This window comes from Neovison vison, chromosome 7, assembly GCF_020171115.1.
Source record: "Neovison vison isolate M4711 chromosome 7, ASM_NN_V1, whole genome shotgun sequence".
Taxonomy (NCBI): domain Eukaryota; kingdom Metazoa; phylum Chordata; class Mammalia; order Carnivora; family Mustelidae; genus Neogale; species Neogale vison.
Genome location: NC_058097.1, coordinates 58,905,383 through 58,966,330, shown reverse-complemented (window position 1 = coordinate 58,966,330; position 60,948 = coordinate 58,905,383). Strand labels below are relative to the sequence as shown.

Sequence of the window (60,948 nt, the reverse complement as noted above, 5' to 3'; positions counted from 1 at the left end):
GAAGGCATCAGAGTTTTGGACTTCAAGATCTATTACAAAGCTGTAATAATCTAGACTCACAAAACAGACATATACATTGATGAAACAGAAAAGAGAATCCAGAAACGGATCCTCAACTCTATGGTCAACTAATTCTCAACAAAGCAGGAAAGAAAATTCAGTGGAAAAAAGACAATCTTTTCAACAAATGGGTGCTGGGAAAATTGGACAGCCACATGCAGAAGAATGAAACTGGACCATTCTCTTATCCCACATACAAAGATAAACTCACAATGGATGGAAGACCTCAGTGTGAGACAGGAATCCATCAAAATCCTAGAGGAGAACACAGGCAGTAACCTTTTCTACCTCAGACATGGCAACTCTTTGCAAGACATGTCTCCAAAGGCAAGGGAAACAAAAGGGAAAAAAGAACTTTCGGGACTTCATCAAGATCAAAAGCTTCTGCTCAGCAAAGGAAAGAGTCAACAAAACAAAGAGGAAACCCACGGAATGGGAGGAGATATTCACAAATGACATACAGATAAGGGCCTAATATCCAAGATCTATAAAGAACTCCTCAAACTCAACACCCAAAAACCAAATAATCAAATCAAATGGCATGGAGCACTGGGTGTTACACACAAACAACGATCTTGGGACACTACATCAAACATTAATGACCTACTGAATGGTGACTAACATAACAAAATTTTTAAAAATTTAAAAAAAATTTTAAGAATTTAAAAATGTTTAAAAATTTTGGGGCACCTGGGTGGCTCAGTGGGTTAAAGCCTCTGCCTTCGGCTCAGGTCATGATCCCAGGGTCCTGGGATCGAGCCCCACATGGGGCTCTCTGCTCTGCGGAAAGCCTGCTTCCTCCTTTCTCTCTCTGCCTGCCTCTCTGCCTAATTGTGAACTCTCTCTGTCAAAATAAATAAAAATCTTTAAAAAAATGTTTAAAAATTTTAAAAAATAAAAATTTTTGAAAGTGTCTTCCAAAGAAGACATACAAATGGATAACAGACACATGAAAAAATGTTCATCATCATTAACCATCAGGGAGATTCAAATAAAAACCACACTGAGATACCACCTTACACCAGTTAGAATGGCCAAAATTAACAAGACAGGAAGCAACATGTGTTGGAGAGGATGTGGAGAAAGGGGAACCCTCTTACACTGTTGGTGGGAATGCAAGTTGGTGCAGCCTCTTTGGAGAACAGTGTGGAGATTCCTCAAGAAATTAAAAATAGAGCTTCCCTATGACCCTGCAATTGCACTTCTGGGTATTTACCCCAAATATACAGACGTAGTGAAAAGAAGGGCCATCTGTACCCCCATGTTCATAGCAGCAATGGCCACAGTCGCCAAACTGTGGAAAGAGCTGAGATGCCCTTCAACGGACGAATGGATAATGTTTTTATCTGTGTATAGTTGACGCAAAGTGTTCCATTAGTGGCAGGTGCACAGAATAGGGAGTCAACTTCTCCACAGTCATGATCTGTCACCACACAGCACTCGCACCATATCAGTGACTTTAGTTTCTGCGATGGGCCCTTTCATTCCCATGACTGACTTACTCCATCCCAGGCAGCCTGCCCCTCCCGCTCTCCTTCGCCCGTCTTGCCCATCCTCACCCCTGCCCCTCTGGCAACTACCCGTTTGTTCTCTGATACTTATGGGTCTGCTTTTGGTTCGCTTATTCATTTGTTTTGTTTTTATATTCCACATGTCAGCACAATCATACGGTAACTGTCCTTCTTACATAGCAGTCATAGTTTGAGATGGAGATAACTGCATCTTTTTTTTTTTTTTTTAAAAAGGCTATTGACTGCCAGACAGGCTAAGTCACTTGTCCACCTCGAGTAGATAAGAGTCAGATAGGAAACTCCTTAGGGCGGGGCATGTCCCCAGTGTGCCTAGCCCAGTGCACACTGCATTGCCAATGTTTGGTACATGTTTTTGGGATGAAACACAAATCCTAAATAGTCACTTTGCACTCTGATTCTGGGCTGAAGAATTCCAAAGTGACCTTTGAAATTTAATCAACTTGTTCTTATGTATAATAAGCAAAAAAAACCAAAAACAACAACAACAACAACAACAACAAAAAAAACAAACCAAACCAAACCTCTTGGCATCTAAGGTGCCAGCTGTGACGTCTGACCCATGGGACACTTCACAGCCCGGGCAAGTCTGGCTCAGGGACAAAGGGAGGGACTGTAAACAAAGCAGGAGTGCAGAGTAGGGGCATCACACAGAGGAAACCCGGATGGGGGTGGACTGGAGGAGAAGAGGGCAGTCGGGGGGCTCTTGCTTCACACCAGCCAGAGCTCTGCTGTCCCCTTGGCTGGATGGGCTTGGCTGGAGACTCTCACTCAGGACCCCAGGGAGCTTCCTGGGTGCGGGGACACTGTGGGCGGACGTGGGGTGCCTGTGTCAGGACTGGGCACAGCTCCAGCCACTGTTAGAGCCAAGTGCACAGCCTTCACGTGAGCAGTGAGTGTGTTCACCTCGTTGCTGCTCCCAACCCTCTCTGAGGTTAGAAGTGCGATCAGGGGGACTCGGGACCCCACGTGGTGAAGGGACTGGGCGACGATTGCTCCAGAACGCAGATCTTCATCTGAGCCCAGCTGAACTGGGGGCCACCTCCGCAACTGACTGACGTAAGTTCAGCACTGCCTTATACTTTCTACACCTCTGATTCCTCATCAGTAAAATGGGGCTAGAAAAGCTTCCTCTGCAGGTGAGTGCCACGGTGACACAGGACCCTGCCTATAGTCTTAGTCTGGGAACCCAAGACCGTCCAGCCGCAGCCACTTGACATCTGGTATTATGGGAAACTCAAATTTGTTTTTTTAAAGATTTTTATCTCTGTATTTGACGGGGAGGGGAGCAGCAGAGGGAGAGGGAGAAGCAGGCTCTCCACAGGGCAGGGAGCCCCATGAGGGGCTCGATCCCAGGACCCCGGGATCATGACCCGAGCAGAAGGCAGACGCTTAACTGGCTGAGCCTCCCTCAAATCCATTCTAACCAGGCGATCACATTGACTGCAGTCCTTCACTGGGGTAGGTAATCAGTTCCCCCCCCTAAAAAAATGAGGCCGTCAAACTGAGAACCTTCAAATGGTCCTTCCAGTCCTAACTTTCCCTTTCTAGAGTAGAAGAATAATCTCCTTTTCCTCTCTGCCAACGTGTTTCCAGACAAGTAAAATGAAAATGTCACCCCAAATCCCAGGAAAGGGAGAATACAACATGACTCGCTGCGTCAGCCTACCTGGGAAGCTGAGTCTGTATTCCACGACTTCCTGCTGGGAGGCCTTGGGAAACAAACGGACTCTTTGATCTTTAGTTTTCACATCTGAAAGATGGGATCATTGGTGATTACTTCTCAGCGTGTGGAGATCCCTGTAAAAGGCAGAAGCCAGAGTGGGATTGGCCTAAAGGTCATCTGTGCTGTGAATTTGGGATGGTGCCAGGGAAGGTTCTGGGACAGAACGGGACTCATGGAACTCTCAAACAGACCAGGGACATGTTTCCTAAATAGGGCAGCCTCAGACGGGGCACCAGTAGGTAGTAAAATCAGGCAGAACTGGTTTGGAAAAAAAAAAATCCCAGTGTCCTCACTTTGTGCTCGTAGCCCCAGAGAACCTCAGCGATCTTCTTCAGAAAAGAAGGCACCACGCATTAACATTCTGGACTAGACGGTGACATTCCACTGTTTTGGAACAAAGACCATTTCCTGCTGTGAACCAGGAGGAAAATCTTCCTTTTGTTGTGATAGGTAACGCAGACACCAGCAATACAAAGACAAAAATAGTAAGATGAAAAAAGAAATGGCTGTCTTCCTCTGGTTTATTTGAGGGCGGGATCTTAAAAGGTCTCCCTGCCCAGTCCATTCCCCTGTGGCTTGTGTTTCTTCCAAGGCCTCCCTGGACTCATCGACCCTGGGGCTGGTGATCTGGTCAACGTCTGGTTCCTGGCTCCTGCTGAGGAGCGTGACGCCTGAAAGTCCCCTCCAGTGCTCCAGGTTTTGAATGAGCATGTGGAGAGCCCGTGACAAACCTGGCAGTGTATTGCTTTGCTAGGGTCTGCGGTTAGAGCTCTGAATGACATAGACCCCACCTCTTTCCTCAAGGGGCTTACAGTCCAGTTGGAGAGACATTGCACAACTGAACAAGCATGCAAGTAATTTCATTCATTCACTCATTCAAATCCCAGTATCATCAACACCCAGTGTTAGATTTGTCTCAGGCATACAATATAGCGATTCAACACTTCTCTACATTACTCAGTGCTCATCACAAGTGCACTCCCGAATTCCCTCCATCTATTTCTCCTGTCCCTCCACCCGCCTCTGACAACCTCCAGCTTGTGCAAATAATTTAAAATAAATGAAATGAACAAGAATCACTCTGGAAGGAAGTAAGGGGTTGCAGGGGTAAGGAATAATGACATCAGGTCTAATAGGAGATTTTCTAAGGATAAGACATTGAAAAACTCATGCCAAGGATGTCAAGGATTCCCCAAAATGGGAAAAACAAGAATGGAGAGAAGGCTGTTTCAGAAAGAAGGGACTTTGTGTGGGAATTATTTCAGGCTGGAAGGATGTTGGAGTATTTGAGGAAGTAAAAGGGCACCTATGGGGCTCCAGTGTGTCAGGAGCCACGCTGGCAGAACAAGAACAAGATGGCGCATGTGCTTTTGAGGAACTAGATGTGATTGGCTGACAGCTTATGTAAGAGGTGCATGAACACTGCGTGACCCTTAGGTGGTGGAAGGGAATGATCACACGCGCGCCGCATGTAAGGGCTGCTCATTGGCTGTTGCAAACTGTATATATATGTGTGAACTTCCGTGTAGGAGAGGAGGCTATGAAGAGAGCGCAATAAAGAAGCTTGCCACCCTGTGTGCCCCCGGGTCGTTCTTGATGGCGAGAGCAACAAGTGGTGCCGAAACCTGGGAGCGCTTACGTGGTGGGAGGACACACGGGAGCTAGGCAACGATAAGGTAAGAGTGCACCCATTTCTGTCTTGTGACAGGGAAGTTCCTTAGGGACGAGAAAAGTAAAGGTTTCCGGAATGGGAAACGAGATGGCTAGGTATAGAATGGAGGGGCCGTTAAGGGACCTTCTTAAGGCAAATGGCACATCCTTGAAAGCGAAAACGGCCCGCTCATTTTTAAGAGAGGTGGGGGAGGTCGCTCCCTGGTTCCTAGAGGAGGGGCTGCTGAATATTCCGCAATGGGAGCATTTAGGGGAAGATCTCAGGCGCAGTCCAAATATCGCACGTGGAACTCTTGCCGTGTGGTCTTTGGTGAGGGTCTGCTTACAATCTACACGAGAGCCCTTAAAGCAAGCAGTGCAACAGGGAGAGGAAGTTTTTGAGCAAGTGAAGGAGGAGTCCCATAAAGGGTCCTCACGAGACTCCGATTCTGAAAGTGAAAGCTCAGAAGGGCTCTCGGACAGTGAGCTAAATGACATAGAAGAAAAGGAGAAAAATAGAAGGGAGGAATCACAAGGTCTACAGGCCTTAGAGGAGGTTAAAAAACAGCTTGAGAAAAAAGAGGAAGCACTAAGAAAGGCCATGGCGGAGTTAAAATTGTGAGAGGAAGCTGTGGCGCAGTTAAAATTAAAAGCGGAAGAAGACGCTGTGGCGCAGTTAAAATTAAAAGCGGAAGCTACAGCGATGGTGGACCCTACTCTTCCGCATCCCGGCCCAACCGCTCCACCTTATGAGTGGCCTCCACCTTATAAATCTAGCTGTTCCAGAACTTGCCATTGTCCAACTTGCACTGCTCAAAACTGGAGGGAGGTTCTTGGTCCGGAAAGGGGGTTTTTCCCCGTTATGGAGGATCAGAATCAACAGAGATATCACCAGCCTCTGGACTTTAAACTAGTAAAGCAATTAAAGGAGGCAGTCATGTCTTATGGGCCCCAGGCTGTCTTTACTGTGTCCCTGGTAGAAACTATAGGGAGCCTTTTCCTCACTCCTGAGGACTGGGGCAACCTAGCTAAAGCAGTTTTGACCGGAGGTCAATATTTGGAGTGGAAGATCCCAAATCAGGATAACTGTCAGGACACAGCGCAGAGAAATGCAGCCGCAGGTAATCCTCAATGGAACATAGACATGTTAACAGGCATAGGACAATACCTCGGATCCCATGCACAGAGCAATTATCCACCTGGAGTGTAACAGCAGATAGCAACTGCAGCCTTAAGGGCTTGGAAGACTCTGCGGAGGGCAGGAGACTTACAGGGGCAACTGTCCAAGGTGATACAAGGACCAAATGAAACTTGTGCAGACTTTGTGGACAGATTAATGCAAATAGCAGGCAGAATGTTCGGGGACGCGGACACAGCTATGCCATTGGTCAAGCAGCTAGCCTTTGAGAATGCTAATAAATGGTGCAGAGAAGCCATTAGTCCTTGGAAGGCGAAGGATTTTTCAGCATATATTAAAGTTTGCAGAGACATCTCGGGACCAATGGTCCAAGGTCAAGTTATGGCCGCTGCCTTTGCACAGGCCTTACAAGGCGCTGGGGGGACTCGTCCCAAAGGGTGCTTCCTGTGTGGCCAGGAAGGCCATCTGAAAAGGGATTGCCCAAAACGAGGGACCCAAGTGGGGGGACAGAAACAGCCGCAGCCAGTTAAGTTTGTAAGGCCAGAAGGAGCACCCTTGGCTAAACTGCAGGGAGGCCCTAAACCGCAACTTTGCCCGAGGTGCAGAAAAGGAAATCACTGGGCTAGCGAATGTCGCTCTGTGGCTGATATTGAAGGAAACGTCCTTCCCACAAATAATTGGGGAAATTCAAAAAACGGGAAGCAGGGCCCATCCCCCCGGGGCCCGAATCAAATGTACGGGGCGGTTATGACGCTGCCACAAGTGCAGAGACAATCGTGCCCACCGACAGGCCCAGAAGAGCCACCTCAGGCTCAGCAGGACTTGACATCTGTGCCGCCACCAGATTGGTCTTAACCCCAGAAATGGGAGTGCAGGCACTGCCCTCCGACTTTCACGGGGGCCCACCAGAGGGCACAGTAGGACTACTTCTAGGCAGAAGCTCTTCCACCCTGCGAGGCCTTATTGTCCACCCTGGGGTGATCGATCCAGATTTTACAGGGGAGGTAAAAATCCTAGTGTCATCCCCAAAGGGCATCTCAGTTATCAATCCAGGGGATAGAATTGCTCAACTTTTGATACTGCCTAGTAAACATGACAATTATGAATCTACAGGCAGGCAAAGGAGTGGAGGGTTCGGATCAACAGGGGCTTCTCTAGCCTGTTTAACAATGGACATGAAAGATAGGCCTATGACAATTCTAAAAATAAGAGGAAAACAATTCTGGGGACTATTGGATACAGGAGCAGATAAGAGTATAATAAATCTAGCAGATTGGCCAAAACAATGGGCACTCGTTAAGGCCAACCAAACTCTGAGAGGGTTAGGAGTAGCTACCAGCCCAGATATCAGTGCCTCATCACTAGATTGGGAGGATGAGGAAGGCCATAAGGGAGTTTTTCAGCCCTATGTATGTTCTCTCCCAATAACCCTCTGGGGACGAGATGTACTTGGACAAATGGATGTTGTATTAACCACAGAAAGAATTTATAGTGACAACGCTAGAAATATGATGAAAGCCATGGGCTATAAACCTGGTCACGGCCTGGGCCCAAAAGGGCAGGGGACTCCTGAACCAACACCCATGGGAGGCCAGGGTTTTTCCCAGTGGCCACTGAGGCAATAAAGATTGAATGGAAGGATGACACACCGCGATGGGTGCCTCAGTGGCCATTGACAAAAGAAAAATTAACAGCTGCAAAACATTTGGTTGAGGAACAGCTTAAAGCTGGGCACTTACGTGAATCAGTATCTCCCTGGAATACCCCCATATTTGTTATAAAGAAAAAATCAGGGAAATGGAGATTATTACATGATTTAAGACAAATAAATAGCCAGATGCAAATAATGGGACCCATCCAACTGGGTCTCCCAGTTGTCACTGCCTTGCCTAAAGATTGGCCTTCTATAGTAATTGATATCAAGGATTGTTTCTTTTCCATACCCCTACATCAAGATGACACAAAAAGATCTTTTTTACCTTGCCGGCCATCAATCATACTGAGCCTGATCACAGATATGAGTGGACAGTGCTCCCTCAAGGTATGGCCAATAGTCCGACCATGTGTCAGATATATGTCAGCAGGGCTCTAAAGCCATTCCGAAATGCGTTCCCAAATGTTTACTGTTATCACTATATGGATGATATTCTAATTTGTGGTAATGATGCGCAGACTCTCCCAGCTGCGCTGACCTATTTACAGCAACAATATTTAAACTTAAGTGTTGACACCTGCTCTGGAATAATCAGTGCAACCCCCCTAAGGGGTGAAAATGCAAAGAATGTGATGACCCATTGCTTGCACAGCTTTGCATGCTGGGGAGTACCTAAAAATCTAAAAACAGATAACGCACCTGCTTACACCTCCAAAGCTCTTAAGAGTTTTTTTTAGCATGCTACAATATTCAACATAGCACTGGAATACCATATAATCCACAAGGTCAAGGAGTGGTGGAGAGAGCCCACCTAACATTTAAAACAACCCTACAAAAAATTTAAAAAGGGGGAATAGGGGAGGACTACAACACACCTAAGGATCTCACTAACCTAGTAACCTTCATTTTAAATTTTCTAACCCTGGACAAAGATGGCCTTTCCACTGCAGAGCGACATTGGGGCCAGCAAAAAAAGATGCAAATGATGGTCAAATGGAAAGATATACTTACAGGCCTCTGGAGAGGCCCGGACCCGGTGCTCCGATGGCACCGAGGATCTCTCTGTGTTTTTCCTCAGGATGCGCCAACTCCAATCTGGGTGCCGGAGAGGCTCACGAGGATGGTGGTCATGGAGCCTGTGGACCCTGTGGATGATGATGATGATAAATCTACATCCCAACACCAAGACAATGGCAGAGCCAGTTCAGCTGTGGGCTCTCGTGAAAGTGTGGCCGTTCCCACTGCCCCTGACAAATGAATCAGATATTCTACAAGTGGACTCGAACAATTTGCCGGTGTTGCTTCGCCACAAACGAGACTTTGGGATCACCGCAGCCGTAATTGCAGCCATTGCAGCGTCTACGGCCGCCGCAGCCGCCGCAGCAATAGCGCTAACAACATCAGTACAAACTGCTGCAACTCTCAACGTCACAGGACTGGTGGCCGAGGCTTTCGCAACACAAGACCAAATCAATGGACATTTACATGCAGGGATTCTCATTGTAAATCAGAGAGTAGATCTAGTACAAGAACAGGTTGATATCCTGGGGTCATTATTGGCTGTTGGATGCATAAGCAACATGCCAGGACTCGGTGTTACCCCAGTAACTTATAGTAATTTAACTATTGCGGCAAATCTCTCCAAACAGCTGGGACATATGCTCAATGGTACCTGGAATCTCAAGTTCCAGAATTTAACCTGACAGTTAAGAGCCCAAATTGTCACCCTAAATGCCACTAAGGTGCCCATTGCCTCAGTCCAAGATTGGCTTAACATGCTGCAGCATCGTTCCTCAAACAATGGGCCGGCCTGGGAGCCTTGGCCATCCTGCTAGTGATAGCCAATGTATTTATGATACACTGGTTTTGTAGCCTCGGTCGTCCACAGCATTGACAGCAACAACTCATGGCCCAGGCCATGATGGCTCTCGAGGCTGGTAACTCCCTCCAAGTATGGCTAAGCATGCTAGACCGGTAGTCAAAGATGGGTAAGACTGATCCCACATCATAGCAACCTAAGACAGGGGCCCTCGACCAGGAGGAGTACCCAATGACGGGTAAGCATGGGTAGTGAGGATCGGCAACCTAAGACAGGCACGGTCTCAGCCATCACATATAAATAAAATAAAAAAGGGGGAGCTGTCGGGAGCCACGCTGGCAGAACAAGAACAAGATGGCGCATGTGCTTTTGAGGAACTAGATGTGATTGGCTGACAGCTTATGTAAGAGGTGCATGAACACTGCGTGACCCTTAGGTGGTGGAAGGGAATGATCACACGCGCGCTGCATGTAAGGGCTGCTCATTGGCTGTTGCAAACTGTATATATATGTGTGAACTTCCGTGTAGGAGAGGAGGCTATGAAGAGAGCGCAATAAAGAAGCTTGCCACCCTGTGTGCCCCCGGGTCGTTCTTGATGGCGAGAGCGACACCAGTGGGTATGAGAAAAGGAGCCATGGCATGAGTTAAAACTGAAGTAATTGGCAAGGAACAGAAAATTGGGGGCTTGAGAGCCATGGTAGGACATGTGATGTTTATTCTAAGGATAATGGGAATGTGTCAAGGGCTTTAAGCAGTGGAGTAACCCTTTATGATCGATGATTTTGAAAGACACCCCCCCAGCAGCTGTGCGGAGATGAAGCAAGAGTGGAGGGAGAGAAACAAGATATGAGTTTATTTCATTTACTTGGTGGTATAAAGGCTTGGATCTACAGGAAGGCAAGCTGTGAAGAGAAAGATGTGCAAAATATATCATAGATGTGTTTGTTCTCAGATGGAGAGGTCCCTGGAGACAGGCAACATGAACAGAGTCCGGGAGTTTGTCTTGCTGGGCTTGTCCACCAGGGTGGACATAAGGGATGTCCTGTTTGCCATCTTCCTGAACCGCTACGTGCTGACCCTCCTGGAGAACACGCTCGTCATCTACCTCGTGTGCAGTCACAGCGAGCTCCACAAGCCCACGTACTTCTTCCTGGGCAACCTCAGCTGCCTGGAGATGCGCTACGTGTCAGTGACCGTGCCCAGCCTGCTCGTGGGGCTGCGGACCGGTCCCTGCCATGTGCCCTTCACAGCCTGCATGACCCAGCTCTTCTTCTTCATTTCCCTCATCTGCACGGAGTGCACCCTCCTGGCGTCCATGGCCTATGACGGCTATGTGGCCATCTGCCACCCACTCCACTATCCCCTGCTTATGAGGCCCCAGGTCTGCCTGGGCTTGGCCCTGTCCTCATGGCTTGGGGGGGCTACTGGTCTCAGTGGCCAAGACGACATGCATCACTATCCTTTTCAACTGCGGTCCCAACGTCCTCAACCACTTCTTCTGTGACGTCTCCCCTCTGCTCAACCTGTCTTGCACTCATGTGGCCCTGACCGAGCTGGTGGACTTCATCTCTGCCATCATCATCTTCTGTGGGACACTGTTGGTAGCACTGGCCTCCTACTCTGCCATCGGGGTGGCCGTGCTCCGCATGCCGTCAGCCGCCGCCCGGCGCAAGGCCTTTTCCACCTGCGCCTCCCACCTGGTGGTGGTGGGCATCTTCTACTCAGCAGCCCTCTTCATCTACTGCCGTCCCAGCCGCATCAAATCCACGGACCTCAACAAGGTGCTGTCCGTCGTCTACACGGTGCTCACACCCATGTGCGACCCTGTCATCTACTGCCTGCAGAACAGGGAGGTGCATGCGGCGCTTCGGAAAACTCTCCACTGACCTTGATTCCGGTCTTGGGTCATGGAACCTCTCATCTCCGGACTGAAGATCGGCCATGGCCACGAAATTCCACACAGAATACTGGAAGGCGGAAGAAAAGCTGAAGGACTATGTTTCCCATCTAATAAACAAGGAGTTCACGTCAATGAAGAACAAAGTCTGAGTTACCCATGGGAAAAGTGAATAATGTCTATGAGAAAGCGGGTCATCACAGATGAATGACAAGTGACTGGTAAACTCAAACGACAAGATGGTCCACCTTATTAGTAAACCAAGAAGTGCAAATTTAACCCCATCATTTCATTCCTAGAATGAGAAATGCTTACGGATATTTCTATATGTCCCCACAAGTAGAGCTAGGTCACAGATACGGAGATATTTATAGCATCTTTGTAAAGAAAAGAGAATTAGAAACAGCCTAATATCCATCCACAATGAATGGAATAAATACATTACATACATTCAGAGATAAACACTGGGCCTGTAAATAAAAGGAAATAGATTTATATGTTTGACATGGTGATATGCTGATACATATATGTTAAATAAAAAATTAAGGCCAAGGCTTTTATGTCAATCCCTTTGGACTATTACCTATATATATTCTTTTTTTTAAAGATTTTTTCACTTATTTGACACACAGAGAGAGAGATCACAAGTAGGCAGAGGCAGGCAGAGAGAGAGGGGGAGGAAGCAGGCTCCCCACGGAGCAGAGAGCCCAATGCAAGGCTCGATCCCAGGACCCTGAGATCATGACGTGAGCGGAAGGCAGAGGCTCCAACCCACTGAGCCACCCAGGCACCCCTATCTATATTCTTTTTAAAAGGATATATTTATTTTTTCTTTATTTAAGAGAATGTGTGCAAGTGCAAGTGGAGGGGAGAGTTAGAGAGAGAGAACCAAGCCGACTCCACGCTGACCGTGGAGCCTGACCTCACCACCCTGAGATCATGACTTGAGCTCAAGTCGAGAGTTGGATGCTTAGCCAACGGAGCCATTCATGTGTCCAACCTATCTATATTCTTAGTAGTGCCTTTTTAAAAAAAGATTTTATTTTTTTTATTTGAGAGAGAGAGGAGATGAGCATGGAGGAGGGGTACAAGGAGAGGGAGAAGGAGACTCCCCACTGAGCAGGAAGCCTGAACTGGGGCCCCATCCTGGACACTGGGACCACAACCTGGGCTGAAGGCAGATGCTTAGCCAAGTGAGCCACCCAGGTGACCCAATAGTGCCTTTTTTTTTTTTTTAAAGATTTTATTTATTTGAGAGAGAGAGTGTTAGCATGAAAGGGGCAAGGAGCAGAGGGAGAATCTGGCTCTCTGATGAGCAGGGTGCCTGATGTGGAACTTGATCCTGGGACTCCAGGATCATGACCTGAGCCGAAGGCAGTTGCTTAACCAACTGAGCCACCCAGGTGCCCCCCAATAGTGCCTTTTAATAACAGAAGCTTTCAATTCTGGTGAAGTCTAAATGATGAATATTTAACTATACAGGTATTATTTTTATATCTTAACAAAATCTGCCTATTTTCTTGGTCACATTGTCCTAGATGGTTTATAGTTTCAGCTTTCTAACTTGTGTGTAGGATGCCACTCAAAAATGTGTGTGTGTGTGTGTGTGTGTGTGTGTGTGTTAGAAGTTGAGCTTTATTTTTTCCATACATAATCCATTTTTACCAAAATGATTGCTGGAAAGACCCTCTCATTGAGCTGTATTGGCATCCTTGTCAGACCTCAGACTGAGCATCACAGTGTGGCTCTACTTCTAGACTATTCTATTCTCTGTGAATCCACTGCTCTCTTGTTTTATCAATGTCACATTGTCTTGATTACCGGAGCCTTATTGCAAGAATTACAGTCAGGAATTTTAAGTCCTCCCACTTAGTTCTTTTTCAAGATAGTTTTGGCTCTTCTAGGTTCTTTACATTACGATACAAACTTTAGACTCAGCTATTTATTTCTATAAAGATGCCTCCTTAAATTATAAAGATGACTTCTTTGAGTCTAGAGATCCTTTTGAGGAGAATTGACATTTGTTGACAAAATCAAGTCTTACAGATCATAAATATAGCACAACTTTCCATTTATGTAGCACTTAAAGTTTTTGTTGGGTGTGGCTGACCCATGTTTCATTAGTTTCAGGAGTACAACAGGGTGACTCCACAAGTTCAAACACTATGCTATGCTCACCACAAGTGTAGCTGCCACCTGTCCCTGTACAACTGATTTCCATATCACTGACCATATTCCCCATGCTGTACCTTTCACCCCTGTTATGTATCCATTCCATCACCAGAAGCCTGTGCCTCCCGCTCCCCTTCACCCGGTTAGCTCATCCTCCACCCCTTCCCTCTGGAAACCATCAATTTGTTCTCTGGGTTTGCAGGTCTGATTCCGCTTTTTGATTGTTTATTTATCCTTTTTATTTCTTAGATGCCACACAGGGGTGAAGTCATATGGTATTTGTCTTTCTCTGTCTGACTTCTTTCACTTTGCCTAGTCCCCTCCAGGCCCATCTACATTGACATGATCTCATCTTTTCTAATGTCTCTGTAACATTCCATTGTGTATGTGTGCACATGTGTGTGTGTACACATAAACCCCACACATGTCCGTGTTCATTCATCTGTGGGGGACTCTGAGGTGACTCCCATATTTAGCACTTTGAACCTTTAGCTGTCCTGTCAGCAATGCTTCAGATTTCTTACTGTGGAGGTCACGTGTGTCTTTCTGTCAATTTATTTCCATGTATTTAATGTTTTCAATACTTTTGTATACTTAATCATTCTGTAAATTTTATTTTCCCATTGCCACATCTAGCATTTAGAAACAAAACTGGTGGGGCACCTGGGTGGCTCAGTGGGTTAAAGCCTCTGCCTTCAGCTCAGGTCATGATCCCAGTGTCCTGGGATCGAGCCCCACATCGGGCTCTCTGCTCGGCGGAGAGCCTGCTTCCTCCTCTCTTTCTGCCTGTCTCTCTGCCTACTTGTGATCTCTATCTGTCAAATAAATAAATAAAATTTAAAAAAAAGAAAAAAGAAAGAAACAAAACTGGTTTCTGTGCACTTGTCCTGATGCTACAATCTTCCTAATCTCAGATACTAGCTCTAATGTGTGCTCCGTAGATTCCCTAGGATTTTCTGTGCAAATAGTAATGCTTTTCCTTCTCTTTTCCAATTTCTATACCTGTTCCATCCCTCTTCTTGGACCATGTGTAGTTTACACACCGAGCCCTGGGAGCTGCAACCTCATGGGAACCCACTCAGCACTCGTGCGTCTGCAGCTCCTAGGGCTTGGTGTGTAAACTACACACGGTCCAAGAAGATAGACGGACACTCGTGCAGACCCACGAGGGCTGAGTGGGTTCCCATGGGGCTGCTTCTGGTCCTCTTGGAAACACCCAGGGTATAGCCTGGAGGTGCTGTGCTCTCTACTTACCCTGTGTGCAGCTCATTGGAGCCTGGAGCAGGGGCATGCTGGTTTATGTCTTGCCTGTGCCATGATTCTGTGCAGCTTGCCAAGGGGTGCCCTCCCTCCTGCAGCTGCCCAGGGACCCAGGGTCTTTCCTTATAGCACCCATTATCCTCTAGAGCCTTGGGACTCCCCACTGAAACTCTGATCTGTAGACAGGCAGGGAAAGAGAGAGGGAGAGGCAATGAGAAGGAGGCATCACCTGAGGTCTGCAGGACCAGGTCTGGCAGTTATAGGTGTCACTGCTGCCCACATGTCATTGGCCAGGAATGAGTCACATGGTCATACTGATGTGCAAGGGATGCTGGGAGATGTAGTTTAGCGGCATGGTCCTGATTCTGCCCCATCACTGCTAGACACACAAATGTGCACAGAAAGAATAGTGTCCTTTCTCATCCGTTCTGGAAAATGGAGACCATTTAAGAGAATGAGTGTGATTAAAAGGGTATAAAACGTGCATTGTCAGATGTCTTTGATGGGAGTGTAAATCCATGCAGTATTTTCAGATAGTAATTTTGTAACGTGGATAAAGATGTTGAATGTACATTGACCAGCAGTCCGACTTCCTAATTGTATATTACAGATCTATTTGTGTGTGTGGGCAGAATGAGCATGCCAGGATATCTATGGAAGCAAGGTTTGCACTAGCAGAAACTGGACAGCTCTACAAATATCCCCTAATACAGGATTGGAAAATACATTAGGGTCCATTACGGGCCATCCCCGTTCCAGACTTTCCTTCTTCCCTCCAGCATTCCCTCTGACCACACATCACTAATGTTCCATGGTCAAGTATTCCAAAGTTAAAGCAATTGCCTTTAAGAAAAACTTCATCAGGGCAGGGGCCAGATATTAGCCTCCCCCAAACCCCAAGTCAACAAACATCTCATTGCCAAGAATACAGAAATAAGAGTCTCTTCTCTGCATGAGATCACATTTTAGTGGTTCAAGAAAAAGCAAGGAAGGACTGATAATAAAGCCAATAAGAGGCATATTAGTGTCAGGGGCTAAGCAGGTTCTAGACTTAAGGGAAAGACTTAACATAAACTGACTGTGGTGTGTCCATTACTGGGCTGGATCTGTATACATCTGTATTAATGTAACTTTAGATCCTCTCTGAGAAGGGCATGTGATCTCCATCTGACAGGTATCAAGAACACAATCAATAACTATCACTTCCTGAGCTCCTAATACGTGCTAGGAACCATCATAGGTGCTCCATGGGCACTGACGAGCTTAATCTTCACGAGAACTCTTCCAGGGCACCATCATCCTCCCTGTCTCATAGATGGCGACGCGGAGACTCGAGGAGGTCCGAGTCACACAACCTCTGGATGATAGATCAGGAATTCAGATTCAGATTCTCGTGCTCCAAGTTCCAGGACATCTCCCCAACTGGAGATGGAGCCCAGGCATTCCATCCAATTCCTGGATACCTGCTGGGGATCAAGCCATGTTTACCTTAGCACACTTCTCCCTCAGAGGGGAGGAAAGGGTTAATTCCTGGTGTCTGGAACAGGAAAAGTGGGTGAGAGCTTCTCTAAGCAGGTGAACATGAGCTTGAGAGAGGAGTTGGATTTCATTCGAAGGGGAAAGAAAAGGCGTCTGGACAGAAGGACCGACATGGGCATAGACGTGTAAAATGCATCGTGTGGTGCTTGTGTGTCTAGGATAAAGCTCTGCAAGTACATGCACAAGTAGTTAAAGTATTTTAATCGTCATTCCCTTAAAGGATGGGAGGAGCAGAGGACATAGTGCAGAGAATGTGGTCACACATTAGCTCAGAAGTATTTTGTGGTGTTTGTTGACTGCAACATATGATAGACCAATGGTTTTATGGTTCCTGAAAGAACGCTGCGTTATAGCAATGGGCGCATTACTTTTAAATCTGTCTATGTCATCTGATCACACAAAAGGAGAAAAGAAAAGGTAAAATTGAATTTGAGAGTTCTCCCTCCAGTTTTGTGTTGGGCATTCCAGGAAGGGAGAGACCTGTTCAGTGGGCGTCCATAGCCTAGAGAGGAAAAGATATGTTTCAGGCATAGAATGCCTAAGAGTAAATGCTAACTCTGGCAGCTAAGATATCCAGCAGGTTGTGGGGAAAGGCTGTTTCGACTTTCTCTGTGAGCTGGAAGAATGTTCTGTCTCTCCGTTTCTTGTCCTGTTTCAAGCAAGGTGATATTGTAACACTTCTGAGAGACTGAGCTCAGACCTCCCTCCTGCACTGAGGTCCCAAATCTCCAGGTTCCCGACTCTGAACACCCAAGGGCTGCTCATCTCTCGCTGTGATATGCGTACTTGTCAGTTTCGGGGTCATTATCTCAGACTCCTGGGAACAGCTTGAGAGCAGGAATTACGTCTCTTTCAGCACTGCCGTGCCAGCACCCGCACAAATCCTCGTGTCTATTATGGTCTCCATCTGTGTGAGAACAGACTTGGAGCCAACCTCAGTGGCGAGCCGCCCTCCCAAGCTCCAGTACAATTCATGAATCTTGTCTCTAAATCCACAGAGATCAGGACAGCCCCCTAAGGGCCATCTGTTGAATTTAAACTGTTCCTTCTGCTTGCAGCTGGCTGGAAGGACAGAGTTCTCCTGGCTGCTCAGAGAACACATGGGTGCCGACATGGAGGGAGGCGGGTGAACCCATCACTCAGGACCAGAGACAGCTTCTCCCAAACCTTTCTGACATCCTGAATTGACAGATCAACTCTTCAAGTCACGGGTATCTTCACTCAAGTCCAGGGGTAGAAGCTGAGTATCTTTGCTCCCCAGAGTCTCCTTTAGAAAAGAAAAGCAGGACCTGCGTCATCCTAGCTGAGAGGTAAGAAAACACGATCACTTGATTTGGGAATGAACAAAAGAGAAGAGCAGAAAAGTTCTCCCTCCTGCTGGTCACCTGTGGGGTGTTCGGCACTGCTGGTCCCATGGAGACCCCCCCGAGATTCAGAGCCCAGGACAGTGTAGATGGTCCCGACTGCAGATAAAGACACGAGGGGCAGAGTCAGAGCCCTGGTCTAGGGCAGGGACCGAGCCCAGGCTGGAACCAATTTCTGTCTGATCCCCCCAGCCCTTCTCTTAACCTGAATGACAGATTATTTTGAACTGAGGCTTCTAAAGGAAATGCATCAGGTCAATACTGGCAGTAAAGACCACACGGCATGGCACACCTAGCTGTTGGTCCGTGGAGTGTGTGACTCCTCGTCTCGGGTGTGTGAGCTTGCGCCCTGTGTTCAGTGTAGAGATTACTTTGGAAAAATAAAATCTTAAAAAAAGTCCCATGGCACGGAACATGAGAGGAAATATCAAAGGGAATCACATAGGATAAAGGTAAGTGTTCTTTGTTAGATTTCTGTTTTACATGTGGGTGTGTGCATGTGTGTGTACACACTTCAGCGCAATGGGTAACAGTGTGAATGTGAGCGGCCGCACTCCATTTTCCTGCGTGTGGATCTTGTGCACACAGAGTGCAGGGAAATAATGAAAGCCGTGTTCACACAGTATCTTCATTCCCAATGGAAATATTGTTACCATCGTCAGTGTAGTTAACTCGGGCTGAGAGAGATTAAGTATCTAGCTCATGGTTACACAGCAAGCAAGCTGCTGGTCATATAGTTCTCTTCAGGGTGAGAACCGGGTCAGCCATAAGGACCTCTCAGACCCTTGGTGCAACCGAGGTGTGACAAATGTGTGTGCAATGTGCCGGCAATGTTTGAATCATCCCCAGGAGCCCAGCTCCTTCTCTGGTATACGTCCCTGTTCTTCAGAACATTAATCAAGGGTGTTCTAGAGCTCCTAATGTCATCAGAGAGGCAAGAGAGCCTCAAGCAGCCTTCAAGATGAAGTGAAGGTAAGATTGGAATAGCTGGAAGGGAGAGGCAGGCAAAAGCAGGACCAGGGTACTGCAGAGAGGACAGAGAAGAAGTCCAGTAGAGAAGAGGAGGCCATGGCCAAAGGCTATAGCTGCAATTCATTTTCAGAACCATTTCATTTTGGCCCATCCTATTAGCTGCTCAGCCCTTGTTCAGGACCAAGAACAGCCCTACAGGCCAAGTGGCCTTGTTCAGAGATAAGAAGGTCTAACCCAGTCAGAAGCTGGTCTGAAAAGACTTATAAGCACCAGTATTGCTGCTTTTGTCTTTCTCTGACAGATTTATTTCACTCAGCATTATACCTTCTTATTCCCTCCATGTTGTTGCAAATGGCAAGATTTCTTTCTTTTTTATGGCTGCACAATATTCCTTTGTGTATATACACCACATCTTTATTCATCCATCAGTTGATGGACACTTGGGCTGCTTCCACAAATCACCATATTGTACACCTGAAGCTAATATAACACTGTATGTTAATTATATTGGAATTTACCTAAAGAATAAAATAATAAAATAAAATAAAGACATGATGACTCCCTTGTACACATTAGCTATTGTAAGAACATGACTGTTCATCTTTGAAACCCTGTGTGCTCTTCCTAGACCACTCCTCTCTGATAAGATGTATCCTTCCCGAATTTTGGGCTCATTATTCTCCTATTTTATTTTGCCACATGACTTTGCATCCCTAAACAATGTATTTCTTAAAAATTGTTGCACAGTTTGACTGCTATATAAAAGGAATTATGAGTGTTTGCACACTTATGTAACTTTTCCTTTTTGGTTCAATACAACACTTCTGAGATTGATTTATTCATAATATTGATGTAGTTCTGATTCACTCATTTATTTATAGAATAGTATTCCATTATATAACAAGATCATAATTTATTTATCAATTCTACTACTGGACACTTGGGATGTGTGCAGTCTCCTTTTTTCTTTTTTACTAGTAAAGCAGTGTTGCTGTGAACAGCACTTAACTCCAGATATGTGCTTGGACATACAATTTCTGGGACATGGTCACATCTTAAAACTTACTACCTGATGCCAAATTGTTTTCTGAAGTGAGCATACAATACAGACTCCCAGCAATTGTGCACGAAAGTTCTCATTATTAAACTTAACATTTTCAGACATGAAAATGTCTGAATTTTGTGCCAATTCTGGGGATGTGAAAGGGTATCTAATTTTGGTTTTAATTTCCATTTCTTTGGCTCCTAATGAGATGAGCATTTTTCCATGGTTCGAGTGATGAATTATTTTTTGGTGAGGTATACTCTCAGCACTTCTCCCCCAATTTTCAGTGCAAATAAGCTATTTTGCATGTTAATAGACCAATTTCTTCATATATCCTACATAGGGATCTTTGTTACTCATTGGTATTGCAGAAATATTTTTCCAGTTTGTGACTTCTCATTGTTCTCTGGTGATCAAAATTTTTTTTTGATGATTAGACTTTTATATTTTATTTAAAAAAATTTTAAAGTTTATTTATTGAAGAGATTTCTACACTCAATGTGGAGCTTGAAAGAAAGAAATCCGACCTAGAAAAGACCACTTAAAATCATCAAAAGAAAAGAAAGAACGATCAGAGCTCTCATCTCCATTTTACAAACAAGATAACTGAGGCTCACGAAGGTTGTCTTGCTGAACATCACAGATTTGCTAAGCAAAACTGTGGAAGTTTTTTGATTCTGGTTTTGCAGCTTCCCAGCTCAGCAGCCCTCCTGACAATGGTCAGCCTACGGCACATGCAGTGGCTCTCGGTGCCCCTGATGCTCTTCCTCTTTTACTGTTTTTCTCCTGCCTGGATCACAGGCTCCACTAACCTATTTCTTTCTGCACTCAGATGGAGAGGTCCCTGGAGGCGGGCAACATGACCAGAGTCCAGGAGTTTGTCTTGCTGGGCTTGTCCACCAGGGTGGACATAAGGGATGTCCTGTTTGCCATCTTCCTGACCCTCTACGTGCTGACCCTCCTGGAGAACACACTCATCATCTACCTCGTGTGCAGTCACAGCGAGCTCCACAAGCCCATGTACTTCTTCCTGGGCAACCTCAGCTGCCTGGAGATGTGCTACGTGTCAGTGACCGTGCCCAGCCTGCTTGTGGGGCTGCGGACCGGTCCCTGCCATGTGCCCTTCACAGCCTGCATGACCCAGCTCTTCTTCTTCATTTCCCTCATCTGCACGGAGTGCACCCTCCTGGCGTCCATGGCCTATGACCGCTACGTGGCCATCTGCCGCCCACTCCACTACCCCCTGCTCATGAGGCCCCAGGTCTGCCTGGGCTTGGCCATGACTTCATGGCTTGGGGGGCTGCTGGTCTCGGTGGTCAAGACATCTTGCATTGCCAGTCTGTCCTACTGTGGCCCCAATGTCCTCAACCACTTCTTCTGTGATGTCTCCCCTCTGCTCAACCTGTCTTGCACCCATGTGGCCCTGACTGAGCTGGTGGACTTCATCTCTGCCATCGTCATCCTCTGGGGTTCCCTCCTTGTGGCCATAGCCACCTATGTGGCCATCGGGAGGGCTGTGCTCCGCATGCCATCCGCTGCTGCCCGGCACAAAGCCCTCTCCACCTGTGCCTCCCACCTGGTGGTGGTGGGCATCTTCTACTCAGCCACTCTCTTCATCTATGCCCGTCCCAGCCGCATAGAAGCCATGGACCTCAACAAGATGCTGTCCGTCGTCTACACGGTGCTCACGCCCATGTGCAACCCTGTCATCTATTGCCTGCGGAACAGGGAGGTACAGGCAGCATTCCGTAGAACCCTATACAGGTCCCGAAGCTGACCACCTGAGCAGGGCATGGGGAGATCTCAGGTTATCAATACTTTTCATTTTTATTGAGATATAATTCACATCTCATATACTGATATACTGCACTGAACGTGCAGTTCAGTGGGTTTTAGTATATTCACAAGGCTGTGTGCCCATCATATTGATGTAAATGTTGGGTGTTCATCCTTTCTCATGCCTGAGTAATATTCCGTTGTATATATGGACCACATCTTCTTTATCCATTCATCTACTGAAGGACATCTTGGCTCCTTCCACAGTTTGGCAGTTGTGGACATCACTGCTATCTGAAGGTTATTAAGGAGAACACGGATTGCACAGAGCACTGGATGGTAACACAAACAATGAACTATGGAACACTACATCAAAAACTAATGATGTACTCTATGGTGACTAGCTTAACATAATTAAAAATTGCTTAAAAAAAGAAATTAAAATAAGTGTTGCATACTCTACTGACTGAGCCAGCCAGATGCCCCAATAAATCTTTAAATTTTTAAAATTTAAAGACAAGAATTCTTGAAGAGTAAAAACACTTTCTTCAAATTTCAAGATTAATATGTTACTAACTGAAATTGGTACAATGCTTCTGGAGGCCAATTTGGCAATATGCATCAAAATCTTGAATGTGCGTGGGCTTTGACAGCATACCTGTTAAGAAGCTTTTGCCAAGAAAATAAGTTAGGATGCTTGCAGCAAAGAATTTTGTGCTTTTGCTTTCTTATATTAATTTTTTAAAAAGTGGGCTCCTTGCCTGGTGTGGAGCCCAAGGCAGGGCTTGAACTCACCACCCTGAGATCAAGACCTGAGCTGAGATCAAGAATCAGATGCTCGACCCACTGAGCCACCCAGGCACCCCTCCATGTGCTCTTAATTGATAACTATTGGGAGAAAATTATATTTGACAATGCAGGAGTAGTCAAAATAAATTGCAGCACAGCCACACAATGGAATCCTAAGGTGTCATGAAAAATAACTCCCATAAGTACATTTACTGCCATGACTAATGTTAATAACACATTGTGATGTAGAAAATTTGGATTACCAAATAACTACATTCTAATGTCTAAATGCAGTGTGTGTACATAGGGATATAGGATAGAATGTGAAAATCAATTCTATATAAACGTTTGTGGTGATTGCCACTATGTGAGAGATGTTGGGAGGGCTTTGCTTTCATTTTCATTGTTTTGTATTTTGTTGATTTTTTGTGGCAAGCATGCATTGCTTTTGTCATAAAAATGTGTTTTTCAATAAAAAGTCACTTTAATCTCTGTCTCTTGTGGCCATAAGACAGAGCTGAACCTCCTTACCCAGGAATTTGAGATCCCATTCTGTCCTGGTTTTAGCCACACTAGACTCAACATTATGCAGACATTTCAAGTCTGTCACATCTATGCCTTTGGGCTGTTCCATCTGAATGCCATGATCTTCCTTGTCCTCCCTGTGCATGCTGACACCTTCAAGGTCTGTCTTCCCGGTCCCTTTGTTATGGAGTGCTCCCTAATGGCCCTGATACTGAGGCACGAATGGGTCTCTCCTCTTTCCATTTTTCTGTGGCTCTCACTTCACACAAGGGAGAATATACAGACCACAACCAGAGCGCTATAAAAGCAGGACCCCATTGCTCTCGTTTGGTGATGCCAGGACTCTGAAAAAGGCCTGGTATGTGTTTACTGCTCAGTGAATTTGGTCCAATAAATAAGTGAACAATTCATTGAAGAAAGATAAAGTCTTCATGCTCTCCATCCTTTCAAAGATTCATGACTATTATAATACCTGCTACTTGTAGGGAATTTGCTTAATTCCAGAACCTATGCAAAACCCCATATACAGATCAGTCACATTTTAAGCCTTACAGCCACACTGTGAGGGAGGTATGTGTGACAGAGAGTGTTGTCATCTCCCAACATCAGTCCTTCCTTCTGCTTTTAGTAATAGAGCCACCAGATCTCAGCTGCAAACACAGCCACCCAGAAAACAATGTTTCCCAGCTCTTCTCTTGTCCTTACATGGGGTCATATGAGTATGCGCTGGACAAAGTTTTACATTATGTTCTTTAGAGGAAAGACACTTTCCTTGTACTTCCTTTGCTCTCCTTCTCTTCTGATTGGAATACAGACATGACGGCTGGAACTGGAGCTGCTGTCTTGGATCCTGACCTGGAAGCTTCATGCTGAGAATGGTAGAGCAAGAGATAGGGGGACTCAGGTTCTTTGACATTTTGGAATGTCTTATCAACCCCAAAATAATGCTGTGACATTGATGAGAAATTAGTTCCATCTTGCTTAAGCAACTATTTTTTGGCTGATCACCTAACTGATACGATGCTGTATTAGTCACCTATCGCTACAATACTGCTGTGTAACAACAATCATTGTGTAAGAACATGTGTAAGAACATTGTGTAAGAACAATGTCCAGTGGCTTCAATAGCACACATTTTCCCTCCTTGGATTGTGGATCTGTGGCTGCCTGGTGGTGTTCTGCTTCAGGCTGTGGGTCAGGTTTAGTTCTGTTCCACTTGTTTCCTATCACAGAAGTAGGATATGCTCTTTTCAAGCCAAGAAGCAAGAAGGCAGTAGACACAGTTAGTGCTTCTTTAAAAAAAAATATATATATATATATATATATATATATATATATATATATATATGAGAGAGAGCATGAGCAGGGGAAGGGGCAGAGAGACAGGGAGAGAGAGAATCCAAAAGCTCAGAATCCCCACCGAGCACAGAGCCCCACATCAATGCCAGGACCCTGAGATTGTGACCTGAGCTGAAACCAAGAGTCAGCCACTTAACTGAATGAGCCACCCAGGTGCCCCAGATAGTGCTTCTTCAGGCATCAGCTCAGAACTCTCAATCTGATCCACATTCTACTAGCCAAAGTGAATTATATGGTCAAGTAAAAGTCATTGGGATCAGGGAAGTATGTTTTATCCAGAGTAGTTATGATAAGGGCAGTGAGTAGAGGAATTGGGAGAAAATAATACAATATACCTGAAATAATTCTATTATTTGTATTTTATATAAGTAAGTTAGGATCAAGAGATTTTTAAAACCATTTAATTGAGATACAGTTGATATGTAAAAAGCCCTACATATTAATATACATGACTTTGAACTAGGATCTTAAAGAGAAATCTGCATTCCCACGTTCATTGTAGCATTATTCACAGGAGCCAAGATGTAGAAACAAGCTAAACATCCACTGACAGATGAAGGGATAAAGAAAATGTGACATATATGTACAATGGAATATTGTTTAGTCCCCCCTGACAAAAGCAGGGAATTCTTGCCATTTGCAACAACATGGTGAACCTAGAGAACATTATGATAAGTAAAATCAGCTAGACACAGAAAGACACTGCATGGTATCCTTTTAGGGAGCAGAGATCTGGTGCCCATATGTAGCTAAGGAGGCTCAATTCTCCAGGCAAGCCAAGATCATGAGCATCCAGGACCACAAGTTTCCTGAGTCAGAAAAAGAAATTGTGTCATTACAGCTGTTGCCTGTGTGACCTTGAGCCACTTACCACAATTCTCTGAATGTTGGCTTCCTCATTGCTAATCGGAAATAGTCATCTACCTACCCCACGTTGACTGATTTATCACATGACGTAAACGTTACAGAGTGGTTTGCATCAGCTAAAGGGAGGGAGGAAGTTGTATCAACTGATACTACATATTTTCCAAACTATTTGAAGTAAATCATCTCATTTCACAGATCATATTACTTAACATACTACTTCTTTCACTTAGCAATGCCTGTGTGACACAGGCATACATAGAATTTCCATGGCCATTTTAAAGGTTTTCAAGACATGTCTCCAAAGGCAAGGGAAACAAAGGCAAAAATGAACTTTTGGGACTTCATCAAGATAAAAAGCTTCTGCACAGCAAAGGAAACAGTCAACAAAACTAAGAGGCAACCTACAGAATGAGAGAAGATATTTACAGATGATACTACAGATAAAGGGTTGGTATCCAAGATCTATAAAGAAATTCTCAAAGTCAATACTCAAAAAAACAAATAAGCTGGTCAAAAAATGGGCAGAAGACATGAACAGACTGTCCTCCAAAGAAGATATATAAATGGTTAACAGACACATGAAAAAATGCTCTTTATCACTAACCATCAGGGAGGTTCAAATTAAAACCACAATGAGATCCCACCTCACACCAGTTAGAATGGCAAAAATTAACAAAACAGGAAACAACACGTGTTGGCGAGGATGTGGAGAAAGAGGAACCCTCTTCCACTCTTGGTGGGAATGGAAGCTGGTGCAGCCACTCTGGAAAACAGTATGGAGGTTCCTCAAGATGTTAAAAATAGAGCTACCCTATGACCCAGCAATTGCACTATTAGGGATTTACCCCAAAGATACAGATGTAGTGAAAAGAAGGGGCACATGCACCCCGATGTTCATAGCAGCAATGTCCACAATAGCCAAAACTGTGGAAGAAACCAAGATGCCCTTCAACAGATGAACAGATAAAGAAGATGTGGTTCAGGTATCTTATGGTTCTTGGTGCTATAGTAAATGGAATCGATTCTCTAATTTCCCTTTCTGTATTTTCATTGTTAGTGTATAAGAAAGCCACTGATTTCTGCACATTGACTTTGTATCCTGCCACGCTGCTGAATTGCTGTATGAGTTCCAGTAGTTTGGGGGTGGAGTCTTTTGGGTTTTCCATATAAAGAATCATGTCATCTGCGAAGAGAGAGAGTTTGACTTCTTCATTACCAATTTGGATACCTTTTATTTCTCTCTGTTGTCTGATTGCTGTTGCTAGGACTTCTAATACTATGTTGAACAAGAGTGGTGAGAGTGGGCATCCTTGTCTTGTTCCTGATCTCAATGGGAAGGCTGCAAGCTTTTTCCCATTGAGGATGATATTTGCTGTGGGTCTTTCATAGATAGATTTGATGAGGTTCAGGAATGTTCCCTCTATCCCTATACTTTGAAGCGTTTTAATCAGGAACGGATGTTGGATTTTGTCAAATGCTTTTTCTGCATCAATTGAGAGGACCATGTGGTTCTTCTCTCTTCTCATATTAATTTGTTGTATCACATTGATTGATTTGCGAATGTTGAACCATCCTTGTAGCCCAGGGATGAATCCCACCTGATCATGGTGGATAATCTTTTTAATGTGCTGTTGGATCCTGTTGGCTAGGATCTTGTTGAGAATCTTAGCATCCATATTCATCAGTGATATTGGTCTGAAATTCTCCTTTTTGGTAGGGTCCTTGCCTGGTTTGGGGATCAGGGTAATGCTGGCTTCATAGAAAGAGTCTGGAAGTTTTCCTTCTGCTTCAATTTTTTGAAACAGCTTCAGGAGAATAGGTGTTATTTCTTCTTTGAAGGTTTGGTAGAATTCCCCAGGGAATCCGTCAGGTCCTGGGCTCTTGTTTTTTGGGAGGTTTTTGATCACTGCTTCAATCTTGTTATTAGATATCGGTCTATTCAGGTTGTCGATTTCTTCCTGGTTCAATTTTGGTAGTTTATATTTTTCCAGGAATGCATTCATTTCATCTAGTTTGCTAAGCTTATTGGCATATAACTGTTCGTAATAACTTCTGATGATTGTTTCTACTTCCTTGGCGTTAGTTGTGATCTCTCCCTTTTCATTCATAATTTTATGAATTTGGGATTTCTCTCTTTTCTTTCGGATTAGTGTAGCCAGTGGCTTATCGATCTTATTGATTCTTTCAAAAAAACAGCTTCTAGTTTCATTGATACGTTCTACTGTATCTCTGGTTTCTCCCTCATTGATCTCAGCTCTAATCTTGATGATTTCCCTTCTTATGTGTGGAGTTGGTTTGATTTGTTGTTGATCCTCCAACCATAAGATACCTGGGAATAAACCTAACTAAAGAGGTAAAGGATCTATACTTGAGGAACTATAGAACACTCATGAAAGAAATTGAAGAAGACACAAAAAGATGGAAGACCATTCCATGCTCTTGGATCGGAAGAATAAACATTGTTAAAATGTCTATACTGCCTAGAGCAATCTATACTTTTAATGCCCTTCCAATCAAAATTCCACCGGCATTCTTCAAAGAGCTGGAGCAAATAATCCTAAAATTTGTATGGAATCAGATGAGACCCCGAATCACTAAGGAAATGTTGAAAAACAAAAATAAAGCTGGCGGCATCACCTTACCTGATTTCAAGCTTTATTACAAAGCTGTGATCACCAAGACAGCATGGTACTGGCATAAAAACAGACACCTAGACCAGTGGAACAGAGTAGAGAGCCCAGATATGGACCCTCAACTCTATGGTCAATTAATCTTCGACAAAACAGGAAAAAATATACAGTGGAAAAAAGACAGTCTCTTCAATAAATGGTGCTGGGAAAACTGGACAGCTATATGTAGAAGAATGAAACTCGACCATTCTCTTACACCGTACACAAAGATCAACTCAAAATGGATAAAAGACCTCAACGTGAGACAGGAATCCATCAGAATCCTAGAGGAGAACATAGGCAGAAATCTCTTTGATATCAGCCACAGCAACTTCTTTCAAGATACGTCTCCAAAGGCAAAGGAAACAAAAGCGAAAATAAACTTCTGGGACTTCATCAAAATCAAAAGCTTCTGCACAGCAAAGGAAACAGTCAAAAAAACAAAGAGGCAACCCACGGAATGGGAGAAGATATTTGCAAATGACAGTACAGACAAAAGGTTGATATCCAGGATCTATAATGAACTCCTCAAACTCAACCCACACGAAACAGACAAACACATCAAAAAATGGGCAGAAGATATGAACAGACACTTCTCCAATCAAGAAATACAAATGGCTATCAGACACATGAAAAAATGCTCATCATCATTAGCCCTCAGGGAGATTCAAATTAAAACCACATTGAGATATCACCTTATACCAGTTAGAATGGCCAAAATTAACAAAACAGGAAACAACATGTGTTGGAGAGGATGTGGAGAAAGGAGAACCCTCTTACACTGTTGGTGGGAATGCAAGTTGGTGCAGCCTCTTTGGAGAACAGTGTGGAGATTCCTCAAGAAATTAAAAATAGAGCTTCCCTACGACCCTGCAATTGCACTCCTGGGTATTTACCCCAAAGATACAGATGTCGTGAAAAGAAGGGCCATCTGTACCCCAATGTTTATAGCAGCAATGGCCACAGTCGCCAAACTATGGAAAGAACCAAGATGCCCTTCAACGGATGAATGGATAAGGAAGATGTGGTCCATATACACTATGGAGTATTATGCCTCCATCAGCAAGGATGAATATCCAACTTTTGTAGCAACATGGACGGGACTGGAGGAGATTATGCTGAGTGAAATAAGTCAAGCAGAGAGAGTCAATTATCATATGGTTTCACTTATTTGTGGAGCATAACCAATAGCATGGAGGACAAGGGGCGTTAGAGAGGAGTAGGGAATTTGGGTAAATTGGAAGGGGAGGTGAACCATGAGAGACTATGGACTCTGAAAAACAGTCTGAGGGGTTTGAAGTGGCAGGGGGGTGGGAGGTTGGGGTACCAGGTGGTGGGTATTATAGAGGGCACAGCTTGCATGGAGCACTGGGTGTGGTGAAAAAATAATGAATACTGTTTTTCTGAAAATAAATAAATTGGGAAAAAAAAAAGAAGATGTGGTTCATATATACAGTGGAATATTACTCAGTCATCAGAAAGAATGAATACCTACCAGTTACATGGACATGGATGGGACTGGAGGAGATTATGCTGAGTGAAATAAGTCAGTCAGAGAAAGACAATTATCATATGGTTTCAGTCATATGTGGAACATAAGGAATAACACGGAGGACATTAGGGGAAGGGAGGGAAAACTGAAGGGAGGAAATCAGAGTGGAAGACAAACCATGAGAGACTATGGAATCCAGGGAACAAACAGGGTTTCACAGGGGAGGGAGGTGGGGAAAGGGGGTCAACAAGGTGATGGGTACTAGGGGGACACATGCTGTGATAGGCACTGGGTGTTATACGCAACTAATGAATCACCATGCAAGACAGAACAGAGAGATCAGGAGGTCTCACACTAGGAATTCAGTGGTTTGGCCTGTAAGTGACGTAATTGTTTGTTGAATTCATATGACGTCACTCATACACCGAGAACCCAGAAAGTGCCATCTTACATATCCCTGGCAGGTAGTGGGCTGGAATCACTGATGAAGAGCATTAACAACTATCTCAGTATCTATAGCGCAAAGATAAAATGGCAATTGCCGTATCCAAGTGTATGTGAATTTAAACTTTGATTACTATTGGCCAATTGTTCTACAAAGACACTCCCTCAATCTACAGTCCTACAGTGTCTCAGAGAGTGCCTCCCCCCACCCCCTTCAACCAACAGTGAGTTTTCTCAAATAATTTTTTTTAAAATTTGCTCTGCAGTTACTTTGATTTTCATGAGAAATGAAAGTAGTAGTGCAAGTTGAGTATCATTCCATAGTTTTATTGGCCTTTCTTATTACTTAAAAATCCAAACTATTAGGTTATTCATCTTTGTGAAAATAGTCCTGAATGGGTATCTTTGTAGTTCAGATTTTGCTCATTTCCTTCACTTTTACCTTCCAGATAAATTCCCAATGTGGACTTGCTGGAAGCAAGGGCATTCAGATTCTCAAGACTTTCTGTATTTATTAACAATGTGCCCTTCTACAATGTACCCATCTATACGGTCACAAACAACAGCAGAACATGCTCCTTCCCCTGGAGGTATTGTCAACACGAATTTTTACTACTTAAATTAAAAATTAAAGTATGCATGATAGATAAGTGGACCAAAACAACATACTGTACACCTTAAATTTACACGTTATATGCCAATTATATCTCAACAAGGTGGGGAAAAGTAAAAATAAGTTTAAAATAAATTTCAGATGTGCTAGTGTGATGAGTCATCCCATAGAAGGTCATTATTTGAATTTCTATTTTCTCCTATAATACATTTATTTATTCAATTATAAAGGTCATACAAGCTTATTGCTAAATATTCAAATATATAAAATGGAAAATATGGGTCTCCTGTGGTTTCACACCTAAAAACCATTTGGTTTATACCCTTTCTGACGCCTTTCTAGGTATGTGGTAGCATGAATAACTATTGTAATTAGTGTCTTTGTCATTACTGTTTCACAAAACTTTGACATATTCATGTATTGCTTCTTCCATCTTTAACTCAAAAACAGACCACCTTCCCACCACAGTATCTAGTAGGTATCAGTGGTTTAGTTCAATTTCTTCGATGGATCCATGTTATTTCATAGTATGGATACAATGTAATATATTTAAATCATATCCTGTTGGTGGGCATTTGGATTATTTCCAGTAATTTCCAATAAAATAACATGTATTCCAAAGCTTACAATTTTGCAATAGACATTCTTGTACCTATGTTTTGAATGATAGTATTTTTCACAATATTCTTCAGGAGGCATGGAACAAATTGCTGTCCTTGAATTAAACTTACTAGAGAGGTTGCACATTTTTTTTTGGTAGACCATCAGTCACCTTTTTCCTTGAAAAGCCTTCCTCTTCATGACCATTTTTCTTTTGCTTTTCTCTTAGAGTATTCCTATTTTTCTCATTTATTTTAAGAACATCTTTATCCATTTTGTTGCAAATATTTTCTTCCAGGTTTCTCTTTGCCTTTGAGCTTGTGTGTGTGCATTTGGCTGTGGTAGTTTTATTGTTTTTTTAAGTTTTTATTCGAATTCCAGTATAGTGAATGGACAGTGTAATAATAGTTTCCAGTGTACAACAGAGTGATTCAACACTTCCATCCATCACCCGGTGCTCATCATGTCGAGTGCCCTTCTGCCTCCCTATCATCTCCTTAACCCTTCCCCGCAGCCACCTCCCCTCTGGTGACCATCACTTGCTCTCTTCAAATCAGGAGCTGACAAGGTCGGTTCTCACTGAAGGGCCCCAGCGTGAGTGGAGAGTTCTCTGCAGCACCGCATGCACCTCCCTGTTCCGCAGGCAGTAGATGACGGGGCTGCACATGGGCGTGAGCATTGTGTAGACGACGGACAGCACCTTGTTGAGGTCCGTGGGGCTGATGCGGCTGGGGCGGGTGTACATGAAGAGGACCACGGCGTAGAAGATACCCACCACCACCAGGTGGGAGGCGCAGGTGGAGAGGGCTTTGCGGCGGGCGACTGCGGATGGCATGTGAAGTATGGTCCTCCCGATGGCCACGTAGGAGGCCAGAGCAACCAGTAACGACCCACAGAAGATGACGATGGCAGAGATGAAGTCCACCAGCTCGGCCAGGGCCACATGGGTACAGGACAGGTTGAGCAGAGGGGAGACGTCACAGAAGAAGTGGTTGAGGACATTGGGGCCACAGTAGGACAGGCTGGCAATGCATGTTGTCTTGGCCACCGAGACCAGCAGCCCCCCAAGCCATGAAGTCATGGCCAAGCCCAGGCAGACCTGGGGCCTCATGAGCAGGGGGTAGTGGAGTGGGCAGCAGATGGCCACGTAGCGGTCATAGGCCATGGACGCCAGGAGGGTGCACTTGGTACTAATGAGAGCTATGAATAGAAAAAGCTGAATTATGCAGGCAGTGAAAGACACATGGCATGGACTGGACCTCAGCCCCACGAGCAGGCTGGGCACGGTCACTGACACGTAGCACATCTCCAGGCAGCTGAGGTTGCCCAGGAAGAAGTACATGGGCTTGCGGAGCTCGCTGTGACTGCACACGAGGTAGATGATGAGTGTGTTCTCCAGGAGGGTCAGCACGTAGAGGGTCAGGAAGACGGCAAACAGGCCGATCCTTATGCCTTGCCTGGTGGACAACAAGCCCAGCAAGACAAACTCCTGGACTCTGGTCATGTTGCCCGATCCCAGGGACCTCTCCATCTGAGTGCAGAAAGAAATAGGTTAATGGAACCTGTGATCCAGGCAGGAGAAAAACAGTAAAAGAGAAAGAGCATCGGGGCACCAAGAGCCACTGCATGTGCCGTAGGCCGACTGTTGTCAGGAGGACCGCTGAGCTGGGATGTTGCAAAACCGGAATCAGAAAACTTCCACCTGTGCTTAGCAAATCTGTGATGTTCAGCAAGACAACCTTCGTGAGCCTCAGTTATCTTGTCTGTAAAAGGGAGGCAAGAGCGCTGATCATTCTTTCTTTTCTTTTGATGACTCTAAGTGGTCTTTTCTAGATTGGATTTCTTCTTTCTCTCCTTTCTTCCCTTCTTCCTCCTTTCTCCTTCCTTCCTTCCTTCTTGAAAAGTTTCCCAAGACCTAAATGGTTGTCTGCACTATTCTAAAGAAAGGAAGGACCACATTGCTTTGTTCTGAGATTTATACTTCTTTTAACTGGTTGAATTTCTGGAGGAAACGTGCCATTGCTTATTAAAGAAAAGTACCATCAATACTGATTTTTCTAAGAAAGGCCAATGAGTAATTTCCTTCGTGAATATTTCTAAAAACAATTTTTTTTCTAAAAACATGTTCTTTTTTTAAGGAAAGAAAATACATGTGTGAACATCACTTATGTGCCCCTAAATATTATAGTGCAATTTTTATTTTTAAAAGATATTTTATTTTGGGGTACCTGGGTGGCCCAGTGGGTTAAGCCTCTGCCTTTGGCTCAGGTCATGATCCAGGGGTCCTGAGATTGAGCTTGGCATCGGGCTCTCTGCTCAGCGGGGAGCCTGTCCCCACCCCGCCTGCCTCTCTGCCTGCTTGGGATATCTCTCTGTCAAATAAATAAATAAAATCTTTCAAAAAATATTTTATTTTATTTATTTGACAGAGAGAGCACATACAAGCAAGGGGAGTGGCAGGCAGAGGGAGAAGCAGGCTCCCTGCTGAGCAGGGAGTCTGACGCAGGGCTCAACCCCAGGACCCCGGGATCATGACCTGAGCCGAAGGCAGATGCTTAACTAACACCCAGCACTTTTTATTTTATTTTATTTTTAAAAAAATTTTTTTTTTAGATTTTATTTATTTATTTGACAGACAGAGATCACTAGTAGGTAGAGAGGCAGGCAGAGAGAGAGGGTGAAGCAGACTTCCTGCAGAGCAGAGAGCCCGATGCGGGGCTCGATCCCAGGAGCCTGGGATCATGACCTGAGCTGAAGGCAGAGGCTTTAACCCACTGAGCCACCCAGGCGCCCCCACCCAGCACTTTTTAAACACATGGAGATCAATGAATGTTTACAATCCTACAAAAAGAGCCTGGTTTTACCCATTCCTACACAACTGTACTGAGGCTCATAGGCAGTTAACTAACTTGTCCAAAGGGACAGAGCTATAGAAGTCATGGTCCTTTGCCTCTGTCATTAATTATGAGGAGCCAGTGTGATTTTTAGGTGACTGGCATGCAGAAAACATGCTCTTTGGATTTATTTGACTTATCATTGATCATATACATGAAATAGCAACTCTTTATTGAGTATATATTATGCACAAGGTGCATGAAATCAAACAGTAAACACAACCAACAGTTGTGAACTTGAAAAGTTTATATTCTTGGTGCTGAGGAATAGAGGAAGCAAACAAAAGGACAAACACAGAAATAAATCTTATCGGGTAAATGTGACAGAGAGAACAGGATTGTTGCCACGTCTGGAGGAATGAGCAGAATACTGAGCTGATGGAAAAGCATTTGAGGCAGAACAGGAAAAAGCGAGGGCAAAAGCTGTTAAGTCAGGGAGGGGTTAGTATCGCCAGAGACACTAAGAGTCAGCATGGCTGAAGAGAGAAGCGAGAGGGGAAGAAATTGGTTTTCCTCCCACCAAGCACCGAGCAAAGTCCACTTCCTGGAGCTCCATCCCCACCCCCGTGTACTCTCACTGTCTGCAGCATTCCAGTTTGGGTCAAACATCCAGTGAAATAATGAAGTCTCCGACACAGAGTAACCGGGTGGGACAGAGCCCCGAAACTGCTCTCACATGTATACACACCGGCTCAGGACAGAACTTTTATTGAAGATAACAGGAAGGAGATGGGTCTTTCAATAAATGGTTTTGGGTTATGAGTTATTTCTGTAGAAAAATAAAAAGAACTTGGAGCCATGCATCACACCACATGATGTAAATCAATTTCAGGTGAATGACAACATCAGGGTAGAGTGCAAATCTCTGAAACTGTAAAAAAAAAAAGTGTATTTGTATGGCCTTGGTGGTGTAGAAAACCGTAAGAGTCTAGGAAAAGAATTCAACACCTGGATGCTTTAAAATGTAAAAATCTAATCACCAAAAGGAATCTGGTCATTACAAAAAAAATGGAAAGTGACAAACTAGAAAAATATTCCTGCAATAGGTAAGAGTGACAAGAGTTCCCTATGTAGGATCTACAAAGAAATCGGTCAAGTAATGTGCAAAACAGTCTCTTCCATAGAAAACTAGGGAGGGGCACCTTGGTGGGTCAGTTTGTCCGGTGTCTCACTCCTGATTTTAATCTCGGGGTTGTGAGATTGATCCCACATCAGTCTCCCTGGGAGCATGGAGCCTGCTTAAGATTCTCTCCTCTGCTCCTACATCACACCACCCACTAGTGCTCTCTCTCCAAAAAAAAAAAAAAAAAAAAAAAAAGCTAATTATCATATGATCTCTCTGATATTAGGAATTTGAGAGGCAGGACTGGGAGTCGTGGGGCATAGAGAGGAAAAAAAATGAAACAAGATGGGATCAGGAGGGAGACAAACCATAAGAGACTCTTAATCTCACAAAACAAACTGAGGATTGCTGGGGGGATGGGGGAGTAGGGATAGGGTGCCTGGGTTGTAGACATTGTGGAGGGTATGTGCTATGGTAAGTGCTATGAAATATGTAAACCTGATGATTTATAGGCTTGTACCCCTGGGGCAAATAATCCATGTTAATAAAAATTTAACAGACAAAAAAAGAAAGAAAGAGAAAACACTGGGGAAAAAGGCCTGGAAGTGAATCTCACCAAAGAATTTCATCACTCGAAACATGGAAATATGCTAATCTCCTAGGAGCCAAGGAATGGAAATTAAAATGAAAATTAGGTGCCACTTCACAACCACGGAATTAGAACAAATATAGATGTCGGAAAATATTAAGTTTAATAATGAGAACTTTCATACACGATTGCTGGGAGTGTGACTTGTATGCTAGCTTCAGAAGACAACGTGGTGGGGCACCTGGGTGGCTCAGTGGGTTAAGCCTCTGCCTTCGCCCCAGGTCATGATCCCAGAGTCCTGGGATCGAGCCCCACATCAGGCTCTCTGCTCCGTGGAGAACCTGCTTCCCTCTCTCTCTGCCTGCCTCTCTGCCTACTTGTGATCTCTGTCTGTCAAATAAATAAATAAAAACTGTATTTAAAAAAAAGAAGGCAACTTGGCATCATGTAGAAAGTTGTAAGGTGTGACCATGTCCCAGAAATTGCATGTCCAATCATATATCCAGAGTAAGCGCTGTTCACAGCAACACCGTTTTACTAGCAAAAAAGAAAAAAGGAGACTGACACATCCCAAGTGATAAACTGTGATCTCTAATACCGAGCACCTGAGAAGTCCTTGTGGCTGATGGGGATCTCACCCTTGCAGAGCAGTTTATGACCAGCAGCTTGCTCGCTGTGTAACCATGAACTAGATACTTAATCTCTCTCAGCCCGAGTTAACTACACTGACGATGGTAAAAATATTTCCATCGGGAATGAAGAAGATACTGTGTGAACAGAGCTTTCATTTCTTCCTTGCACTCTATGTGCACAAGATCCACGCGCAGGAAAATGGGTGCGGTCGCTCTCATGAGTTTCTACCCTTGTTGCAGCTAAGAAAGACATTCACGCTGTTACCCATCACACTGATGTGTGCACGTGCACACGCACACACACACATGTAAAACAGAAATCTAACAAAGAACACTTACCTTTATCCTATGTGATTCCCTTTGATATTTCCTCTCATGTTCTGTGCCATGGGATTTTTTTTTTATTTTATTTTTTTCAAAGTAATCTCTACACCCAGCACAGGGTGCGAGCTCACACACCTGAGACGAGGAGTCACACGCTCCACGGACCAACAGCTAGGTGTGCCATGCCGTGTGGTCTTTACTGCCAGTACTGACCTGATGCATTTCCTTTAGAAGCCTCAGTTTAAAATATTCTGTCATTCGGGTTAAGAGAAAGGCTTGGGGATCAGACAGAAACTAGTTCTAGCCCGGGCTCGGTCCCTGCCCTAGACCAAGGCTCTGACTCTGCCCCTCGTGTCTTTATCTGCAGTCGGGACCGTCTACACTGTCCTGGGCTCTGAATCTCGGGGAGTCTCCATGGACCAGCAGTGCCGAGCACCCCACGGGTGACCAGCAGGAGGGAGAACTTTTCTGCTCTTCTCTTTTTTTCGTTCCCAAATCAAGTGATCGTGTTTTCTTACCTCTCAGCTAGGATGACGCAGGTCCTGCTTTTCTTTTCTAAAGGAGACTCTGGGGAGCAAAGATACTCAGCTTCTACCCCTGGACTTGAGTAAAGACATCAGTGACTTGAAGAGTTGATCTGTCAATTCAGGATGTCAGAAAGGTTTGGGAGAAGCTGTCTCTGGTCCTAAGCAATGGGTTCACCTGCCTCTCTCCATGTCGGCACCCATGTGTTCTCTGAGCGGCCAGGAGAACTCTGTCCTTCTAGCCAGCTGCAAGCAGAAGGAACAGTTTAAATCCAACAGATGGACCTTAGGGGGCTGTCCTGATCTCTGTGGATTTAGAGAGAAGATGGAAGGGAAAACTTTTCATGAATTGTACTGGGGCTTGGGAGGGCGGCTCGCCACTGAGATTGGCTCCAAGTCTGTTCTCACACAGATGGAGACCATAATAGACACGAGGATTTGTGTAGGATGCCGGCACGGCAGTGAGGAATGAGACATAATTCCTGCTCTCAAGCTGCTCCCAGGAGTCTGAGATAATGACCCCGAAACTGACAAGTACGCATATCACAGCGAGAGATGAGCAAACTGTGGGTGTTCAGAGACTGGAACCTGGAGATTTGGGACCTCAGTGCAAGAGGGAGGTCTGAGCTCAGTCTCTCAGAAGTGTTACAATATCACCTCTGCTTGAAACAGGACAAGAAACGGAGAGACAGAACATTCTTCCAGCTCACAGAGAAAGTCGAAACAGCCTTTCCCCACAACCTGCTGGATATCTTAGCTGCCAGAGTTAGCATTTACTCTTAGGCATTCTATGCCTGAAACACATCTTTTCCTCTCTAGGCTATGGACGCCCACTGAACAGGTCTCTCCCTTCCTGGAATGCCCAACACAAAACTGGAGGGAGAACTCTCAAATTCAATTTTACCTTTTCTTTTCTCCTTTTGTGTGATCAGATGACATAGACAGATTTAAAAGTAATGCGCCCATTGCTATAACGCAGCGTTCTTTCAGGAACCATAAAACCATTGGTCTATCATATGTTGCAGTCAACAAACACCACAAAATACTTCTGAGCTAATGTGTGACCACATTCTCTGCACTATGTCCTCTGCTCCTCCCATCCTTTAAGGGAATGACGATTAAAATACTTTAACTACTTGTGCATGTACTTGCAGAGCTTTATCCTAGACACACAAGCACCACACGATGCATTTTACACGTCTATGTCCATGTCGGTCCTTCTGTCCAGACGCCTTTTCTTTCCCCTTCGAATGAAATCCAACTCCTCTCTCAAGCTCATGTTCACCTGCTTAGAGAAGCTCTCACCCACTTTTCCTGTTCCAGACACCAGGAATTAACCCTTTCCTCCCCTCTGAGGGAGAAGTGTGCTAAGGTAAACATGGCTTGATCCCCAGCAGGTATCCAGGAATTGGATGGAATGCCTGGGCTCCATCTCCAGTTGGGGAGATGTCCTGGAACTTGGAGCACGAGAATCTGAATCTGAATTCCTGATCTATCATCCAGAGGTTGTGTGACTCGGACCTCCTCGAGTCTCCGCGTCGCCATCTATGAGACAGGGAGGATGATGGTGTCCTGGAAGAGTTCTCGTGAAGATTAAGCTCGTCAGTGCCCATGGAGCACCTATGATGGTTCCTAGCACGTATTAGGAGCTCAGGAAGTGATAGTTATTGATTGTGTTCTTGATACCTGTCAGATGGAGATCACATGCCCTTCTCAGAGAGGATCTAAAGTTACTTTAATACAGATGTATACAGATCTAGCCCAGTAATGGACACACCACAGTCAGTTTATGTTAAGTCTTTCCCTTAAGTCTAGAACCTGCTTAGCCCCTGACACTAATATGCCTCTTACTGGCTTTATTATCAGTCCTTCCTTGCTTTTTCTTGAACCACTAAAATGTGATCTCATGCAGAGAAGAGACTCTTATTTCTGTATTCTTGGCAATGAGATGTTTGTTGACTTGGGGGTTAGGGGAGGCTAATATCTGGCCCCTGCCCTGACGAAGTTTTTCTTAAAGGCAATTGCTTTAACTTTGGAATACTTGACCATGGAACATTAGTGATGTGTGGTCAGAGGGAATGCTGGAGGGAAGAAGGAAAGTCTGGAACGGGGATGGCCCGTAATGGACCCTAATGTATTTTCCAATCCTGTATTAGGGGATATTTGTAGAGCTGTCCAGTTTCTGCTAGTGCAAACCTTGCTTCCATAGATATCCTGGCATGCTCATTCTGCCCACACACACAAATAGATCTGTAATATACAATTAGGAAGTCGGACTGCTGGTCAATGTACATTCAACATCTTTATCCACGTTACAAAATTACTATCTGAAAATACTGCATGGATTTACACTCCCATCAAAGACATCTGACAATGCACGTTTTATACCCTTTTAATCACACTCATTCTCTTAAATGGTCTCCATTTTCCAGAACGGATGAGAAAGGACACTATTCTTTCTGTGCACATTTGTGTGTCTAGCAGTGATGGGGCAGAATCAGGACCATGCCGCTAAACTACATCTCCCAGCATCCCTTGCACATCAGTATGACCATGTGACTCATTCCTGGCCAATGACATGTGGGCAGCAGTGACACCTATAACTGCCAGACCTGGTCCTGCAGACCTCAGGTGATGCCTCCTTCTCATTGCCTCTCCCTCTCTCTTTCCCTGCCTGTCTACAGATCAGAGTTTCAGTGGGGAGTCCCAAGGCTCTAGAGGATAATGGGTGCTATAAGGAAAGACCCTGGGTCCCTGGGCAGCTGCAGGAGGGAGGGCACCCCTAGGCAAGCTGCACGGAATCATGGCACAGGAGAGACATAAACCAGGGTGCTGAGGTGCTCAGTGAGGTCTATCACAGCCACCAATTGTGTTGTGCTGCCCTTTGCCATCCTCTTAGACTAACGTCTTGGCCCGGCCCCTGCTCCAGGCTCTGATGAGCTGCACATAGGGTAAGTGGAGATCACAGCACCTCCAGGCTATGCCCCGGTGTGTCCAACTGGACCAGAAGCAGGCCCACGGGAAACTACTCAGCACTTGTGGGTCTGTGGCTCCCAGGACTCAGTGTGTAAACTACACATCGTCCAAGAGGAGAGACGGAACAGGTGTAGAAATTGAAAAAAAGAACGAAAGGCGTTATTATTTGCAGGTAACTTGATTATTTTCACAGAAAATCTTTAGGAATCTACAAAGCACACATTAGAGCTAGTATCTGAGATTAGAAAGATTGTAGGATACAGGACAAGTGCACAGAAACCAGTTTTGTTTCTAATGGGAAAATAAAATTTACAGAACGATTAAGTATACAAAAGTATTGAAAACATTAAATACATGGAAATAAATTGACAGAAAGACACACGTGACCTCCACAGTAAGAAATCTGAAGCATTGCTGACAAGACAGCTAAAGGTTCAAAGTGCTAATAATGGGAGCCACCTCAGAGTCCCCCACAGATGAATGAACACGGACATGTGTGGTGTTTACATGTACACACACACACGTGCACGCATACACCTGGAATGTTACAGAGACATTAGGAAAGATGAGATCATGTCAGTGTAGATGGGCCTGGAGTGGACTAGGCAAAGTGAAAGAAGTCAGACAGAGACAAATACGAAATGACTTCACTCTGTGTAGCATCTAAGAAATAAAAAAGCACGGTTTGCAGGGAGCACTGGGTGTGGTGCATAAATAATGAATCTTAGAACACGGCATCAAAAACTAATGGTGTATTGTATGGTGACTAACATAACACAATAAAATTTTTTAAAAATTTAAGTGCTAAATAAATGGAAAGGTAGACCATATTTATGATTTGAAAGACTCAGTGTTGTCAAAAATGTCAATTCTCCCCCAAAACGATGTTTAGATTCAATCCAATCATCATTATAATCGAAGGGGCATTTTTAAAATAAAAATGTATAGCTGAGTCTAAAATTGATATGGTAATATAAAGAACCTAGAAGTACCAAAACAATCTTGACAGAGATTGTTTTGTATCACAAGCAGGCAGAGAGGCAGGCAGAGAGAGAGAGGGAAGCAGGGTCCCTGCTGAGCAGAGAGCCCAATGCAGGGCTCGATCCCAGGACCCGATATCATGACCCAAGCCTAAGGCAGAGGCCCAACCCACTGATAATAATAATAATTTATTTATATTTATATTATATTTATATATATGTCTATATATATAAATATATATATCTATTTATAAATAAATAAATAAATAAAATCTTTTTTTTTAAAAAAAGAAGGCACTATTAAGAATACAGGTAGGTCGGGCATCTGGGTGGCTCAGTTGGCTAAGCATCCAACTCTTGATTTCTGCTCAGGTCATGATCTCAGGGTGGTGACGTTGGGCTCCACATTCTGCACAGAGTCTGCCTGAGATTCTCTCTCTCTTCCTCTGCCCCTCCCCTGCCCACGTGTGCATGCACTTCCTCATAAATAAATAACGAAATCTTTAAAAAGGGACTACAGATAAGTAATTGCTAGTAACAGAGAAATGGGGAAGAAATTGAGAAAAGGCCCTGTCTTAATTTTTTATTCTATATGCATATATCAGCATATCACCATGTCAAACATATGTCTATTTCCTTTTATTTAATAGCCCCAGTATTTATCTCCAAATGAATATATTTATTCCATCCATTGTGGATGGAAATTATGTTGTTTCTCCTTCTCTTTTCATTACAAAGTTGCTATAAATATCTCCGTATCTGTGACCTAGCTCTACTTGTGGGGACATAAAGAAATATCCATAAGCATTTCTCATTCTAGGAATGAAATGATGGGGTTAAATTTGCACTTCTTGGTTTACTAATAAGGTGGAACATCTTGTCGTGTGAGTTTACCAGTCACTTGTCATTCATCTGTGATGACCCGCTTTCTCATAGACATTATTCACTTTTCCCGTGGGTAATTCAGACTTTGTTCTTCATTGACATGAACTCCTTGTTTATTAGATGGGAAATGTAGTCCTTCAGCTTTTCTTCTGCCTTCTGGTATTCTGTGTGGAATTTCGTGGCCATGGCCGATCTTCAGTCCGGAGATGAGAGGTTCCATGACCCGAGACCCGAATCAAGGTCAGTGGAGAGTTTTCCGAAGCGCCGCATGCACCTCCCTGTTCCGCAGGCAGTAGATGACGGGGTTGCACATGGGTGTGAGCACTGTGTAGACGACGGACAGCACCTTGTTGAGGTCCATGGATTTGATGCGGCTGGGACGGCAGTAGATGAAGAGGGCTGCTGAGTAGAAGATGCCCACCACCACCAGGTGGGAGGCGCAGGTGGAAAAGGCCTTGCGCCGGGCGGCGGCTGACGGCATGCGGAGCACGGCCACCCCGATGGCAGAGTAGGAGGCCAGTGCTACCAACAGTGTCCCACAGAAGATGACGATGGCAGAGATGAAGTCCACCAGCTCAGTCAGGGCCACATGAGTGCAAGACAGGTTGAGCAGAGGGGAGACGTCACAGAAGAAGTGGTTGAGGACGTTGGGACCGCAGTAGGACAGGCTAGCGATGCATGTCGTCTTGGCCACCGAGACCAGCAGCCCCCCAAGCCATGAGGACAGGGCCAAGCCCAGGCAGACCCGGGGCCTCATGAGCAGGGGGTAGTGGAGTGGGCGGCAGATGGCCACGTAGCGGTCATAGGCCATGGACGCCAGGAGGGTGCACTCCGTGCAGATGAGAACTATAAAGAAGAAGAGCTGGGTCATGCAGGCTGTGAAGGGCACATGGCAGGGACCGGTCCGCAGCCCCACGAGCAGGCTGGGCACGGTCACTGACACGTAGCACATCTCCAGGCAGCTGAGGTTGCCCAGGAAGAAGTACATGGGCTTGCGGAGCTCGCTGTGACTGCACACGAGGTAGATGATGAGTGTGTTCTCCAGGAGGGTCAGCACGTAGAGGGTCAGGAAGACGGCAAACAGGACATCCCTTATGTCTTCCCTGGTGGACAATCCCAGCAAGACAAACTCCTGGACTCTGGTCATATTGCCCACCTCCAGGGACCTCTCCATCTGAGGAGAGACAAAGCTTGTTGACATCCTGGTTTCTTCAGAGACACAGTAGTAAAGAAAAAATTAGGAAATTTTTGGAGACCCATTTCCATTAGGAAATGGAGGCCCTAGGACTGGGTTAGCCAGCTTCTGTTGGAAACTGACAAATGCTGAGTAGAATCTGTGGGCCAAACTCTGAGCATGAGATCACAGTCTTTACTCGGATTGGCCTTACTAAGTCTGTGTCCTTACACAATCAGACCTCCTGAAAATTGGGAGAGAATCATTGGCTTCCCATGAGCTTGTTTTAATAAATAAAGGAATGGATGGGAATTGGTATACCAAATAAGAAATTGGGATTGTTATTATTTCTGTTCCAAAAATATGATTATTGTAGGTTATATTTTTCCTTTCTTTGTGTAATCTGTGTAGGACTTTGGAAGTAGTCTATGAATCTGGAGTAGAGCAAGATGGTCAGCACTTTTGTTTGAAAGTGGTCCTCTTCTCAATGCAAATTTATTTTCAGAATCATATTAGGCTGTAGGTCACCAATGATGATGTTTAAGAAGAGTGAGGAGGGAGTAATCCCCCAAAAGACTGACACTCCTTTCAGCAGAAGGCTGGAAATATCATTTATTGTATCAATGTGTGTGTTATCACAAATACACATGGGCATTATTCCCCCCCCCCAAAATAATTATTTCCCCCCAATACATTTCAAGAAACTGAGGTTGATTGAAAAAATTGTTATTGTGCCCTGGAACATATGATCTCATAATGAAAACTTCTATAACTCATTGAGGCCCTCATATGCATTAGTAACTTGCCATAAAACCCACTTATATTCATTGGTTTTATGCCATAACACAGATATGGAGCCCAAACAGATAAATTCACTTGCCCAAGACCATACAGCCAGGATGCAACAACACAAAGAAAGACACACAGCTGAGCCAGATGTCTACGCTGTGCCAATTCCATTCCATTTCATCTTCATGATCAAGCCTGTAAAGTCTACACCTGGGACATGGGGAGTAAAGAGGTGACAAGTGACCCAACTGGAGAATCCTTCTGACTCTAGGCTGTCATTCACAGAATTCACTCAATGGCACTCATTAAACTTCCCTTTCTATGCTAGGTGTTGGGAGTACATGTGTGAAGAAGACACATACAGTCCAAGTCTGTGGCCACTGATTTCCTAGGAGAAAGAGTCAATGAAACAAACACACCAATAAAAAAAATCCATTCCTGATTAGAGGGGGCTGTGAGATTGGTATTCAAGGCTATACGAGCAAAAATAATTGAGGATGAACTTATGAGAGAGGTCAGCATCTGCCAAGCTTTCATAAGAAAGATGTCTCCTCTGCACAGCAATGTTAGGGAAGAAAGATGTCCTGAGAGTCAACCTCTCAAGTTATGTTAGCAGGCACCTGGGAGAACTTCTTGCATGAAAGAATTTGTCACTCTAAGTTTTCTCCTAGCTGCAGAGAGCCAGAGTCTTCCAAGAGGCCGGATTTGTAGATCCTAAGGTTCTTTGCAAAGGCACAAGAAGCACAAGCTAATTCAATTCTCAGGACACACAGGTGCTGTGTACGTTACTGTACAAACACAGACGGGGCAGCCGCGGTTCAGAGGTGTGGCCACCACCCACTTCACAGCTGTCAAGAGGAACTTGCACCCCAGTGAGCACTTCCTGGACAGGAGTCCACTCACCTTCCATTTCCCATCCGCCTCAGTCCTTCCCCCCAACTGAGACTTCTCGCGCCTCACCTTTTTGGTTCCGGCTCTGATCCTCATTACCTTCTCATCCGTACCCCCTCGATACTCCTCCACCAGTCCTTTCCTGTGTTGTCTTCCCTAACCTACGACTTCAGATGAACCAAGAGACCCCTGGATAATGTGCAGCAAGACCAGTGAGAGCAGCCCTGGAGGCCACAGTAGCATCCCAAATCCCAAGATATTCAGACTATTCCATCCCCAAACTCGTTGTCATCCACGAATCCTTCGCTAAGAGCTGGGCTAGGTTCAAGGGAGCTGTGGCGGTCTGGTCCCCAGGGCAGTTGGGGCCACAGAGCTTTATCTGCCATCTCGAGCACTCTACTTAACTTCAGTCGTCTGTTATTCAAAAGGACAGATAACCACCTCTCCTCTGAACTGTACAGTGTCCCCACTCTCAGGAGAGGGCAACATAGTGTAGTGGTTAAATCCTGAGCTCAGATGTATACAGAAGTGGGTTTCGTTCCTGTTGTTCTAAATGAAACCCAGAATTTCTCTCATGAGAAGACAGACCCTTGGCTGGCAAAGTCTTTAGCAATCATTATTTATTAAGTAAGGGGCTTTGTGCAAAGAAGCAGTGCGCCAAAAGTGATGGCTACATGAGCATGAACCAAACTGGTTTTAGCCTCAAAGTGTTTGAGAACGTTCAAGCAGTGGGACTCTGGGAAAGTCACTCAATCCATTTAATCCTGCCTATAAATTAACATACAATACGTGAATAAGTACCAAGGGAGGGTTAGATCATTAATATTTCCAAAGTATTCAGAGTCAGTACCTGGGATGCTTTGGATATTCTATAAAAGACCGTCTCTCTCTGTTGTTCCTTGTCCTCACCCCCCAAGACGAACATCTGGTCTCCTTGCGTGACGGTCGAAGGACAATAGCTTCAGATCTGTTCTGGCTAATGGTGCTCCTGGAAGAGGCTCAGATGCACTCAAGCTCCTGCCCAGAGGAGGAGATACCGAAGAGTAGTTCAGTCCATGTTGGAAGAAGCTGTTCCTGGTTCTGAACGAGGCACCCACTTCTCCCACCCTTGTTTCTCTTCGTGGTTCTGGATGCTCGAAGTTGCCGAGTTGACTCTCCTCATGGTGAGAAGGAGGCAAGAAGGCTGGCTTAAATTGGAGCTCTGGACCTCAGAGACCTTCCCTGGTCTCTGCAGATTTGGAGAAGAGTTGGTGTGAAAAACACTTTTACTGATACTCTGTGGAGCCTTAAGGGGAGGAGGAGCCATTATGCATTGACTGACTTGCTCCCGAATGCCTGGTCTTGTGTTTGTGTCCTGGGGGATACAGAGGAGTGGTAAAATCGTTCTTGCCTTTGGTTGATAAGTTCGGTTACAGAAACACCTGTTCATAACTAGTTCTGAGAAGAGCAAATGCATCTGAGGGCCACAGGAGAGGACTTGCCAGGACAGACTGGAGGCTAAGATGGCGCTGTGCATTGAAAGTGGTGGCAGGTGTGGGTATCGCACCTCCGTGTTCACATCAGTGTCATCCACAACAGACAAAAGATGGGAGTCACCCAAGTGTACGTGGATGGAGGCAATGACAAGCAAACTGTGGCATATACATAGAATGAAATTTAGCTCTCCATAACAAGGACGGAAATTCTGATGCATGCTACTACACAGAGAAACCTTGAAGACATTGTGCTAAGTGAAATAAATCAGTCACAAAAAGATGTTGTGTGATGTCACTTATATGAGGTGCCTAGAGTAGTCAAATTCCTGGAAAAAGAGTGTAGAATGGTGGCTGGAGAAAGGGGAAATTAGTTTTTAATGGGTACCAAGTGCCCATTCTTCCAGACATAGCCTTCTGGAGATGGATGGCAGTGACAGTTACATAACATTGTGATTGTACTTACTGCCAGAGAACTGTTCACCTAAAGATGGTTAACAAGGGCAAATTTGATATTACATATATTTTTCCACAACTGGGATCACTACAACCTTTATATCCAACCTCAAGACATTTATGTGACTCTTTCCACACCTTTAACCTTGCTCACACAAACATCCAGAGGCCTAAAGTATATTGACTCCTGAGGAACCTTCCAAACTATTCTTTCTGATACGACATTACCTTTCCTCCCAATGAAATCCAATTCAACCCTTTAAACTTCACAGGAAACTTCAATCTCTGAAAAATATTCATGAACCCTCTCTTTTCTCTAGTCACATGGAATTAGTTCCCTTCTCTGATAAAACAGCATGGTGTGATGTGATTACTTCTGTGACCATGGCAGGTGATTGGTCAGTGTTGGTTAAACATTCACGCTCCAAATGAGGTTGTAGGAATATTCTTTTTTTGTTTTGTTTTGCTTTTTTTTAAATGAATTAATTTATTTTTTAAATTTCTTTTCAGTGTTCCAGAATTCATTGTTTATGCACCACACCCAGTGCTCCATGCAATCCGTGCCCTCCTGAATACCCACCACCAGGCTCACCCAGCCTCCCACCTCTCTCCCCTCCCAAACCCTCAGTTTGTTTCTCAGAGTCCACAGTCTCTCATGGTTCATCTCCCCCTCAAATTTCCTCCAACTCTCTTCTCCTCTCCATCTCCCCATGTCCTCCATGTTATTAGGAATATTCTGTATGGTTGGAGCCTGACACATGACATTCAGCTCTTGACCCAAATCTCAACAGCTGCAGAACCTTCATGATTTACTCTGTCTCTGAACCTCCCTATAAAATAAGATAACCCCTCCTTCCTGCCAGGTTCATTGAAGGGATAAAAGTATTTAATGCATGTAAGTCTCTGAGCTCAGTGCAAATTATATACCCCACACCTAGATGCAATAATATTGCCACAAGAGAGGTATGAAACCAAGACGTCTTGGAAAATTATATTAGCAAGTATGTGTCCCATGTTCAGTGTGGTAATTGACACTTAGTAGATACTCAATACATACTAGCTCATCTTCATCCCAATGTTCAAAATAATGACCCAGTGTGCTACTACAACATCCCTCACACTGAATTGCAACTTAAAAAAAAATTTCTGTGTTCTCAACTACAAAGAGTTATTTCAGAAGAATAAATTTGTCTTTTCTTTCTGTATCCACAGAGGCAAGCACAGGGTTTGACTCACAGTGCATACTTCGGGGATGTTTGATGATGGCACATGGGTAGGATAAAACTAGAGGTCTGCTTCTCACTTCCTAGAAAGTTCTGGGTCTCGTAAAATATAGGCTTGACTTCAGAAGGCTTTCTCATGATACATTCAGGGACAGAGAAGACAGGAGGAAAGAGGAGGAATCTGGGAGAATGGTGGCCTGGAACTAAGTGTCCCAAGGTTTTGTTGGGTTCTTTGGTTGTTGGAAGGTCTGAATTAGAGACTAGGACTTAAAACCCAGGGTTTCCAAGGCCGTGAGAAATCCAGGGCGCCTGGGTGGCTCAGTGGGTTGAGCCGCTGCCTTTGGCTCAGGTCGTGATCTCAGGGTCCTGGGATCGAGTCCCGCATCGGGCTCTCTGCTCAGCGGGGGGCCTGCTTCCTCCTCTCTCTCTCTGCCTGCCTCTCTGCCTGCTTGTGATCTCTCTCTGTCAAATAAATAAATAAATAAATCTTTAAAAAAAAAAATCCAGTACCCATTGGGTCATGTTTCCAAGAAGAGCCCGAAAAAATGGTGAAAAGGACAAAAAAACCCAAGGACATCTTCTTTTTTTTTTTTTAAGATTTTATTTATTTTATTTGACAGATAGAGATCACAAGTAGGCAGAGAGGCAGGCAGAGAGAGAGGGAGGAGGAAGCAGGCTCCCTGCTGAGCAGAGAGCCCGATGCGGGGCTCGATCCCAGGATCCTGGGATCACGACCTGAGCCAAAGGCAGAGGCTTTAACCCACTGAGCCACCCAGGCGCCCCCCAAGGACATCTTCTTGAGAAGAGCATTGTAAAGTGACCTTGGCAACCGCTGGGTCCAGGCCAAACACATAACTGCAGTGTCAGGCAGGGAAACTGGGGCTGAGACTGTATCATTTTAAGTCCTTTGGTTGCTAAAAAGAGAAGCTAACATTGGGTCACTTAAGTCAAGGAAGTGGCTGGAGAACGTGGGATTGCTGAAGGACCATATTTTGTCAGGATCACAGACCAGGACAGTTTTGGCAAATTGGATAAGAAGTACCAGGCCAACCACAGAGAAGAGTCGGTTCCATATTCAGTCCTTGTTTCACTCAGCGATCCAATTCCAGGGAGAAAGTGTGGGAGTGACTTAGTTTGGGGACACCAAGTCAACACCCTATACGTGGTGAGGGCAGAGGGAAAGACTTCCATCAAACTGTCTAAGACAAAAGACTAGGGAATAGGGTGCATGTAGCTTCCCAAAGACAAGTCCACCTATGGTTATGGGAAGAAGGGTGAATGAGTGCACAACAGGAGAATCAACAGATGTCATGAGAGATGCCCTGTGGCTGACTAAAGTGGTGGCTTATCACATACCAGGAGGCCGAGCCTTTTACCTCCTCCCCTTCTCAGCTGTACTGGGCACAGGGTTGATGGCCCAGTGACCACTTCCATATTCTAAGTGATAGTAGAACTGAGGTTCTTGGTCATAACTGTCTACAGAGTTGGCTGAGTGGATTTCAGTGGTGAAGACCTCGGGGTTTCAAGGTAGGAAAGAGAGTTTGGTTAGACTGTAGACCACTTTCCTTTTAGTGTTTGCTTTGGGGTTGATGTGTGGCCTTCCTTATCCTCTCCCTTCTAGGAGGGATCTGCTAAGCTAGCATATCCACAGCTCTACATTGCAATCGTCCAGGGCACTTTTTCATGAATACATTATTTCTGGGATGTGATCTCAAAGTTTCTGATTTGGTAGATTTGGGTGGGGCTCACATGGGGTGTGACATCTCCGTGTTTAACGACTGCCCCAGGCATTTCTGAACCACATCTTAGGAAAATTCTGCACATTCCTTAAAGATCATGAAGGCCCAGATAATGCTGTCATATTCGCCACAGTGTTCTGAGAGCCTCAAGAGGTGCCTGACACATAGTTGGTGTTCGATACACACTTTGTTGTTCGATGCCAGAGTAAGGAGAAAACACTTGGGAAAGGTGAAAACATTGGCAGAAGTGGTATGATAACAAAGAGCAGGAACTCATTCAGCCTTGTGCAGTAGTTGTGCATTTAGACCGGTTGTCTCATTGATTGCCACCATAATCCTGGGTGGAGGAAGGGCAAGTGTTCTTCCTCAAACCCTTTCCCGTATAGACAGGGTGAGACTGAGCCTCAGAGAGACTTGTCCAACAACCCATATTGAAGGATTTTATTCCATGCTTGAACTCCAAGTCCCCCAGTGCCAAATCCAGCCTCCTGGGAATACTATAGGATGTTTCCTCCTGAAGATAGAGCTTTCGGCTTCTAATCTATGTGGACAACTATGGGAATAATGAATGCGGATCATTAACTGAGCACCGACTGTGTTCCAAGCACCATGCTAGGTGCTTCCACACATCCCCTTGTTGAATAGTAACAATCCAGTGTTGTAAGTATGGTTACTATTCCCACTTCACAGATGAGAAGACTGAGACTCAGAGAAGTCAAGTCCTAGTCTGTACAACCAAGAAAATAAAGAGTGACAATTCACATCCAGATTTGTCTTCTAGGAAAACCAGATGCCTTCAAAGGTAGACCATAAATTAAAGGGAAGCAACCTCTTCTCTGATACACTTACCTATATTCAAAAAAATATTCTTACTGAGCTTTGGAGAAGAAATGATGTCACTTGCATACCAGGTTAATTATTAGAGAAGAGATGAGTAAATCAGGGCACTGAGAGGGACAGAACACCAAACCAAATGACTTAAGTAAAAGACATATTTACTGGTTCATCTAAGAGGAATTTCTAAGGGCAGAACAGACTTCAGGCATGGCTGAACTCAACAAAATCATAAGAACTACATCCCCCCCCACGCCATCTACCACTACTGGTTCTGATTTTCTTTGCAATAATGCCATTATCAAGCAGGAACACCCCTGTTAAAGACCAGATAGTTGATGGCATCTACAAGCTTACATTCTTAACAGCTATGAACAAAGAGAAGTTTGAACAGAATTCTCAGTGTCTGGCTCTCTGAAGGAAGTTCTAAAGGCCCACTCCTCCCTTTGCCAGTATTGTTTGTCATATAACCTCACTGTTCCTCCCGCAAAGAGACAGAGTATACTTCCTTACCCTGTGACTATGGATATAGCCATGTGACTTGCATTGGCTAATGCCATCTTCTTGGTGTGACATGGCTAAAGGTTTGAAAATCAGTTTGAAAAACTGGGCCTTCTCATTCACTGACTGTAATGAGAAAAATCATGCCAAAGCTCTGGACCCAGCAGAAGAATGGAAACGTGTGGACCAGACTAACTAAACCAAATGTATGACAGTCAACACGCATTTGCATGAGCAAGCCTACCCAAGAGCAGAAGAACCACCCAGAAGACCTCAACCTAGATTAGCTAACCCTCAGTTGATTGAAGATTCATAGGACTAAATGATATGCTTTCACACTCTACATACTAGCATTCTTGGGGCACTTCCTACCTAATACACTTTAGTTGACCCAAATTAGGCTCATTTGTCCACCACTACCAAATAATTGTAATCAGGGACTGAATTCTCTGTCATGAGCCTTTTCTAAGAACCAGTACCACCATGACTGCAAGAGGAAAAAGATACAGTTTCCCAGAAAAAAGTCAGAGTAATATACCACATATTTGCATACAGATCCTTGTCAAACCTCCATCAACAATTCCTGAAGAGGTCATTCACGGGGTCCAGATTCCTGGCGACGGCAACACACGCGCCCCAGGGCGGCCTTCACCTCCTTGTTCCGCAAGCTGTAGATGAGGGGGTTGAGCATGGGGGTCACCAGGTGTACGACAGGGACACCACCTGCTTGCTCTCGGGGGAGTAGCTGGCCTTGGGACGCAGGTGGATGACCCCTGTGGTGCCGTAGAATAGAACCACCACCATGAGGTGGGAGGTGCACGTGGACAGGGCCTTGCGGCGCCCAGTGGCGGACGGCATGCGGAGCACGGTGGCCAGGATCTTGCCATAGGACGTGGCTATCAGACAGAAGGGAACCATGATGACCAGCACTGTGGCCACCAACACATTGGCCTTGAAGACGCTGGTGTCCCCACACACCAGGCTGAGCAGGGGGGCGATGTCACAGAAGAAGTGGCGGATGCCATGGGGCCCACAGAATGGGAAGCTGAACAGCCAGATGGTGAAGACCAGCGACACAGGGACTCCGGCCAGCCAGCACGTGGCAGCCAGCAGGCGGCAGAGCCGGGGGCTCACCAGGGCACCATAGCGCAGGGGCCTGCAGATGGCCACGTGGCGGTCCCAGGCCATGGCAGTCAGGAGGAAGCACTCAGACGTGACGCATGACAGCACCAGGAGCAGCTGCAGGGCGCAGCCCGTGGGGGACATGCCCTGCCCCGGCCACAGCAGGGTCACCAGCAGCCGGGGCACGATGTCCAGCGAGAAGCAGATCTCCAGCAGGGCCAAGTGGCGCAGGAAGAAGTACATGGGCGTGTGCAGGGCTGGGTCCAGGGCGCTCAGCAGCACAATGAGCGCGTTGCCCAGCAGCGTGACCAGGAACATGGCCAGGAAGAGCGCCGCGAGCAGCGGCTGCAGTGCGGGCATGTGTGCGAAGCCCAGCAGGACCAGGTCGTGGGCCGTGCAGCTCCGGTTGGCGCAGGGTGGGGCTTCGGGGTCACCCGGGGGAGCCCCGGCGGTTGGCATGGACCTGGGTGGGCGCAGGGGCTCTGGGAGTGGAAGAGGTAGGGAGAGGCCATGAAGGGCAGAACTGGGCCTATGTGGGCTCTGCCTCCCCAAAGTGCGCTGCACAGATCAGGGGAGGCATCTTATCCAAAGGCAAATCAGCACCGCCACACACAGGTCCTCCTTGAATGCCTTCCATGAGCCTGGCAGGAGATCCCAGGGCCTCAGGAGGCCCAGGAGGCCCTGACTGGCCTGGCCCACCCACCTTCTGACCTCTTCTCCATGGAGCTGCATCCACAATGCCCGGTCCTGCCTCAGGGCCTTTGCACTTGCCATCCCCACCCTTTGAGATACTGTTCCCTGGATGTCTGTATCACTGGTTTCCTTTTCCAAGGTCTGTGAGGACTGGTTCTTGGCTACCTCTCCATCCCCATCTTCTTCTGATCTTCTTGCTCTCTAAGTCCAGATTTAAAGACCTCCCTCTCACCCCAGGGCCTTTGCACTTGTACAATTAGGGCCCCCAGCTGTGGGTACGGTTGGACCTTTCTCATCATGCAGGTCTCCACTCAGATTTCACATTTCAAGATCCCCTACCTGAAGGGCCAGAAAGAATGTAACCAGTCACCCCCTCCACAATATATAGTTTGGAATTAAATTGACTTTACTTTTTCTTCAATAATCTATTTCCTTCCATAGACTGTGAGCATCACACCTTTCCATTTAACACCCAGCTCAACTTATTCTCCATTATATGGTGCGATAACCTCTCTCTCACACAGGTTTTTTGTGAAGAACAAATGACATGGTACACAGACGCTCTGGGCACTGGGGCAGCCACATAGCGAGTCTGTGGGTGTCAGTGTTCATTACATGAAGCCAGATTAACCCACATCACGCAGCTGTTTTCATGCTCTTGTTACATACAACATGAAGCTTAAATATGTTGTCCCGGCATTCAAGCTCCCTTGAGGCACAACTCCCACACTGATTCTTTATTTAGCCAGAGAGAAGAATTCCCCACACCGGCCACTGTAGTATGCACTGAGCTGGGATCTGGGGATGAACAGGAAAATCAGACCTGTTCCCTGACATCGTGCTTCCTTGGGGGAACAGAAGGATGCCTTCCTCAGAAGTGAGGATGTGGAGAAAGGGGAACCCCCTTACACCCTTAGTGGGAATGCAAGTTGGCACAGCCACTTTGGAAAACAGTGTGGAGATCCCTTAAGAAATTAAAAATAGAGCTTCCCTATGACCCTGCAATTGCACTACTGGGTATTTGCCGCAAAGATACAGATGCAGTGAAAAGAAGGGCCGTCTGTACCCCAGTGTTCATAGCAGCAATGGCTACAGGTGCCAAACTGTGGAAAGAACCAAGATGCCCTTCGATGGACAAATGGATAAGGAAGATGTGGTCCACATATACAAGGGAATATCAATCAGCCATGAGGAAGGATGGACACCCACCATTGCATCAACATGGACGGGACTGGAGGGGATTATGCTGAGTGAAATAAGTCAGGCAGAGAAAGACAATGATCATCTGGTTTCACTTGTATGTGGAACATGAGGAACAGAGCAGAGGACTGCAGAGGAAATTGAGTGGGAAGAAATCAGAGAGGGAGATAAGCCATGAGAGACTCTGGTGTCCAGGAAACAATGTGAGAGCTGCGGAGAGGGAGGTGAGTGGGGGAGGGGCAAGCAGGTGATGAGCACTGGGTGTGACACGCAACAAATGAGCCGTTGACCACTACACCAAAAGCTAACAATGTACTATGTGTTGGCTAACGGAATTTAAATAAAAAAGAAGGAGAAGAAGAAGGAGGCAAGGCTTCTCTGTAACGGCATCTCAACCCCGGGCGTCCCGCCTCGCTCCCATCAGATGTTCCCTCAACACGTACTGCACGAACCTCTGCCTTGCCCACGATTCTCTCCCGACACCTAACACGAAGCCTGGCTTTACTGAGTGGCGAACAACTACCTCATACAGTTATGTTCCCCAGGACCTATGTCAGGGTCTGGCACACACAGAAGTGGCTCAGACATATCTGTTGAGGGGCGCCTAGGGGGCTCAGTCGGTTTAACATGTGCTTTCAGCTCAGGTCACGATCTCAGGGTCCTGGGATCGAGCCCCGCATCGGGCTCCTTGCTCAGCGGGGAACCTGCTTCCCCTCTGCCTACTGCTCCCCCTGCTTGTGCTCTCTCTCTCTCTGAAACATAAATAAGTAAGACTTTAAAAAAACTTCTGTTGAATAGCTAAGGAGAGGATGTGTTCTCAGTTCTCACCACGTCCCTGCACTTAAGCACACTCTTCTGACCTCCCCGGGTGCTCACTCACGGTGCGCGCATCCAGCCTCACGCTGGCCGTCCCCACACGTGTTCCCACAGCCCCAAATCATGCCAAGCTCAGACTGCACGGAATCTGACTGAGGGGTTCAGGGCTGGCTGGCAACAGGTGTTGAAGCTTGATGTGTGCCATCTCCTGGTCTCGCCATTCCAGCAAGACGACTCTCTCCCTCCGAGCCTCATCGCCTCAGCTGCAGGTGGATTTCCTATTCAGGAACCTGACTCAGAGCCGCAGGTGATGGGCATGAAACCCAGAGAACCGAAGTGTCCCGAAGTCAGTGAAACAACTCTCTTCCAGCCATCTGCACATGCAGACAACGCCCCCCACGGTGGCATCGCTCACCGGGGCCCCGACGTGCAAGCAGCCTGAGTGTCCACTGACCGACAAGTGGACCGAGAGAATGGAACACACATATATAAAATAATATCTATAAAACACATATTATATATAAAACAATATATACTTATAAGTAATGCGATATACCGAACACAAATACATGTATTCCCACAGAATATATGTATTCCACAGAATATATGTATTCCATATGCAATGCGAGATTATTCAGTCATAAAAAATCAAAGGAAAATCTGGCACTTGGGGCACCACGACAAATCTAGAGTGCGTTGTGCGTAAGTTAGAGGAATACAAATATTGCAGGACATCCCTCAGAGACAGAGTCTTTATTTTCTAAAAGTATTTATTTGACAAAGAGACACCATAAGCAGGGGGGGTGACAGAGGGAGAAGGAGACACAAGCTTCCTGCCGATCAGGGAGCCTGATGCAGGGCTTAATCTCAGGACCCCAGGATCATGACCTGAGCCAGAGGCAGAGGCTTAATGGACTGAGCCCCCCAAGCGCCCCATATATGGAATCTTAAAAAAAAAAAGTTGAATTCATCGAAACAGAGTGGGGTAGTGGGTGTCAGAGTCGGGGCATGCAGAAATGTGATGTTGAGGGCATGTGGGTGGCTCAGTCAGTTATGTGCCTGTTTGCAGCTCAGGTCATGTGCCAGGGGTCCTGGGACGGAGCCCTGTGATGGGCTCCCCTCTCAGCAGGGAGCCTGCGTCTCCCTCTCCCTCTGCCCCTCTCCCTGCTCATCTCGCTCTCTCTCTCAAATTAGTTAGTTAATTAATTAAAAGGAATGAGATGTCGGCCAATGGTACAAACTTCCTCTTAGATATGGATAACTTCTGAGGATCTAGCGTGGTGGCTATAAGTTAATAACACTATACAGTATTATTTGGAATTTGCTAAGAGAGTAAACCTTAAGTGTCCTTACAGTGTGCCCCAACAAGTGTAATTGAGGATGATGATGGACATGTTAACTTAATTGTGATAATCATTTCACAGTATGTACCTGTATCAAATTATCACCTTGTATACTTTCAAGATATACAATCTTATTTATCAATAATGTCTTAATAAAGCTGGAAAAAAATCAATAAAACAAAACAGAAAAAAAAAAAGAAAACTAATCCCAGAGAACGTAACTGTACTGCTCAAAGTCAAGAGGAAACCAGCATCTTTACACCGAACAACTTCCCCAAAGTCCCACCGCCATTAAGCCGCAGACCAGATATTCCCCTTCAAGCTCTTCCATCTACCCGGTCCACATTCCACTCCGACGGGAGCATGAGAGCTCTGCGGGAGCCCCTAGTTGGGTTGTCATGGAGACTGCTGGGTTTGCTCTCATCTGAACCCCAGATGAGAGCTTCAGGGTGGGAATAAACATCTGGGCATTGTCAGGACAGAGAGAACGTCCCGTCATGGATCGAATGAGTTTACTGGGGGAGATGTTGAGTTAATTTCTCCGAATTTCTGTCTCTTCCTCTGTAGTAGGGGGAGGGCATGGGACTTGCTCCCCTTACCTGGGCACTCACTTCAACTGTGTGAATTGCTGTTGTCCTATCTTCCTTGTTTCCCATATGGGGAAACTGAGGCCAGAGATGTTAAGAGAGCTTGCCCGGGTGAATGGAAAAGCATGGATCTGAGCCCAGTGTCTGGCTTTGGGATGAGCTCTATTTCATGCAACCTCTACACGCCGCAGACTACAGTTTATAAAGGAACACCTTAGTCTCCTCCCACATGCTTGTCCTGTTTACTGCAAGCCCACGCAGAGCACCCCTCCTCTTGCCTCCCTCAGTCCTGGAGGATGAAGGCAGCCATGGAGTACTCACACTTGCGCTGAGAATGATGGCCTCTGCTCGCCTGGAACCATGAGATCATGAGCAGAGCTCGGACAGAGCAGGGTTCGAATCCAGACCCCACCTTCTTCTGACCACGTGAGCATGGGCAAGGACCTTTGCCTCTCTGAACGTCCCCTCCCTAGTAAAGAAACTGGGAGAAAAAAAAATTTTTTTTTAAAAGACCCATCTGCAGGGTCATGGGAATCCGATGAGGTTACATGTCAGAGACAACAACACCTGTAAAACCCAGCTTGGAAAAACACACCGCCAAGTAGCAGCAGACAAGACACATGCAGGTTGTAGCAAAATGAGAAGCTCGTTTCACTACAAAAATTGAATATTTTTCAAGGAACATGTGTTCATACACTATTACTATACCCTCAGTTTTGCCTCCTATAAAGTGGGGATGATGGTGGTTTTTGCCCTAGATTAATCACTACGGCAGCACCTGGCCTCCAGTAAGAGCCAGAGCAGCAGTGACTGTGTTACTGTTATGCAGAATCACCCCTGGTGCCCTCCGAGCTGCTTGGCCTTGGGCAGTTTTGGCCCTCACAGAGCCTCTGCTTCCACACAAGCAAACTGGGCTGAGAAGACCTGAGCCTCCACATTCGGAGGGCAAAGTTTCGTTTCTGCGGATACGAAAGATGTGAGATGTGAGTCCTGACATTCCTCTGGACGCTGGGAAATCCAAGAGAGGCCTGGCACCCGGTTTCTGGCCTTTCATGCACAAACGTGTTGAGGGTGGGAACTCAGAAAGCATTTGACAGGTTGCGAACCACACTTCCTGCAGCATGGATAGGGTTCCTAGTTAAAGAATTTTTGGTTCCTTCAAGTGACCTCTCTCACTTCCCTTCTGTGATTCTAGAGCCATGACTAACACAACAGTCCCACCAAGTACTCGTTGAGCCTTTGCTTACATCTCTCTTGTGACGGGGAACTTATCACCTCTCACAGCCCCTCCATCCCTTGACTTTGAGAATGATCACAAAAACCTTCCCAGCAGCATTCACATATATGGTTGGCCACAGTGTAAGCCGGAACAGATTCTTTGAAGGGCACAGTGACAATATCTGCCCATGTTTACACTCAGGAAATCTCCTGGCCCCGCAGTTCTATTTCTAGGAATGTTTCCTACTGATAGATGTGCATATGCACACAAAGGTCTGTGTGTGAGGTTAGTTAGAGCTGAGCGCTATTTCAAAGAACTAAAGACTGAAAAGAACCTAATGTCCCTCGATGGGCCTGGGGTATGCACTATATTGTAGGCTCATAGTGCCCAACTCCACAGTCCTCCTGCATGAGCGGCGTTAGAGTGCAGAAGCAGGTGCACAACGCTGCAGTCTATGCTGTCCTTTCTAAAACAGCAGGAGAAGTTACGCATACATATACACACATATGTACATATATAAGCAACAGGTATTTCTGGAAAGACATGAAAGATTCTGCTAACAGGGGCCGCCTCTGGAGAGTCTCACTGGGAGTCAGAGACGCAAGAGATATTTGTCATCATACCTCCTTGGGACATTTTAAACTTCGTCCGTGGGTATGTATTTTGCTTAGAAAAATTTTGCTTCTGCAGAAATTTTAGACATTGAAGAAGTAATGAAAACGTTCGCAAACAAACATACTTGCTATAAAAACACTTGATCCACTTATAGGAGGTATCCAGAGGAGTCGAATTCATGGAGACCAAAAGTAGAATGGTGGGTGCCAGGGGCTGGGGAAAGGAAATATGGGGAGTTGCTTAAGGGGCACAGAATTTTAATTTGCAAGATGAGAAAGTTCTGGAAGTGGGTTGCACAACAATGTGAATATACTTAACTACAGAACTGTACACTTAAAATGGTAAAGATGGTAAATGTATGTTAGGTGTATTTTACCACAATTTAATAAAATAAAAAATTTAAATACATTTGAAATAACACAAGTATGTACAAAACAAACAGAGCATTCCCCAGAAACCAATGCCCATTTCGAAGTAATAATCAGGATTTATAGTCTGGCCTTGTAGCCTTCAGATTTTTATGTACATGAAATGTTTTATATGATTTCATTTAATACTTCAGAATCAGAAAAAAATTAGGGTTACAAAAATTGACCTGTAACTCCACAAAGATCATCCCCATGGATGTTCAATGCATTACATACATAGATACAGATTTCATTTTGAAAATGAAATTAATTTTCAATCACATTTTACATTTTAGCATGTCCGTGGAGGATTTTTCCATATTAATAAAAATATTCATGATCATGATTTAAATTAGTCACAATATCTTGTCATATGATGTTGGTAAATAATATTTAAAGAAGTCTAACTTACATAAGCGACATGAGGAAGTTTTGTTTCCAGCCAAATTAAGTGAGTAAAAGTAGTTACCTCGAGGTTGCAGTAGGAACGAATGGAGCTCGTGCATCAAAATTCTTAACATGGGCTAAGAATTTAACCTTTTAATTAACCTGTTAATTTAACACATGGAGAGCATTTTATGAGTGCTGTCTTACCATCATTGCTCTGTGATCAAGTTGTATTCGATTTTTTTTAGAACTCTAGAGAATGCCACTATGGATATCTTTTTGGGTAAGTGTGGAGATTGTTTTATCTTTTTAAATGAGTTATGGTAAAAAGGATTGAGAGAATGAGAATGGGTGGAAGGATGAAGGAGGGAACAGGACAGGAGGGACAGAGGGAAGGAAGGGAAGGAGAGTGGAGGATGAGAGGAATTATTTTACAGTTATATAATGTAAAGTTTTCTAGGAGATCAGCCAATGTCCATCATTTTTGGACAGAAAAGGTGAAGCTCAGAGAGGGCCAGTCTGCCTACATGACCCAGTGGTCCCTTTGCCACACCCCCATGCTCCTACTGTCATCCTGTTCTGTAGGGTTATCTTCAGATGATGGATGAAGCAGGAAACAGAAGCTCAAAGAACTTCACCAATTCAGAAAGCAAAGCGGGGGGTATCCATACCTCCTGCTCCCCCATCAGATCCTCAGAGAACCATCTTTTTCTCCCTGAATAACCAAATGATTTTCTACTTGCCAAGAAGACTCTTGGCAACCAAACTCAGAAACTTGGTTGAAGGCAGGCTCAACGAGATATAAACTTCTGGCCAGGGACCTTGAGGCTGTCATTCTCCCTGAAGACCTCAGAATCAGGGCTCACTCACAAGCAGTGGAGCATGGCCCTTGCTTTCTATTCACCCCTTCTCTGACACAGCTGAAAAGCAATATACCTCTCCACTGTGCAAAAACGCAGTTCCATGGCAAGGGGCCTCGATGTTGGCAAGGGTGTGAACAAATAGGTCTGCTTCTAGCTTCTATTCCTCTGGCAGGTGCACCAACTGACATAGTCATGCTGGTGCATGAGCAGACAGACAGGTTAAAATGAAAGCCTGCCTTCCCTGATGTGTCTTACACCTGTTACGATGTTTACGATCAAAAAGAAGGGAAAAAAGAAGAGATAACAAATGCTGGAGAAGATGTAGAGATGATGATGATGGAGATGATGATGGTGATGGTAGAGATGGTAGTGATAGTGATGATGATGAGGATGATGGTGGTGATGATGGTGGTCATGGTGATGGTGAGGATGTTGGTGGTGATGATGGTGGTGGTGATGGAGATGATGAGGGTGATGATGATGATCATGATCATGATGAGGATGATGATCGTGATGGTGATGGTGGTGATGGTGAGGATGATGGTGGTGATGGAGATGATGAGGTTGATGGTGATGATGGTGATCATGATAGGGATTATGATCATGATGGGGATGATAGTGGTGACAATGGCGGTCATGGTGATGGTGAGGAGATGGTGGTCATGGTGATGGCGACAGTGGTGGTGATGGTAATGGTGGTGATGATGGTGAGGATGATGGTAGTGATGATGATGGTGGTGATGACAGTGGTAGTGGTAATGACAATGATGGTGGGAATGATGATGGTGATG

The 60,948-nt window shown here is 45.3% G+C and overlaps 5 protein-coding genes across 5 annotated transcripts; 2 read left to right on the top strand and 3 right to left on the bottom strand.

Annotated features, from left to right (window-relative positions):
- Positions 1 to 10,120: 10,120 nt before the first annotated feature.
- On the top strand, positions 10,121 to 11,968 carry LOC122912151 (olfactory receptor 5-like). The gene is given in 2 exon segments (XM_044257554.1): positions 10,121 to 10,987; positions 10,989 to 11,968. Coding segments are annotated over 2 exon segments (969 nt in total). The 5' UTR covers positions 10,121 to 10,492; the 3' UTR covers positions 11,463 to 11,968.
- Positions 11,969 to 20,656: 8,688 nt separating this feature from the next.
- LOC122913398 (olfactory receptor 5-like) lies at positions 20,657 to 21,602 on the top strand. Its single transcript, XM_044260142.1, has one exon. The coding sequence runs from the start codon at positions 20,658 to 20,660 to the stop codon at positions 21,600 to 21,602; it is 945 nt and encodes a 314-aa protein (XP_044116077.1). The 5' UTR covers position 20,657.
- A 9,843-nt stretch (positions 21,603 to 31,445) lies between these two features.
- On the bottom strand, positions 31,446 to 32,490 carry LOC122912150 (olfactory receptor 5-like). The gene has a single exon (XM_044257553.1). It carries the CDS (start codon positions 32,488 to 32,490, stop codon positions 31,513 to 31,515), a length of 978 nt encoding a protein of 325 aa, XP_044113488.1. The 3' UTR covers positions 31,446 to 31,512.
- A 9,577-nt stretch (positions 32,491 to 42,067) lies between these two features.
- Positions 42,068 to 43,000, bottom strand: LOC122912154 (olfactory receptor 5-like). The gene has a single exon (XM_044257556.1). The coding sequence runs from the start codon at positions 42,998 to 43,000 to the stop codon at positions 42,068 to 42,070; it is 933 nt and encodes a 310-aa protein (XP_044113491.1).
- An 8,601-nt stretch (positions 43,001 to 51,601) lies between these two features.
- LOC122913397 (olfactory receptor 10A7-like) lies at positions 51,602 to 52,486 on the bottom strand. Its single transcript, XM_044260140.1, has one exon. The coding sequence runs from the start codon at positions 52,484 to 52,486 to the stop codon at positions 51,602 to 51,604; it is 885 nt and encodes a 294-aa protein (XP_044116075.1).
- Positions 52,487 to 60,948: the final 8,462 nt, after the last annotated feature.

What these genes read in the sequence shown, in the direction of transcription:
- LOC122913398 (XM_044260142.1), top strand. Translation starts at nt 20,658, where the DNA reads ATGGAGAGGTCCCTGGAGGCGGGCAACATGACCAGAGTCCAGGAGTTT.
- LOC122912150 (XM_044257553.1), bottom strand. Translation starts at nt 32,490, where the DNA reads ATGGAGAGGTCCCTGGGATCGGGCAACATGACCAGAGTCCAGGAGTTT.
- LOC122912154 (XM_044257556.1), bottom strand. Translation starts at nt 43,000, where the DNA reads ATGGAGAGGTCCCTGGAGGTGGGCAATATGACCAGAGTCCAGGAGTTT.
- LOC122913397 (XM_044260140.1), bottom strand. Translation starts at nt 52,486, where the DNA reads ATGCCAACCGCCGGGGCTCCCCCGGGTGACCCCGAAGCCCCACCCTGC.